A 72,089-nucleotide genomic window follows, 5' to 3' on the forward strand; every position below is an offset into this window, starting at 1 on the left:
GATTAACACTTCACTTAACTTGGAGTAAAGTGCAAATTGACTTGGTCATTGGATTTAAAAGATCAGCTTCAAGTTACGTATTTTGCTTATTTCTATAACTTTGTAGTAACTATTACTTCAAGTAAAGTCTCTTGTTTTTACTTAATGTGACTGTAGTGTTTATAACTTTAACCTTTAGTCTTTGTTACAAAATGCTCCCTCGTTGGCAGAAATTTCAGTCACGACCATATGGGCACATTTTTGATCCCGATTTTTTTTAAAAATACATTGTACCCACAATGCTGAGTTTATTTCGGTGGATTAAAGGATTTCCTTTTGGTTGCTGAGATTATGGTTATTTGTAGGCATGCTGGTATTTATCTTTGTGTTTGTATGCAATTACAGGCCATGGAGGGGCTCAGTGCAGTGGCTGTGTTGAGTACTGCTGCGATGGAGTGCCTCCCTTCTGCTGCTCATACTATGCCTACATGGGGGATGTACTCTCGTAAGTACCCAGTGAAATGCGCATAACCACAGACACCCATCTCCCCTGACATTTTACTCTGTCCTGCTGTTACCATTAGGTTGAACTTCGACCTTTACTAGCAGCTGTTTTTTTAATTGTCATGTTTATGGATCTGAAACCTCATTGATGTCCAGTGTGCTGAGACAATAAACATTCCTGACTAGCTCTTTACTACAACAAACTGCCTATAGGGATTTTTGTTCTGTTCTGTTGCCAAGTCTGTACATGGTGCTTCAAAAGATTTTCTGAATATCTTTAACTTACTTTTATAGCAGGGAGAACCATTAAAGGTTCTGTTTAATGTTTTCATATTAGAAAGGGTAACAAGTAGAACACTCTTAGGAAGCCAAGAACCTTTAACTATTCTTGAAGGGTTTGTGGTTTCTGTAATAATTACGGTAAGGTGTAACTTACAGTATTTATGTAAGTGTGTATGTATCGTTAATGAAATGATTAGAGTCAGAAAGGCAAATCATACACTGAAGGTTCTTTCACAAAGGTCCATACACTTTATTCCAGGCCAGTGAGTGTACAATATACGGGCAGAAATTCTCTGTGCAACACTTTAGACATGTTTGGTCAGGTTTGTTAATCATGTTTATTCCAACATCCCGCCCGTGTCTCTACCTTTTTTGAAAGTGCTCTTTCCTGTGACACAACAGTGTTGACCTCTTGCACACAATAACAAAGGATTAATTACTTACAAGAAGCAAGTACATTTCAGCAACTTGGGTGACGTGTTTGACGTTACAAAAGCGCTGATTGACTTGGGGGATAGAAAGACCCAGATAAGTCACTGATGTTTCATTATGTTTATTACCAATACATTCAGTCAGCTCCAAAATTATTGGCACCCTTGGTAAAGCTACTTTCACACTGGACATTTTTGCTCAACCAATGGGACATGCACCATAATCCTAAGGAAATCGACTGCAAGGCAGGTGGAACGCTCACACTTTTTACCTCCTGATCGTCTGTGTGTGGCGGGGGGGTGGGGGGGGGGGGTATAACAAGGAGAACAGTGCTGGTTGGAAAAAAAAGTGTTGTTACTGTGTAAATAAGGTGCTTATAGAGATGTCCTGTCAGGTATTTCAAGGTCAGTATTTTAATGTTGCAGTGTAACTGGAGATAACAATGTATGTTAAAAATGTGTTCATTTCGGGACACTCGTTATTCTCCGATGTCACAGACCAGTCCCACTTTAATTTTGGCAGTGTACATCTTATCTAAGTCTGGTCTAAATCTTAATTTCCTGTCTCCCAAGCCGGCGCTCAGGCAAGCTGCCACCTTTAGACTAAGGGTGCTTTTACACATGGCCATTTTTTTTACAGAAAATCTCTGGAAAAACTCTGGACTTACAAGTCCAGTTAGTATTGGCTAACAAACTAACCTAGCTTGCTATCTAGATTAGATTTTAGAGTTTTATTTATTTATTTATTTTTTTTTTTTAAATAATAAAATTTCCTTTATAGTACAGATTAGTTTAACTCTGACCATGAGGAAATTGTTGCCTTTAACATCACTTTGTGCTTTTCAAAAAAGTTTGGAAGTGCTTCCCTGTGGCACTAAAAAAAGATACCAATGCTTTTTAGAGGTGTGCAGAATGTATCTGCTTCCCATAGAATTAAATGTAAAACATGCGCTTACGGTTGAGAAAAAAAAGAAATGCAAAGGCAGCATAAATGGTTTTTTTTTAATTAAATTTTGTAATTACCAGCAAGTATAATGCCTTTTTTGCCTATAATCAGTTGTAACGTTGTGTTAATTACTGCATGATCATGGCGTGAGCCATTTCCTTAAAAATATTAGCACAAAGTCATTGCGGTTAATTAGCTTAATCTCACACTGAATATATGAAAGAAATGTAACCATTAATTGAAGCAAAAACATTTCAAATCACATTAAAAATGCATTTTTTAACAAAACCACATGTCACACTTATTGAGAAAGAACGCTGAGATCAGTCTTCAATACAGAGTCTCTCCAGATTTGGATGTATGTTTTGGATCATTATTCTGCAGGAAGATCAAACCATGAGTCAGTTGTAGCTTCTTGGCAGAGGCAGAGAAATTTTCCTTAGAAATTTTCCTGGTATTTTATGGAGACCACGATGCCATGTGTCCTAACAATGTTCCTAGGTATTTTGGAGGAAAAACAGCTCCACAACATCACAGATACTTAACAGTGGGAATTGTGTTCTTTCCTGTATAAATATCCTTCTCTTTACCCTAAACCCACCTTGATTATTTGTTGCAACAAAGCTCCATTTGTGTCTTATCTGACCATAGAACCCGGTTCCAGTGAAGGGTTCATTACTGCCTTACAAACTCCAGACACCTATATTTCTGGTTAGATGAAAGAAAATGTTTCCTCTGATGTGCCTCTGATGTTCGAATATTTTGTTCTGCAAATCCCCAGCCATGATCTAACAGTGAATATGTGTATTTTCAGATGTGTAGCTATTTTCCATGTTGATGAATGACTGAGAGAATTTGCTGCTGAGACCAGTTAGCACAGTTGTGGATAGAGTTATTTGACACTGATGTGAATTTGATTAAATATTGTTTTTTTAAATAAATAAGCAAAATCACAATTGATTGGTGTAGTAACTGGGCAAGAAAAATATCTTGTGCCATATAGGATAATTAACAAGTACTTTGAAGCTCAAAATGGAAAGGTAAGAAGTCAGTACGTTTTTTTTTCTCTTGTAAATTTACTTGTGCAATAGTACTCTTTTTCTATAATATTTCAGAAAATAAAAAAACTTTGAAAATAGTATTTAAGTACAGAAATGAAGTACAGTTCTTTAAGTGTTCTCCACCCATAGCCATGATTACTGCATATGCATAGCCATGACTTTTTTCCTTCACTTTGTTTACTATTTTTACTAAATTTACGTAAATACATTTAGGATATTTAATAAAGCATTTACTATACAGTCATGGAAAAAAGAAGGTACACCCTCCTTTGATTCTATGTTTTAATTTATCAGGGTCTACATAACAGTTGTGTGGTCCTCACCAACTTCTATAAACAATGAGTGTTTTTAAAGTAACTAAAGTGAGAACAAAAATAACAGAACAGGTTTCAAATATGTCGTCATTTTTTCCAAAAAGTAAACCAACATTCAGAAGCCAGGTGGGAAAAAATAAGCACGCTCTATAATTGAGTAACATGTAGCACCACCTTTAGCAACAGTAATTTGAAGTAAATGTTTCCTATGGGAGTTTATCAGTTTCTTCCATTGTTTTGGAGGAATTTTGGCCCACTCATCTTTACAACATTGCTTCAGTTTATTGATGTTTGAGGACATTCATTTATGCACAGCTCTCTTAAGATCCCTCCACAGTATCCCAATGGGGTTGAGGTCTGGATTTTGACTTGGCCATTCCAACACCTTGATTTTTTATTTACTCTTAACAATTCGTATGTTGATTTTCTGGTGTGCTTGGGATCGTTGTCCTGTTGCATGACCCAGTTTTGGCCCAGATTAAGCAGCTGGACAGATGGCCTCACATTTGTCTCAAGAATATTCTGGTATAAAGTGGAGTTCAACATTGTCTCACTAACGGCAAGTTTCCCAGGTCCTGTGGCTTCAAAACAAGATCACATCACCACCATGCATCACAGCTGGTATGAGATGTTTGTGTTGATACACTGTGTTAGGTTTCGCTGTGCATGATGACCAAATATCTCCACCTTGGACTCATCAGTCTGAAGGATATTGTTCCAGAATTCTTGTTGTTTGTTCAGATGAAATTTTGCAAACCTGTGTTGTGCTGGTATATTCTTTTTGGAGAGAATGGGCTTTTTCCTAATCACCCTTCCATGAAAGCCATACTTGTTCTTTTTTTTATTGTGGTATCATGAACATTTAATGTGCTTACAAAGGCCTGAAGGTCACATGATGTAGCTCTTGGGGTTTTATTTATATCTCTGAGAATTAAACAGTCTGACCTTGCGCTGAATTCACTGGGATGGCCACTCCTGGGAAGATTGGCAACTGTCTTGAAAGCCCTCCATTTGTAATCAGTCCTTCTCACTGTAGAATGGTTAGTTTCATATTGTTTTGGGATGGCCTTATAACCCTTCCCAGCCTGATGAGCAGCAACAATTGCTTCTCTGAGTACCTGAGTACTCCAAAACACCAAATTGCCCAAAGTTCTGCTTTTATAGAGGTAGTCACACTTCTTGATTTGTGGCTAATCTTGTGCATTTCATTAGTTTCTAACAACTGGCTGCTAATTACTCTGACTGTGAAAGTAGGAAGGGTATATTTAGCTCAACCCCCCCCCACACACACCACCACCACCACCATTTCTGAATGTTAGTTTACTTTTTTGGGGGGAGGGGGGAAATGACTACATATTGAAATCTGGTGTGTGTGTGTGTGTGTGTGTGTGTGTGTGTGTGTGTGTGTGTGTGTGTGTGTGTGTGTGTGTGTGTGTGTGTGTGTGTGTTTCTGTTGTTTGTTTAGAGAAGTTGCTGAGGACCACACAGTTCTTATTTAGGCCCTGGTAAATAAAAACATAAAATTGGATTGTGTACTTTCTTTTTCCCATGACTATAAGCCTGTATATCTCATTTCCATGAGGTTATCTAATCTAATAAAGATATTCTGAATTCTGTGTACTGTATGTCTACATGTTGTTTATAATGCAGTGCTGATACGCCTCTTCTCCTTTGTTAACTATTCTAGGGGAACGGCTATTTCAGGGATCGTGTTTGGAGTAGTCTTTCTGATGGGAGCTGTGGCAGCCATATTTTTGTGCATTTGCATGTGCTTGAAGAATGGCCGTGGAGCCAGAGTGGGCGTCTTCAACACATCATACATCAACACAGTGACTCAGGGCTATCCAGGTAACAACATCACACTTCATTACACTCTTTACAGAACTGAATGACTTATTCCATAAGGGAACAGTGCTGTTAAGGATGAACCGATAGTGCTTAAATGGATGTTTTTTTCTATATTGCTCTGTAGCTGGCATTTATGTTGTTATATTAATGTTTTGCTGTCTTTCACACACAGGACCACCACCTCCCTACAGCTTTGACTATGAAATGTATCCCCCAGATCTTCAACCTCCTCCATATACCCCAAGGCCTCCAAGAACAGCAAACTACTCCCCACCCCCACCTTACCCCGGCTACAATCAAAAATAAACGTTCGTTATGCCCACACTTGAGAAGTGGGTTGGAAAACGCTACTTATGATATACAGAGCTGCATTGGACAGAATGACAATGTTACAAAATATTAAAAGTTGCCTCTGGTACATTGTGAGTAAGAAAAATAACTGAACTCTGGGATATTGTGTCTGCATCCTGTACATTCTTATGGCCCAAGGCCTTTTTTAATACGATTTATATTAATGGGGATGTGGATCATTCCCAGTGTTTGTATACGTTGACTTTTTTAAATGGTTTGTGTGTACATTTGAAGGAATATGCAGGTGGTCTATGGACACTTGGATTACTCTCTGACACAAAATGTAGAAGCAATGTCATGGATAAAGCCATGCTCTGTTTTGGGATTATGACTCGAAGAACAGTTGTATCTATTTCATGATGAGCCATATTGTTCACATGCAGGACTTTGTACTTTAATATGTGAATAGAAACCAGATGATATTGATGTCAAAAGAGTATAAGCCTGTGAAATTCAATGAATACAATGACTGTGAGGAAGTAGCGGCTCAGTGGTTAAGGATTTGTTCTACTGATCAGAAAAATGAGCAAGGCCCTTAACCCTCAACTTTTCAGTTGTATCTTGTCTCAAATGTAAGTCGCTTTGGATGAAAGCGTCAGCCAATTAGCAAAATGTGACAAATGTAATTGATTGAGTGGTGTGCTCATAAAGAGAATAGAAAACAAATGAACTTTTTGTTAAACTCATTGGGCTACATAAATATACAATGATGTCAGGAGTATTGGCACCCATAGTAATAAAAATGGTTTTGTTGTTTATCTTAAACTGAACATATGAGAGAAATATAATCTTTCATGTCAGGTAAGATAATTTAAAGAAAAAGAATAAACACCCTTTAAATCTGCGTGAACAGAATGTATTTTCCATGTATTCTCATTCGTGTTTAAATGCTAAGCATTTCATCCGATACGCCTTTGTGGATGGACGGTTGTGTTTGTGGGGGTTACCAATGTGACTATGTATTTCCAGATTCGATGCCGAGATGCCTCAGCACTCATGGATGAATCATGTCCTTCTGACACAAACGGTTGTTTTTTTTGTTTTTGGTTGCATTTCAGCACCAATGTGGCCTGCACTGTATCCTGCTTAACTCCATCCATCAACTATTGTGATTTCTGCAACCCAACTTAATATGTTTAGTTTGCAAATGAATTGGCTACTAATTTTCCCCGAGCTCTTCACTTCATTGCTCTGTTGCATTGTTGCTAGCAGCTATGCCCATTGCCTTCTCTACTTCTGATTCAGTAAAAGCACTCACTCCACTTCTATGAGACTAATCATCAGAGTCATCTCTTCCTACAGCTCAGCTGCAATGCAGAGAAGAAGCTTTATTTCTTCCCAGTGGGCTCTGCTGCTATACCTGCTGCTCATTTCACTCCTCACTGCAGCCGCACAGGAAGATGATGCTTAGCCAGCTGTATTTCCATAGCCTGCAAGGTGTGCTTCATGTGTCTCTAATGGCATTATACTTCCGTTGCGGCTCGGCTCTGTAAGTTCATGTTACAAATTTGGGTATTGACCATGACCATCATCCAGATACATTAGGGAAGTACAAACAGCTCTCTACCCAACCTGAGAATACACAAAAGTCTGGGAAATGAACAAAGATTCAACAGTTCACAGATATAACAAGATATAACAATAGTTACCTTACGTTCACACTAGTGATCATTTGCCGGTGTCATGACTAGTTTTCTCTTGTGGGAATCTTAGTTTCAATATGCAGTCCCCTCTGGAACTATTGGAATGGCAAGGCTGATTCATTTGTTTGTGCTATACAATAAAGATATTTGGGTTTGAGATCAAAAGATGGAGATGAGACGAGATTTTAAGATTTCAGGTTTTATTTCCTGGTATTTACATCTAGTGTTAAACAACATAAAACATAGAACCTTTTGTATCAAACCACCCAATCTTTAGTTGAGCAAAAGTATAGGAACAGATAAGTCTTGAAGTAAATTAAAGTAAATAACACTTAATATTTGGTTTCATATCTCTTGCTTGCAATAACTGCATTAAGCCCTTGATTCAGTGACATCAGCAAATTGTTAGGTTTTTATTTTGTGATCCCTTTCCAGGCTTTTACCTCAGCCTCTTTCAATTGTTTGTTTTGAGGTGTTTCTCCCTTCAGTCTCCTCTTCAGGAGGTGAAATGCTGGTCAACTGGATTAAGGTCTGATGATTGACTTGTCCAGTCTAAAACCTTCCACTTTTTTCCCCTGATACAGTCCTTTGTTGAGTTGACAATGTGTTTTGGATCATTGTTTTGCTGCAGAAGTTCCTCTCGATTAATTTGGATGCATTTCTCGGTAAATTGTCAGACAAAATATTCCTGTAAACTTCTGAATTCATTCTGCTGCAACCATCATGAGCTACATCATCAATAAAGATTAGTGATCCTGTTCCAGAAGCAGCTATGCAAGCCCAAACCATGACACTATCAGATAAGAGTGTTTGTTTTGGATTATGAGCGGATCTGTTCTTTCTCCACACTCTCTCCACATTGCAAATTCCAATCTGGCTATCCGATTCTTACTCCTGATGACTGGTTTTCATCTTGTGTTATGTCCTCTATATTTCTGCTCTCAAAGTCTTCTTCGAACAGTGGATTATGATACCTTAACCTTTACCCTGTGGAGCTCATTGGTGATGTCACTGACTGTTGTTTTTGGGTTTTCTTTCATAGCTCTCACCATGTATCTGTCACCAGCTGTTGTTGTTTTCCTTGGTCGACCCATTCAGTGTCTGTTGCTCAGTGCACCAGTGGTTTCTTTCTTTTTCAGGACACTCCATATTGTTGTATTTGCTATGCCCTAAATTTTGTTTGACACACCTGGGTAATAAAAACCCTGTCAATTACGTGTTCCAATATTTGTGCTGGCCTACAAATTAGGTGGTCTGACACAAAATGTACTATGTTCTATGTTGTTTAACACGTCTACGGATAAATACCAGGAAATAAAAGCTAAAATTCTAAACTCTCTTCTCATATTCATCCTTTGATCTCAAACCCAAATGTTTTCAGTCTACAGCACAACAAATTAATTGGCCTTGACATTCCAATAGTTTTGGAGGGGACTGCATGTGCATATATACACACTCACCATCCACTTTATTAGGAATGCCTGCACGTTCATGCAATTATCTAATCAGCCAATCATTTGGCAGCAGCACAATGCAAAAAATCATGCAGTCAAGAGTTTCAGGTTAATGTTCACATCAAACATCAAACACACAACAGTTTCTAGACTTACACAGAATGGTGCGAAACACAAAAATAAACGCCTTGTTGATAAGAGAGGTCAGAGGAAAATTTCCAGATTGGTGACTGGAAAAACAGACCATGATAGCCTCAGATTCCTGTTCATGGCTGACCCAGTGTGGGCTCATGCTGTTGTTTTCCCTCTGACCTCTGTTATCAACAAGGCATTTCCACCCATAGAACTGTCACTCACTGTTTTCTGTGTAAACTCCTTGTAAACTGTTCTGTGTGGAAATCCCAGGAGATCAGCAGTTTATGAAATACTCAAACCAGAACATTTCAATCCATTAGGAAATACTCAAAGCAACATCCATGCCACAATCGAAATCACAGAGATCACACTTTTTCATTCTGATGATTGATGTGAAAATTACCCGAAGCTCCTGACCTGTATGCTCATGATTTTTCATTGCCCTGCTGACAAAGGATTGGCTTGTTAGACAATTGCATGAATGTGCAGGTGTTTTTAATGAACTGGATGCTGAGTGTAAGTGTGTGAGAGGTGTATGTGTGTGAGCAATGGCTTCTATGGGGCATCATTTGGAAATTAGGAAATGCCAAATATACAGTGCCCTCCACTTATATTGGCACCCTTGGTAAATTTGAACAAAGAACACTGTGAAAGATTTAACCATTTGATCTTTAGTTTAAAAAAAAAAAAAAAAATCACAAAAATACTCTACTCTCATGGATATCAAAGAATTGCAAAGAAAACACAGGTTTCTGAAAAAAATCTTTGTTAAATATATGTGTGGCACAATTATTGGCACTGCTATGAATTCATATGAGAAAAATATATTTAAAGTATATTCCCACTGATAGTTTACAATTATTTAGTACACTTGGGTGACTAGGAACAGTGGTCACAGGGGTATAAATATGAGGTAACAAATAGGTCAAATTCCCTTAGTCATTCATAACAATAGGTTAGACCAAGGAATATAGCTGTGATGTGTGGCAAAAGGTTGTTCAGCTTCTCAAAGTACGAAGTGGCTAAAAGAAAATAGCACAAGCATTGAAAACGCCCATTTCCACCATAAGGGCAATAATTAAGACGTTCCAGTCAACTGGAAATGTTATGAATCAACCTGGAAGATGAAGTCTCCCGAACTACAATCCGAAGTTACCTACATCACCACAAGCTGTTTGGAAGGGTTTCAAGAAAAAAGCCTCTACTCTCATCCAGAAACAAACTCGAGCGTCTTCAGTGTGCAGACACTACTGGAACTTCAAATGGGATCGGGTTCTACGGTCAGATGAAACCAAAATAGAGCTTTTTGGTAATAAACACCAGAGGTGGTTTTGTCACACACAGAGAGGTAGCCATATGGAAAAGTACCTCATACCCACAGTTAAATATGGTGGAGGCTCTTTAATGTTTAGGGGCTGTTTTTCTGCCAGAGGACCTGGACATTTTGTTAGGATACATGGCATCATGGCCTAATATCAACAGATATTAAATGAAAACCTGACTGTTTTTGACAATTACCCAAACCTACATCAAAATCAACACAAAAATGGTTTACTGACCACAAAATTAAGCTCCTGTCATGGCCATCCCAGTCCCCTGACCTGAACCCCATAGAAACCCTGTGGGGTGAACTGAAGAGGAGAGTTCACCAGCGTGGACCTCGAAATGTGAAGGATCTGGAGAGATTCTGTATGGAGGAACGCTCTCAGATCCCTTGTCATGTATTCTCCAACCTCATCAGGCGTTATAGGAGAAGACTCAGAGCTGTTATCTTGGCAAAGGGAGGTAGCACAAAGTAATGACTAAAATGTGCCAATAATTGTGCCACTCATATATTTAACACATTTTTTATAAACCTGTATTGTGTTTACAATTGTTTGATATCCATGAGAGTACAGTATTTTTAACAAAATGTAAAATAAAAGAAAAATTCACAGACTTCTTTGCTCATATTTACCAAGGGTGCCAATATTAGTGGAGGGCACTGTACCCTTATGACATGAGTTTTGATATTAGTAGTGTTTTTGAAGTGATGATGTGTTGCCTTTGGCAGACTTGGCAAAACTTAATCATGTGATCCAAATACTAGAGTCGTTAATAGGAGGTATAAACATGTGATTTATAAACATTTGTTGCCACTTAGACAAAATTGTATTTATACGCATCAACCCTGAAAGCTAAGTCTGAGTCATGGCTATATTTTTGTATGACAATTAAAAGAAAATATAGGCAAATGTTCAGACCTTTTTTGCAGTGGCGATCCTTAGAAAATAATTGAGGTGATGGAGTATTCTTGGCAATTTGGGGGCACAAAAAATACCAACAGAGGTGCAAATAATTAACACAAATGATATGTATTTTATAATAATTACTTCTTTCATGATTTACCTAATTGGAATACTGACTTACTTGCATATTTTCATTCAAAGATCGGTTTAATTACACAAATAATAAACCTTTCATTCATAGCCTTTTTCCTTCCATCCATTTTCTGTACCTCTTATCCTACACAGGGTCACGGGGAGCCTGGAGCCTATCCGAGGGGACTTGGGGGCACAAGGCAGGGGACACACTGGATTGGGTCATAACCTTTTTCTCAGGATAAATTTAACAGTCTAACAATCAGTATAAGGAAGACTTTCTGAACTATGGCTAATTAAACATCCATTCACACTACATTTAAATGCAAGATTCTGGCAATAAAGTGTCTCCTTCAGTCTCTGCTTCTCTCTCTCTAGCAAATAAGCTTATAAGATTGAGTTTGAAGTCACTTGAACTTTTTGTAAAATGCCCACCAAGCTTTTTTTTTTTTTTTAAATTAAGATTAAAAAGTGAACCTACACAATTTAGGCAAGGCTATCTATTCGATCTGGGTCTATGAAAAGCAATTTAAGTGGACTTAGTTCCAGAAAGAGCTGGATTTACCAGCCAGGAGAATTTAACCTTGTCATATCAATTGTTCTCTTGCCACGAAAGCAAATGTCCCCAGAGAAAACACGGTTATTGGACTAGATATTTGCTGCAGTCTCTGCTCTCTGATGGATCACCACACAGTGGCAGCAAATATCAGCAAAGACTTTTCGCACATTGCAGGGACATGTCTCTGCACCAGTAAAATGCATTTTATGGCATATAATCGTTAAATCAAATACATTTAGTGGCTAGAAAACTGGGTGCTATCAGTTCAAGGAAGCTTGTGTCTAAAAAATGAGAGAGATCTGAGTGAGTTATAGAGAATGGATTATCCCCATGTAGGATATTGATTTTGAAAGAGACTGAAATGAGTGAAGTCAATCTAACCTATGAGAACTGAGGACCCATAAAAAAGGACACCCCCCACCCCACACACACACACACACACACACACACACACACACCCAACATCCCCCGACACACAGAGGCTTTCGCTTAGTAGGCTATTCAATTCCATAAACTTTGGAGTCGACTCTGATTCAGATTCCAATGGATGCAGAATCAATTGACTCACTGGAACCGATTCAAAGAGTCGATTCTGCATAATATATTTAGGCTGGGTGTCTTTGACGATGAACTCAAACTTTTAGGTCCATGTCTGAATAAACTAGTACCAATGTTACAGTCTAATTCTGCTAAATTTAGTACCAATTCGATTGTGAGAGCTAGATAAATCAACTTATTTTGCTAATAGAAACTAATCATTTTTCTTATTTTTACGTCAACATCTTAAGATGGATAGTTGTCAACAGTCTCAAAATAGGCCTATTTTAAGTAAGATTTGTTTCGTCGCCTAAATTTTTACTTTAATTTCTGTGGATGGTGTGAAGTGAGGTAGTCAAGCAGTAACGACGGGATCTCGACGTCACCTCGTCTGGGTGCGAAATCAAGCCGAATCGAGTTCACTCGCGTAGAATCGACTCACAGTGCCCAATGCCAATTCGGATCGGAGATTCGACTCTTTATAGAATCGTCTCCCAGTCTTACCAAATTGGTCGGTCAAGTGACGCTGTGTGCAGTCTCGCCCTTATACACGCGTCCACTAAAAGCACGGATAAACCGCTGGCGCTCTGCAACTGAGAGTTAGAGATTTAAAAAAAAAAAAAAAAAGAAGAAGAAGAAGAAGAAGAAGAAGAAAAAAAAACATTCACTGAATATCAGAAACCTCGGGAAGCTCTTTAGGAGAATGTGGGATCGTCGGCTTTTCCTGTTATTGATGGTCGCGAGCTCGGCTCTCGCGGTGGAGGTAAGAATAAGGTTGTGTTGTTGTAAATGGGTGCGCCGTGTGTCCCAACCTGTACAGCCATACTGGTGTTCAATCTACAATTACAAGGTTTAACATAACTACAAGGGTCTTTAAACTATTTCCTCGATGTTCTCAGTAAACCACTCGGATAACTGAAATACAAACATCACTGCAAACTGTGTTCCAGTAACAGTATGTTTAAATGGCTGTGCTGTAACCTGTGTCTGAGAGATTTCAGCGGTCTCAGTGCTGGAAAAAAGATTTGTTATAGGCTAACCAGCTGACATGGCGTTCTTGTGAATAAAACATGAATTTGAACCTTTTTTGGGCATTTCTCCAAGACTGGGCTTTATTGCTTACATCGAAGCATGAGAAATATCTCCTAAAAGGAAGCTGACATTGAACACCACACTTCACTTATTGTCCAATTGTTGTGGGTTTTTTTTTTACAGAAACATAGCGAGCCGAGCTGCTCTGAGACGCATTTGTAGAAACAGCCTAAAACATGGCGTGTGTGTGTTTTCCTTTAGAAACTGGGTTTATTTCAGGGTTTGCTGGTCGTTCATGCTGCTGTCTTCACAACTGCGCAGCAGGCGTCCTGTTTTCATTTATAAATAGCAGTGCTGTTAATGTGTGAGGTGGGAAAAAATGGCAGTTTATTTGTTCTGTGAGGGAATTGAACGGCAATACTAGCTCTTCTTTGCCATCTATTTGTATATTGTAAATCTACAAAGGACTGTTTCCTGAAATAAACGCGTCACCCACACAGCCTACCGTGGACTGGGATTTGTTGGATGTAGCATACCGAATCAAAGATGGCGGCGCTTAGCAAACTGCAGTAAGCTGTGCCTTTTCACTTCAGTGAGACTCTGAGAAAGAGAACAATAGTATTTACGCCCAAGGTGTAAAGGTCTTCTACAAGGCCAAGTTCTCGACTGTAACAAGCCACAGACTGTTACATGGTATGGTTATTACTGTTAATACACCAGGACTCAAGAAGCTTGTCATGTATTTGGCCTGATTCTTCACTCATATCTTTATATGCATACTTTACATTCTCCTGGCTGTATTGTATTGTACACTCACTACACCAGCAACAAATCCAAACACCATGGGGACGAGTGAAACAACAGGCTTTTCAATGTTGTACCTCAGACAGAATGGACCCGAGCAAACAATCGGCGCACACAATCGATGAATTTTCACCTTTTCTGAAAATGTACCTTTCTATGACCTTGACAGTAAATGTATGTATGTTTTGTTCATGGCAGTGGGCATCTTAGCATTTCTCTGATTTAATTGTGCTTGTAATCAACTAACAAGCTTAGGTGTCTGAACCTGGGTAATAGGGAGAGTGTGTAAGTATATAGGCCCGAGGCTGTGTTAATTCATCCCTAATGCTGACAGTTGGGTAATACCTCTATATCATCAGGCTGTTAAAGGCACGAAGCCTTAAGCCGGGTTCATGCTGTACCTCGATTTGATCGTGTGAGACAAATTTTGAGAAACCTAAAAAATTCCTGTAATCCTAGGTCAAAATCTGTAATCTTTGATCGCTAGTTTGACGTGTTCTCCGACAGCTGATTAATAGCCGTTTAATAAATTAATACATTTTTCCTTTGATTAAATTCTGTAAGTGTCAGAAGATTTGAGGCACGGTCCTGTAGTCTGGTTTCTCCTAATCCGTACGAGTCGTTTTCCGCGTCTTGACTTTCGTACAGTCTGACATTAACGACAACTGAGATCCTACAGTGTGACAAAGCTTACAGCGAGGATCGTGTTCATACAGTCCAATGAGCAAGAGTCTCAAAAGACTATTAAAACGCACACAGCGTGCACCTGGTTTTAGTCAATATAAATGATAAATAAAGTGAGAGTTCTGTTGAAGGTCAGTTAGCTAGATTGAGGGCCTCGATTCATCACCCCATGTAAAACCTCATTTTTGTTATTTAAAAAAAATCATTCACAGAACTACTACTAGGAATATGTTTCTTGTCAGATAGCTCGTCGTATTTAATATGTTTGTTTAAATATTTAATTATGAAATGTAATGAGATGTATTTCTATAATCGGACAGTATGCATTTTTTGCTAAGGTACAGTATCTTGTTTAGTATGGTTATGAAAAAAATCATAGTCTTTAAACTATTGAATTACTTGCTTTAATTCACTACGTTTCATTTTCGTCTTGCTTTCAGTTCCTCGTCATAGAAAATTTTGTGTACCATCAATTGCATACTTTGTTGCCAACTATTAGAATGCATCATAAAAATGGTCCTTCCTACGTTTGCTTTTGATAACAAGTCGTGGCTTTGTTCTGTGTGATCTGCCTCCGCTTTGTGTTTTCTTTTCAATTACCCTTGTGGTGTATTGCTGTTCATCCACTTGATTCAGTGCTGTGGCTCTGAAAAGGTCACATTGCCTACAGTGGAATGGAAAGCATTCAGAGCCGGTCACTGAAAAAGCTTGGTGTTGAATAGGCAGCTTTGTTTGGCTACAACATGACTTGTCAGCAGGTGAGGGATGTTGTGTCTGGAGTGAAGAGCAGAGCCATGGCTATGCCATTATAGCCATGGCCAGTTGGCCAGGATTCATCCCATCTGCACTAATGCACCAATAATCGTTTTAGATATTGTGTTATTCAAGACACGCATTTCATCCTGTACACGTTTTCTTACCTCTGTCCCACATTTGGGAGGAAACTGTCCAGGTAGATTTTGTGCCTTCCCAAGATATTGGCTATGTTGTTGGGTGCCTCAACTTGGTGAAATTTGTTATCAATTCTGTTCACTACATTAAAGTAAAAGTTTTTTTTTTTTTTTGGTTGAACATGGCTGGCTAAATAATCAGTCAACTAGCTAGTTGTTAGTCAAGCCATTGTTTGTTAATAAGACCGTCTATACATGATTTCAGTGTTTTTGCAATCGTTGCAGCCAAAAATGCTTAATCTTGCTGCTGCTTTTTTGTTTTTTCCCTTCAAAATTTGCAATGCGCTTTGCAGTTTTCTTTTTGGTGATTTTTGCGGAAAACAACTCTAATTGGTGAAAAAGTTTTGCACGGCCTTTAGTCTGTTGCTAAACGAGACCTTTTAGCTGTAGTCCTCTTTGATGCACGTGAATCGTAGAGGGCTTTAGCTGAATGTGAATCCTGATGACGTGTCTCGGTCCAAATCTGCAAGAAAATCAAGGAATCTCCTCCACAATATTTAAGGACTGATGAGAGCTAATGCCATGTAAATGTTCAAGTTGTGTTTTAATTGATGTGCTTGTAAGTTATGAAACACGTACACAAAAATCTTCTTTGTGTGATAAAATGTTAGGCTAAACCTATTGGTCCATGCCTAGTCTGTATCAGTGCTAGATCTGTAGCTGGATGCAGGTGTGGCTCTGTTTAGTGCCCTGGAGAAAAAACCAGGAGGCCTAGCTGGCTGTTTTCATTGGGTAGATGATGAGATCCAGGACTAATGCAGATCCTCCAGTGGTCCTGCTGCCTTGGCAACGGAGCTGCAACCAAGTGCAATCAACCGTGCAGACATATTGAGACAGATGTCTGTTTCTTCTGGGGTTTGACCTTCACAGTCAGCTGTGAACAGGAAGTGTGATTAGTGCAAAGCTCAAAAGCCCCAAAGGGGCCTTATTCCACGTGGAAGCCACAGACCGGGTAACCTTGGCACTATGACCTGACTACAGGTAGCAGCAATACAGGTTGAGTGTTACGGCTCATAGGATATCAGAGCTCGAGTTAAGATTCCTTTTGAGGAATCTATCTATCTATCTATTTATTTATTTATTTATTTATTTATTTATTTATTTATTTTTACAGTGTATGTATTTCATGTGAATTGAAGCATTTTACAGTATAATGGAGCCTGTAATGGATGCTATGAAAAGAGCATTTTCTTGTGCTCTGATCACAGGTTTATGGTAACAGCATATCTGTAAGTGTAGGCCAGCTTTCCAAATATATGGGGCGAGATAAATATAGATGTACAAAAACATACAACCTACATCTTTACTCTGTTTTATTCTGTGTCGTAAATAGTCTTGGTGTGTGTGTGTGTGTGTGTGTGTGTGTGTGTGTGAGTGTGTGTGTGGGCTCCTCCCTTTTCCTCTGCATTGCCTGGTTGTTGTAGCACCCAGGCCATCCCTCGGTAACCACCTCTATAATTACCGCTCCCTCGGGTAGGAGTGATGGCGATGAAGTGCTGCCTGATGATCTTTATCTGCCTTTTCATGTTCCTGCTGCTGTGTTTTGGGGGTTTTTTTCCATCGCTCTTCATCTGATACATTAACCACAAGTGGAGAATTTCCATCGCTCGCTCAATCCTATTTAGATTGTTTAGTAAGGATTATTGCAAGTGCATCCATCACCTTGGAAATATGATGATGCACAGTAAAGTCTCATTGTAGATTGATATAAGGTTCACACACGCGCACATACTTTCTATCAATCTAGAATTATACACGTACATTTCTGTGCTGATGTTTTACCCCATTCTGCAGGATTTATATAACTTTGTCACTTTTATGCTTTGGTGTTTTTGCATGATTTAAGCTTTGTTTTTCTGTATGGCTTGTAAGTGTGCCTAATTTCAGACCACTTGTGAAAGGGTGGAGTGACGGCCACTTGCTACCCGTGCAAAGCTATTCCTGCTTCTCTTTCCTGTTCCTGTCTAGGGAAGTTCCTATATTTGTTTGACCCCAGCTGGTGCTAAGACAAAAAGTGTTAGTCATTCTTTGCTTTGTGTGTGTGTGTGTGTGTGTGTGTGTGTGTGTGTGTGTGTGTGTGTGTGTTACTTATGTGCTGGGATTAGCTGAGCACCAACCTAATTCTGCTTTCGACTTAACTCACAAGTGGGAAGTCTGAGCTCAGAATGGTGTCATTTTCAAGCTGAACACTTTCACGCTATGAAGTGGGTCTGCGTTGTAGATTTAACCAAGGTCTGCGTTGTAGATTTAACCAAGTAATGTGTGTGTTGATTGATCAACACACACAGTAAAGTAAAATGATATTTTATTTACTGTCTGTGTGTGTGTGTGTGTGTGCAGCCGTGCTGACCTCTCCTCGGGCTTGAGGAGACCTTCCCGACTTTCCCAGTAGGAATTCCGAGTCAAGTGTTTTCTTTGGGGGGTTTTTCTAAGCTGGAAGTCTGAGAATTCCGAGTTAGAAGCTTTAATCCAGTGAGGGTTGGTTTGACTGCAGCTTTTCATTTGAACCAAACAGCAGGCACACCTGATGGTCAACAGCAGGCCAACAGATCAAATGATTTAAAACAGTGGAATCAGGCACCTGCTTGGTTAGAAAGAAAAAAGCAGGAAGAGTATTTGCCTTGGCGACAGAAAGAAGCTGAGCTCGTTTAAGTACTCGCTGTCAGTGTTTTTCACTACACTACAAGAAGTTGAAAATCCTTTAGCTATTTCAGAACAGTTTTGGCAGAATTAACCAATGTAATGTCTGCTGTGTTCCCATAGCTAAAAAAAAATTAAAATAAAAAGCTAGTATGTTATGCCAGCGTTCCAGGTTAAAAGCATTCAATTCAAAATCAAGTCAAAGGCCTTTTCAGTTCAGTGACAAAGTAAACGAGTCCGCCTCCGTCCACCTCTCTGTACTACAACACTAAATAGCTTGACTTGTGTTTCGCTACAGTGACTGGAGGTCAGACAACGAAGTCAGACCCGGTAGCATTTCTGGGAAATAGTCCCTGTTGTTGTCCCACGTCTCTCCTTACAGATTTTGGATCGTTCTTCTCTTATCTGTCCCAGGCTTGCTAGAAATGAACATTGATTTCTTCACACAGTTTGTTTGGACTTTTGTGTAATCTTTAGCCCAGCACATCTGTTCTTTTTGTTCGTAGTGTAGTAAGCGAGAATAAATTATCTGGGATAAAATGTACTAGGCACCGTACAGCACAGTGATAAAATAAAATAAAATCCTGGGAGCGACTTTGTTATGGTGGCTGGAGCGGGTACAATCTGAGCAGTTACTGTAGTAATCTTTCATAAACAGAAGGCCAGATTCAAGCGTTATCCCAGACCAAATATGTGACCGGCTTGATTCGGCAACCGAGTGCAACTTTAGACCCTGTTTACACGACGGCGTTTTCGTTTTAAAATGAAACCGATCCTCGGCCACACTGGGCATTCGCATACAAGTGTAAACAGGAAGTCGGTTGTTGGTCCAAACCGGCGTTCCTTGTAGGGCTTACGCCGCTCGAAATGAGATTTGTTGGCGATTTCTCTAATCGTAGCTCGCCTCTTGCGCATGTAGGCAGCTGCAGTTTTATACAATACAGAATCTAACTCCCCAGTGGTTGCTAAGTGACAACAAAGCCAGCAAAGCTTGCGGTTCAGTCTCCGTGCTGTGTATACGATCAAGGCAGCGTAACGGTCATATGGTAAGGGCTTGACGAATCAGGGAAGGATACGAAATGATCCAGAAGAACGCCGCGCCTTCGTTTTCAAAAGTCTTCGTTTTGGTCTGTTCACACTGAAACACGAGCCTGGAGTTTTCAGACTAAAACGCGGTCTTCGGCGTTTCCAAAAGTCTCGGAGTAGTGCAGACGACAGGTGTAACCGTAGCAACAACGCACACTAGTGTAAACAGGACCATTAAACTGGTCTTTTCTTCCCAGTATAGCAGTGTAGCTAACACAATACAGGATGCAGTCCTGCTTTTGTATGTGTCTTTGTTTTGTTGCTTTTTTTTTTTCTTTGTATTGTTAGTCGTTTTCGCCTGAACTGCTATTTTAAGCCTACTGCATAATTGTGTTTAGAAAAAACAGAAGTTTTCAGTTGTTATTCTCCAGCATTACAGAGTAAGTAAAGTGGTAAGTATTCAGTCATGTTTTTGATTTATAAAACATATCAAGGATGTCTGGGATTTTATCTACAGTACAAAGAAACAAGAACTGCAAGTTCTCCAAGAAGCCTGGAACGTCCTGCCAGCTACCTTTTTCTTGTAACTGTGCACAACAGTGTACCTAAGAATTTATATTATTTCAAAGGCAAAATGTGAGTTGATTTTATTTTATTTTATTTTTTTTATTTTTTTTTTTTTACTTTACTGTTTAATGCAGTAATATTTTCATTGAATTGTTTTTGAAGGTATCTTTGCTTAACTGAATTTTCTGATATTTTTGTACAGTACTGCACTTGGTACAGATTTAAAGCTAGCTGGAATACCCCAGATCTTTAGAGCTAGAGAGAAAATGCTAAACTGCCTGACTTTAGATCTGTGCAAATGGGCAACCACTAGAAGATAAATGGCCACCAAAACCCCCTCTTCCAAATGGGACTGTGAGGGGTGGGACAATGGATTGATTGTGCAGCACTGACGTTATGTTTAATTGGGGGTTGGTGAGGCAGCAGTCAATGTCTGTGGCAGCTCACAGCTTTACTGTCTCGGTCACGTTGGTTCACATGGTGTGTGTCGGTGGGATGGTGAAGTGCGGAGTGGAATGTTGGCAGGTGGAGCGAAAACGAAACGCGAGTCTGATCGCCCTGTAATCACCGCACTGCACACCCACCATGGGGATCCGGTCGCAGCAACCAGCAGTGGTTATTATTTTGCATGCACACACTCACACAATGAAGGCTTATCAGAACTGCAAGTGTGTTTATTATCTACCGCAAACAGACCGAACCTTCTGTCTGTGTTCTCCATTTTTTTTCTCTCTCTCTCTGTTTCTGGCTTTGTGGATTATTACTTGCTCTTTCTTTATCTTTTTCCATCAGTTTACTTTCCTACACTCGTATAAAACCCAAGGTATTTACCCTTTCATCACATCGAAGGTAGAAAGTCAGTGTTGGAGATTTTCTGCGCCTCGTCAGCTTTTAACCTGCTCAGACAATTCGTTTCCGTAATACCACCATCACACTGGCTACTACTCGTATTCCTTTACTCTCAGTGTCCAGTCTTCCATTCTCTCCGATTCATTCTGAAAATCCACCAGCTTTCAAGTTCACAGAAACATGACCCTAGTCTTTGAAGCCGGGGATTACACACTAAGCCTTTAGCATGCAAATCAGCAGATGGTAGGGAAATTCATCATGGTTGTGGATGAGGACGTGTTCTTCTCAACAATGACCAATGTGTGAGACACTGGTTCATAAAATTCTCTGTGGATCAGTAGTGTTCAAGGCCATGGTTACAAGCTGGGTAATCCATTTAAAAAAAATTTAAAACCCCTCTGCTTTGTTTACTGTTGATGCTGAGAGCAGCCATGTTGATATGACCTCATGTGCTGAACTCGGAGCTGAGGAGACCCTCCTTACTCCTGAGTAGGAATTCCAGGTTTTGGGGGTTGTTACATTGTAGGGTGCTGATAAAGTAACCTATAGCTTTGTCACGGTATGCTGTCGCTTGGTAGAATACACAGAATGCTTGGAAGGTAAAATATGTGTTGTGGTTAAAACTAGAAAAGAATTAACTAAAAGCAAAGAGCATTAGGTCTTCATATGGTCTTGTTTTTGTACTCTGTACAAGGAAGTTTAAAGTTTATTAATTATTACCTTAAACCTGATGACTCATGATTTCAAGCTTCTTTTTTTTTTTTTTTCTTTCTTTCTTTTTTCATCAGTCTTTTTCATTTATTCAGATACGAGATTAAGACCTTTTATGGAATCACAATTACACTTCATCCCTATATTATACTGAAATTTTTTTCCCAAGCCTTGCACTTCAGTGCGGTTTATTGGCACACTCCCATCACTTACTGGTCAAACGCCACCCACTGTTTAACCTCCAGAAGGGATAAATGAACAAACCTTTGTACTTTTCATCCATTTTTCCTGATAGATGTATCAACGCCAGCATCAGAGTACCGTGCTATCCGAGTCCTCTATCGGTAGGGAGGCAGGCACGGGCCTGTTGCCTTTATCTGATTGGCTCAAGAGCTTTGCCCACCAAGAGCAGCCTGATTGGCTCCACAGTGACCAGAGGGGGGGGTGGGGGGATTAGCAGGAAAGTAAGCAGATGGTTGAAACTGAATCTTCGAGACAGGAAACAGTAGCTACCCATGTCTACTCTCATTCTGTTCAGTTCAGCATGGGTTCTCCTCTTGTTTATTAGTGGACTAGAATGGTGTGGATTGTGAGTCAGTGTTACTTTCACTGTTGCAAACTAAAAGTTATACAAAAACATTTCCATGAACTGGAGTAAGAATAAATAAAATTTTTAATGAAATCTAACTTGTACAGTTTTCTGTAGTTTCTGCTTAAAATGCAGTGGGTTTAACTTGGTAATAATTCTGGACTAAATTTAGCCATAAATTGTGGGGTTTTGTACACCTCCATTACACAGAAATGTACAGAACTACAGTAAGAAACAGGCTTGGCTGCGTGACAGTGTTTTATAACGTGTTATTATTACATCAATAGAAATAATGGCTGGCAGAAAGTAAGTATATGCTGTGTGTATGATGTGTGGGAATATTTTTTTTATGTAGGGCTGTTTTTATAAAAAGCTATACACACATCACATTATTTCAATAATGACGCAGCTTCAAGTTCTATCATTTAAGATTAAACCCATTACCGTCAAGGTTTACGCTTTATCGCTGCACTGCTGTTCAGGAGTTTGTCTGCAAAGACTACGAAAGGCTTCGTGTTGGCAGCAACGGCAAAGCTTCAAATGCTGTATATTTCACACATACGCAAGCAAGAGAAACCTGATAAACAAGTCAAATGAATATTGAATATGAACATTTTTAATTTAGAGATTTAGACATATGTACTAAAGCAGGTTCTAAGCAGACTTTCCAAAGGTTACACTCTTTTTAATAAAAACAAACAAAACTCTGGGTTAAAAACAACCCAAATTTGGTTATTTTTAGTCCAATGGCTGGGTAAATATGACATTTAGGGTTGAACTAACTCATCAAGTTGGGTTGTTTCTTTTAACCAAGCAAATGGGTTGGTTTTCAACCGAAAGGATAGTTTCATTTTTACAAAAACCTATTTTTATTTCTTAAATGGGTAAATATTTTCAGGGTTATTTTTACCCTTTGGAAATGTCAAATATACCACATTATAAACAAATTTCAACATGGTATCTCCTTTATTTATACACAAGAAGGTGCTCTGAAATGTATTGCTAGAGCTGCTAAAATTGTGTGTGTGTGTGTGTGTGTATATATATATATATATATATATATATATATATATATATATATATATATATATATATATATATATATATATATATATAGCGAGAGAGATATATAAATAATATAGATAGATAGATATATACACATGTATACACATATATATATATATATATATATATATATATATATATATATATATATATATATATATATATATATATATATATATATATATATATATGCAAATATGCAAAACGTATGTATGTAAAATGAGACTTTGAAGTAAATGTTTCAAATAAGTCATATTTAAGATGAAATGCCAGATTTTGATCAAAGGAGACCAAAAGACTAACCCACGATCCAGTGGGAATTAAACAAGTAAACCAACTTAGATGGCTAACGAATATAGTGGTGCATTTAGCGTTATGTAAACTGCACTGTTCTGGAACATATTTCTGCTTATTTTCTAATGGTTTTATGGATAAATATATTGATGCGAGCCTTGTATCTCCAGATAAATCTGACGGTCTGTCCGTGTGAAAACCGCAGCGGGGGGGTGTGATTCAGCTGTTGGTGAAAATGACCCAGCCACTAGCCTAGTGTTTGGGTTACACAAAACTACCCAAGACTGAGAAAATGACCCGAAAGGCTCAAAAGTCATTTGGGTAGGAAAAAAAACCCCAGCATTTTTTTAAGGGTGTACTAGCGACTCCCGAGCTCAAATTCCAGGCCCTGTGTACTGCTAGAATAAAAGGTTAAAATGTTAATGTGCATAATACGAAATCATTCCAAGACAAGTCAGGTCTTGCAAACAGCAAAGCCCACGAAAATAATTTGCACTCAACGTTCCACTCCACAGTCCGCATCAGCCACATTCAGAAATCAGACACAAAATAATGACACGTTCAGCTTGTTCACAGAACGAAAAAGATTACAACAGAAACAAATATGAAAGCTAAAAATAAATGTGTTTTTTTCTTAAAAAAAAAAAAAAAAAAGAGTAATGTAAATGTGGAATAATTATAAATGGACACTCATGTCATTTAAATTATAGCATGAGTTGGAAATGTGATTAAAAGTTAATGAGGCTGGTTTTAGAGCTGCCAAGCACATTTTCATGTGAGCAGTGCCTCAAGCAGTCATGAAACCAAAGCATGAAATGCTATCTCTTCACAGTTTTGGAGAACTTTTTTGCTTCTTTTAAATCCTACAGGTTAAACACAACCCATGACAATGACAGCTGAATGAAATCAGGAACAAAAATGTGCTTCAGCCTATTCCCAGCAGTTTAGAGGCAGGCCGTTTCAGCAGAATGCAGTTTGATTCGAATCGTTTCCACGTCGCTGTACGATCCTTTACTCGCTTCACTGGAGATTAAAGCATAGAGTTACTTTCCTCAAGTACAGCTTCTCTGTGCAAAGTGCAAGGTATCGACTTGCGCTGCTCCTGAACTTTTACCAAGTGTAATTAGTTATAGGTCAGCACATAAAGGTGCTTGTAAGATTACTTTGGGTTGAAGCTATTGATTGGTGCAGGTCTATAGTGTTGAATCTCATTACATTGGTTTGAAGTGCTGGAAATGGGAGCAGTATGTTTAGAGATGTGCGCTGGCTCGTAGGTGTTCTTTAAAAATTCCAATCCTACCAACTCCCGCTCATTTCCATTCGCTCCCCCGGTTATTTTGTTTGTACCCGTCTATCATATCTTATTTCCCTAAATATAAGCAAATAAGTTATTTAAGTCGCAGTGACCCTGAGTAGGATAAAGCAGCTTCCACAATCTTTTTCTTTGGTTGGTTTTTTTGGGTCCTGCAGGATCCCTGACGCTGCCCGTGTCTGTCAATGTTCTGTCTGTCTCTGTGTGTGTGTGTGTGTGTGTGTGTGTGTGTGTGTGTGTGTGTGTGTGTGTGTGTGAGAACTCAAGGCTTTTCAGCTCTGTAGTCTTGGATGACCTTGTAGGACTTTAGCTTCCAAATCCTAATAAGTAATTGTCTGAGAGTGTGTGTGTGTGTGTGTGTGTGGGGGGGGGGGGGGGGGGGGGGGTGTTTAATAAGTGTATCACATGATCCTCAAAGTCCACTCTTTTCCTAACCTCGACTTTTAACAAAGGAGCCGTTGTTCTCTTGCCAGTACATTCAGTCTTCTAAAATGATTAAGTAGCACAAAGCATCACCTTACTCCCCTCTTCCCATCTTCACCTTCCCTCGCGTCGTTGTTTTTCTACAACACAATGCCGTCTTTGAGCAGCATTCTTCCTTTTCACCCGGGCCACGTTGGCGTTCACAAAGACATTCTCTCACAGGAGTTACACACTTAAGCTCAATGGAAATACTAGATCCAGTGAGGGACATGAGAGTTTAGGTTTGTAACCTGTTTAACTCCCTTTTTTAATAGTGAACATGGTTTTGGGCCATTTTACAGAAAGCTGTGTGTCTCAGTCTGGGAACAGCTTGCACAAAGCTGGTTCAGGAATGAATCCCACTGAAGGCAGGCTTTTCCTTCCTTTCCTAATCACGTGAGGGTTTTTTTTTTCTAATCCATCCTACAGAGACCCGCACCGCCCCTGTAGTGCTGGTTGGCTCTGCATTGGATCGTGTTCTAATGAAATTCGAGTGATGCGTGCACATCTGTAAGTAGGTACTCGTATCGTATACGTCGATATCATAGGTCTCGTCTCAGAGCTGTGCATTCGCGAGGGGCTTGGTCTTCCTTCCAGCCTTCCCTTTACTAGAGAGACCGTCTGAATGTTGGAAATGGCTGTACATTTACATAAATTGCACCGAATTCAACAAACCTAAGAGACAAACGTCTTTTGATTTTCTAGAGAATTGTGTGTGGCCTTGGTGCCGGTTAGAAAGTGACCTTGTAATAGTTTTTATCCTTAAGTAATCCAATGGAAAATGTTAGCAAACCTTCTCCAAGTGCACATCGTAATCACCGGAATCATCCAAGCAAGAAGAAGGCAAAGCTGGTGCAGTGGAAATGCACCTCTGTTTTGTCCTGTGAACATATCGGATATCTATTGCGTATTTTAATCCCTACAATGATTATTGATCCCTGCACCCAAATGGACGTCTTGCCTTTTCTCACTTGCTTTATATGGACTATGACATAACATAAACACTGACATCACTATGCAGGTTAAATTGGTTGAAAACTCGCTATTTAATACATGTGCACATGCCTAGTTTAAAACATGAGTGATTGGTGCGCTGTATGTAGCTATATCAGTTATTTTCTTTCAGTTTTGTGATTCTTTGGATGACCCGTCCCGAGTGCTTCGTATTCCTGCAGCACTCCAGCGCTGTCGTCCGTTTGCCAGAGTTAAATACCATGACTTATGTCATGGTTCGCTTCCTACACTAGAGCTGAATTACATTTCATTCAAACGACACTATGTTTCCCATAGAAATGAACCTTGAGAACAGTCTCCAGGAGCTGGTCTCTGTCGGTACGTTTCAACCCTGTTTCCACAGAGCCAGGGTCGACGGCAGTGCCACAGGGCAGACCTGGAATGCTGCAAACAAAACCCAGTGTGTTCTGGATCCGGGCCTGTGAACGCTAACACAGTGAACACAGTGTTCCGAGTGTATTGTGTTCATTCCTGACGAATGATTAAGGAAGGAAGGGAAAACATCCTGTGCGATTACGTGTGATAAGATGGGTGGGTAGAGCGCAGGAGCATGAGTAAACAGTGATGTTCATCCGGCTTGTCCCAGTTTTCCTCACTGTTACACAATTTAGCATAATCAGATGGATGTGTGCTCTGAGTAATGCAAAACAATCCTACAGTTTTCCTTTGCACGCAGCTATGACTCAAACCTTTGGCATGTGTGGACACGTATGGTGTTACGCACGTGCGGATCACTTTGATGCCAGTTTAAATAAAGTATATATGTGACATGATTGATGGCAACATTACTGTACAAGTAAAAGTGGAAACCTATTTCAAAATGGGTGGATAGCCCAGTCTAAAGTGTCTGTAAAACATGCAACTCCTACACTTCCTAGTTGTTTGTATGGTCCTAATGGTTTTTTTGTTTGTTTGTTTGTTTGTTTTTAAAATAAATGTGTTTCCAGATGCCATCAGAAGAAGGACCAGGCTTACTGGCCGAGCCACAAGTAGCCATGTTTTGCGAGAAGCTCAATATGCACATGAACATCCAGAGTGGCAAGTGGGAGCCGGATCCTTCAGGCACAAAGAGCTGCGTGAACACCAAAGAAGGCATCCTTCAATATTGCCAAGAGGTAAGAGCCAAAGCATACCGACAGATATTTAAGAGAGAAAGAAAATCTAGATAAAGGAAGCTACAAAGGAATAAAAAAGGCAATATGGAAATGGGTGGTGTGGCAAAAGCCTAAGGCTAAGATATAAAAATGGGTGGGGATGTGGTTTTCAGTGCAAAGACTGGGTGACGCACCTGAGTCAGCTCATAAAGGCTTGGTATATAGCTGATGAGTCAGGTATGCTGGATTAAACGAAACAAAATATAAAGGAGTAGGATGCTTTGTGAGGGGAGGGGGGAGTTATTGTCCATGACAATAGACCAAGTAGAGTGATGGAATAATTGGGATGGTGTAATTATTCAGAGTTTTTTTTTGTGTTTGTTCTGGCCAAAAATGCTTGATTGTTGCCGTGTTTTTGTTTTTCTTTATGGGGGGGGTTTGCGGAAAACTACTTTGAGACCTTTTAGCTGTACTCCTGTTTTTTTTTTGTTTGTTTGTTTGTTTTTTGAGAGCACAAATTCACAAGATCCTATAGGGACTGAGTATTGTTATAATATGAAAACAATATGCAACCATATGAAAAGCTGTGTGAGTTTCCTGTCTATTTTTTTTCTGGCCTCCCAAGATTCTGAAGGTTTGTTTTTCCCTCAGGTCTACCCAGATCTGCAGATCACGAACGTGGTGGAAGCCAATCAGCCGGTCAGCATCCAGAACTGGTGCAAGAAGGGTCGGAAGCAGTGTCGCAGTCATGTGCACGTCGTAGTGCCTTACCGCTGCCTCGGTGTGTACTCGTGTCTCTGTGCGCGTTTCAGTGTCCATGCGCATGTGTATATCTCCGTGTGTGGGCGTGTTTGCATTTGTTCTGCTGTTTCATGACCAAACCTACAATTCTATTTAAAAAATTACTTTTTAAGTACGTGTTTTTGTATTAAAGAGATAATAAAATAAGTGCTTAAAATGACTGGTTCTAAAAACAAATCGAAAAGGTGAGTTGTATAGCTGTTCAAAAAATTTGTGCTTTGTATTGTAAACCCATGCACACACTGCCCTTGGGAGTTTCCAAATCATGGAGTTTTGTTTCTGTTCCCTTTAATTTAATTTAATTTTATTGTTTTTGTTTTGTTTTTAACTGGTAAGTGGTAGATAATAAGCCTTTGGTTATCATACAGCATGTGTTTCAGTTGTGCTGAAGTTAAATCAAGTCATTTCTTTATTCTGTGAGACTTCCGCTGGTACGGAGTGGACAGAATTTGTGTGTGTGTGTGTATTTGGGTTTATTGTTTGTGTTTGTGTTTCGATGCGCAGTGGGTGAATTTGTGAGTGACGCCTTGTTGGTTCCTGATAAGTGCAAGTTCCTGCACCAGGAGCGGATGGACATGTGTGAGAGTCACCTGCACTGGCACACTGTGGCCAAAGAGGTGAGTGAGAAAACACATACCGACTGTCCAGGTTATTTTAGCTATATAGAACAGACACGTTGAGCTTAGTACATAGAGTATACGGAAGGGTCTGGAAGTCTCTTACTTCAAAAAGACCTTGTAAAAAAAGTAGACGGGGGAGGCAGCAATTTGCGTAGCAAGTACATTTGAAAGAAATAGCAGTTTCTCTCATTAACTCAGAGATTCATTCACGATTCATTGAACGTTTTCCATTTATTTAAGTTTCTAGAGGTTTATTTCGAGCGTTCATCCATGTCATGTTTGTAATATTTTGTAATGTGTACCGAATTCAACACTTTCTAAAATATTCCTAGAATATTGATCGTGTCAGTTTGGCTACTTGTACGCCTTGATCAGATTAACTCGAACATGATTCTAGCTGTTAGCAGCAGCATTTAGCTCAGGAAGAATATTCCCAACCCAGAACTCTTTGTATAGTACGTGAACTATAACCGGTCACAAACCGAACTGGAACTAAAGAACTTGTTTCAGGGTTAAAACGTAGCTGGTTTTTATCAAAGCTAGTTTAGAATTTTACAAATTGTAACGCCAAAAACGTTATGCCATCTTCTCTGCTTGGTTGCAATCCTGCTCCGCAGTGAAATGAGCATAAGTATGATCAGTTCAGTTTGCGATCAGAAACCAGCTATCGAAATGTCACTTTTTGGGGGTTAACCAGACTTTAAAATGCTGTAAGCTTTACTCAAAAGAGACTGAATTCCTGCCAAGCACACTTAGCCTTCCTCTGCATCCAAAAGAGAAACTGTATTTCAGTTTTGGAAAACTGAATTTGGGTGTCTTCATTCATTCGTCTTCAGTAAGAGCTTTATCCTGATCTGGAGCCTGTAACACTGGGCACAATGTTACAGAATTCCCCCTGATCAGATGCCAGTCCATCGCAATTCCGAACTACACATGATAGAAATGATCGAAATTTGTGAAAGCTTTCCTCCAAGCTACCTCACTTACTCTGCTATCACCAGCGATCGTAATTCAGTTTGCTGTACGCACGTTCACACAGATTAGAGCTCGCTGACACGCACATCTCTTGTTCTAAATGGTTTTCCAGTGAATTATCCCAATAACCATTATGGAGCATCTCTAATAAACAAAATCAGCCAATTATACTTATTAGATCAGTGCCATGATCACATAATCACTGATCATTCTCATAACCGAGGTAAACAAAATCCAGGCTCATTGCTGCTGCTGGCCTGGATTTGCACTCCCCATAGTAAACATTTGAATAAATTAGAGTGGTCTTGATGCGAATTAAATGGTATTGAGTCAGTCACACCCCACTATCCTTTTGTCATTTTTCGTTCTCTCTCTAGTCCTGCAGCGATCATACCATGAACCTGCACGATTATGGGATGTTGTTGCCATGTGCCATCGACCGTTTCCGTGGCGTGGAGTTTGTGTGCTGCCCAGTGGAGACTGAGCTGGAGAAGGATGACGCAGAGGCAGAGGAGGACGATTCAGACGTCTGGTGGGGAGGAGCTGAGACAGACTATTCTGATAACAGGTGCTCCCACACACAGACGTGCGCGAACACACACGCACACACGCACTGTGTTACTGCAGCTCAGTGAAATGCTCTTTTTCAATGTGGAGTAGCAAAATGACCCTGCAGTCGCATTAGTTGTTGTTTCTTGTCATTATGGATACATTTAGTTTGTATAATGTTTTGTCAATGGACTTTTTTGCTCCGACTTCAATTGATTTAAAAATGCATCCTCTCACACACACTGTAGACAGTTAGCTGAATCTTACTACTTTTTCGTTGATCATGCATCTGTTGCAAATATAAATCCCACAGGACCAACCAGGCCTCAAATTTACTCAAGTATGATTATACAGAATCAGTGATACAGAAATGGAGCATCAGTACATTGAGACGCTTCCTTTCCCAATTCAAATATTTCGCTTTTCAATATATTCAAATGAATGCAATTTTTAATACAATTAAAACAACTTGTAGCATGACTCGGGAGGCGGAGCCAGCAGAGCAGATCGAGGCGGAGCCTGTAGAGGGTGAGGATGATGACCTCATTGAAGAAGAAGAGGAGGCTCTAGATAATGACCAGGATGGTGATGGAGAAGAGGAAGAGGAGGAGGACGACGACGATGACGAGATGATTGACGAACGCAATGACAACGAGCAAACCACTAACGTCGCCATGACTACCACTACAACCACCACGACCGAGTCCGTCGAAGAAGTGGTCCGAGGTAAGAAACGCAATGCGTATCAGAATGTGTGTGTTGTGTATACGTCTGCATATACTTATCAAAGTGGATGAGAATGGAACGAAAGTGTTAAAATCCTGCGAAACGTTGATGGCCACTGGTTGTGTGTGTGCTCTCTCAGAAGTGTGTTGGGCGAACGCAGAGACTGGTCCGTGCAGGGCCATGTTGCCCCGCTGGTATTTTGTGAAGGAAGAAGGTCGATGCGCTCCCTTCATCTATGGGGGCTGCGGAGGCAACCGTAATAACTTTGAGTCGGAGGAATACTGCCTATCTGTCTGCGGTGGTGTGTGTAAGTCACGAGTGTGTATGGACACGCAAGCTCTCTCTATAGCCACACTGTCCTGTAACCTTGCTAATCCTCCTCACACTGCTCGCTCACACGCTTCTCTTAACTTTGTCTTCATACTGTTTCTGTGGTGTGGAGCTTGAATTGCTCCTTCAACACACACACACGCACACACCCTCATGCTGAGTCGATTTCCACGCACCATATGTCACCCAACTTGTCGTCCTTGCTTTCTCACACGCACGCAATGCTGGCCTCCCACTGCGTGTGCGCCCGAGGGATCTGAGCTGACACACTAGCACTTCGATCAGTGTATATTTCACACTCATTCAGTCACAGCTTGCGTAATCGATGACAAAGATGCTTGGCTCAATCTCTGTCTAACACAGGCTGAAGCTCACCGGTGAGTGTGTTTGCATGTTTGCCTTCTGTGATTGCAACTATGATCAGTTCCTCATCGCCTATCTGAACTTTAAACTCATAGAAGCTGTTATTTAGAATTGATCAGGAGCCAGGTGAGCCTTAAACTATATGGTTTACATCTCCAGATCCTGTTTGGAAAATTCTCCTGGGATCAATGTATAGACTTAGTTCATAATTTCCAACTTTTTTTTTTATTCCTTATACAGTATTTTAATGCAAAAACAAAAAATCTTGTACCTGTATGTGTTCAGGCTGAAAGTACAAATTTCAATTTGGATACTGTTTATATTTTTTAAAATATTTGTAGTTCTAAGAGAAAAATTATATATCCGTGTGACTTGATGTCAAGAAAGGGATCGGAATATTAATTTTATTAATGATAGTAATTGTATTGATCGTGTAGGTACTTCAGTGCCATTATATTATACCCTATAGGCTGGTGACAAGATGAAGGAAAATTCACGGAGTAGTAAGGCTTTGGGCCACCAGAGCAGCTTCAGTGCTTCTTGGCATCGATTCTACACCTCTCTGGGATTGTACTATGGGGATGAAGACCAATTTGGGTTCTTCCAAAAGATATTTCCTCAGTTGGTACTGTGATGGTGATGATGGTGGCAGAGAGCACTATCTAACACGTTAATCCAAAATGTCCCACAAGTGCCCACATGGTTTGTGAAGGCCATAGCATTTGATTTGCATCATTTCCATCCTCATCAAATCATCAGTGAGCTCTCGTGGCCTCGTGGATGCGGGCGGGGTCATTCTGGAAGAGATCACTCCCATCATGATAGAAATGTTTCATCATTAGAATAAAGGTGGTCGGTTAGAAGAACTTTGTATTGTTTCGCAGTGACTTGTGCCTCTAAGAGGACAAGTGAACCCAAATCAGTAGTACTTATTAAACTTTGTATTATGCAGTTAAACAGTAATAAGTAAACATGAAGTGGAATTTATCAGTGGGAGATTAGCAAAACATTATTTTAGCATAATACACTCACTGAGCACTTTATCAGGAACACTATACTATTACTGGGTACCCTTTGCTCTCAAAACGGACTCAATTCTTCGTGGCATAGGTTCCACAAGATGTTGGAAGCATTCCTTTGAGGTTCTGCTCCATGTTGACATGATCGCATCATGCAATTCCTGCAGATTTTTCAGATGCACTTTCATTCTACGAATCTCCTGTTCGACCACATCCCAAAGGTGTTCTATTGGATTCACCTGGTGACTGGAAAGGCCACTGAAGAACACTGGGCATTTTGGTGAGCCTGTGCCCACCGCAGCCTCAGCTTTCTGTTCCTGGCTGACAGGAGTGGAACCCGACGTGGTCTTCTGCTGTTGCAGTCCACACGCCTCAAGGTTCGAGGTGTTGCGAGTTCTGAAATGCTTTTTCTGCTCACCACAATTGTAGTGAGTGGTTATGAGTTACTGTAGCCTTTCTGTCAGCACAAACCAGTCTTGCCATTCTCCATTAACGTCTCTCATCAACAAGGCCTTTCTGTCTGCAGAGCTGGCACTCACTGGATGTTTATTTTTTTCTTTATTGTACTATTCTGAGTAAACTCTAGAGTCTGCTGGGCATGAAAATCCCAGGAGATCAGCAGCTATACTACACTGGCCCATCTGGCACCAACAATCACGCCACGGTCAAAATCACAGAGATCACATTTTTACCTCATTCTGATGGTTAAAAATTACCCGAAGCTGCTGGCCCATATCTGCATGATTTTATGCCATTGCATTCCTGCCACACGATTGGCTGATTTAGATAATTGCATGAATGTGTGGGTGTAGAGGTGTTCCTAATAAAGTGCTCAGGGAGTACATATACACATCTGCAGTGCCCTCGACTAATATCCTTGGTAAATATGAGCAAAGAAGGCTGTGAAAATTGGCTTTATTGTTTAACCTTTTGAACTTTTGTTTAAAAAAAAAAATCACAAAAATACTCTGCTCTCATGGATCTCAAACAATTGCAAACGCAACTAAGGTTTTTCAAAAAATATATGAATTCATAGGGGTACCAGTAATAAAGTACAGCATACCTGTACTTAAAGACATATGAGAAATATATTTGAAGTACATTCCCATTGATATTTAACTTTTTATTTATTATTGTTTTTTTAAACAGGAAATTGTTCGACCATGACTTCCTGTTTCACAGGGGTAAATATGAGGTTACACATAGGGAATTTGGCCTTAGTAATTCGTAACAATGGGTAAGAGCAAGGAATATAGGTTGTTGAGCTTCACAAAATGGGGCGTGTCTATAAGAAAATAGCACAAGCATTGAAAACGCCCATTTCACCATCAGGGCAATAATTAAGACGTTCCAGTCAACTGGAGATGTTATGAATCAACCTGGAATTGGACGTGTGTCTATATCGTCTCAACACACTGTGAAGAGGACGGTTCGAGTGGATAAAAAAATCTCCAAGGATCACAGCTGGAGATCTGCAGAAGTTAGTTGTGTCTTGGGGTCAGAAAGTCTCCAAAACTACAATCTGAAGTCTCCTACATCACCACAAGCTGTTTGGAAGAGTTTAAAGAAAAAAGCCTCCACTCTCATCCAAAAACAAACTCGAGCGTCTTCAGTGTGCAGACACTACTGGAACTTCAAATGGGATCGGGTTCTACGGTCAGATGAAACCAAAATAGAGCTTTTTGGTAATAAACACCAGAGGTGGTTTTGTCACACACAGAGAGGGAGCCATATGGAAAAGTACCTCATGCCCACGGTTAAATATGGAGACTGCTCTTTAATGTTTTGGGCTGTTCTTCTGCCAGAGGACCTGGACATTTTGTTAGGATACATGGCATCATGGACTCAAATATCAACAGATATTAAATGAAAACCTGACTGTCTCTGCCAGAAAGCTTAAAATGGGCCGTGATTGGATCTTCCAGCAGGACAATGATCCAAATTACACATCAAAATCAACACAAAAATGATTTACTGACCACAAAATCAAGGTCCTGCCATGACCATCCCAGTCCCCTGACCTGAACCCCATAGAAAACCTGTGGGGTGAACTGAAGAGGAGAGTCCACCAGTGTGGACCTCAAGATTTGGAGAGATTCTGTATGGAGGAACGCTCTCAGATCCCTCGCCATGTATTCTCCAACCTCATCAGATTCTCATCGGAGAAGACTCTCAGCTGTTATCTTGGTAAAGGGAGGTAGCACCAAGTATTGAATAAAAGGGTGCCAATAATTGTTGCACACCTATATTTAACAACAAAAAAAATAGGGATAAACCTGATGTGTTTGCAATTGTTTGATATCCATGACAGCAGAGTATTTTTCTGAATTTTTATTAAACAAAAGATTAAACAATAAAGGCAATTTCTCACCGCCGCCTTTGCTCATAATTACCAAGGGTGCCAATATTAGTGTAGGACACGGTATGTTTTAAAGCTCGAAGGTCATGTATGTTTATGTGAAAACCATAATCCATTACCAGATCAGAGGCTATTTTCTCCACATATTAACTGTCAGGCTGAAAAATCCACAAATGGTTCCTCAGCCATGTGTCCAAGACAAAGATATTTAAAGAGAGAAAGTATAATCTCCTCATACGGTTGAGTGCAAACCCTTTGCACACCCTGGTATTTTAAGTTAAGGTTAATGCAGGTTTGTGGATCGTTATTTATCTTTCTGTTGTGTGAAAGGTTACTATTGTCTGTTGTAAGTGATACGTGACTGCTCTCAGCAAACTGCTTGGTACTTTTTAAATGGTTTTGGGCCATAATAAGACGTACAGTAATAGCTTCAGTGTTCTTGCGTTTTGCATTGCTGCTTCACTTTTCAAAGCGGTCTCTGTCTTCTTACTTTGGGTCTGTTTTTCAAGCTAATTTTCCCATTTCCTCTTTGTAACCTGCCTCTTTCAGTGACTAATATGATAACGTGTGATTATCTTGTTGCTGCCGGCAACAAGCTCTCTGCTAACGTATTCTTAGCTCATCGCCTTATTGTTCATTCCTTTTATCCCACTCTATCTGCCATCTCTGTTTCTTCCACTTCATCCCTCTCTGTCCATCTGTAGTGCCCACCACGTCTCCAAGCTCGCCAGACGCAGTGGACCGCTACCTGGAGACACCAGCCGACGAGAATGAGCACGCACACTTTCAGAAGGCCAAGGAGAGCCTGGAAGCCAAACATCGTGAGAGAATGTCTCAGGTAAGAGAGAAGGATAAATAGTGGTTGCTCCAGACTTTAATACCATTTTATTTCGTTCAAGATAATTAAATTTGCTCATGTATAAAATATTTATTGCTGAGAAGACGTGTGCTAGCCTGCAGCAAAGATGCCTAGAATCAAGATGAAGTCATGATTAATGCATTGGGAATGGATTTATAAGTACTGATATGTGCCAGTGAGTTTTGCGTGTTTTGTTTTGCATAAAGTAAAGATAAAAATTGCTTGTGTGCATATAGTAAAGATGAAATCTGGTTTTACATGCACTTTGTGTTTACACCTGGGCATATTTCATCGTACACGTGTAATGCCAGCTCTTACAAGAAGACTGTTGTGTTTTTCATTTATCAAAAATCTTAATAAATTCATACTTCAGGATTAAGAAGGTGGGGACAGCAATAGCAGATAACAGGAAAGTGGAGGCATTTTCATTTGGCAGTTGTTGAAGCAGGTTACTAAAGGGAAAATATAAATGTGTGAAGATTGGGTGGAACAGCATGGCTTCGCTGCCTCACAGCTTGTGTGAAGTTTCACGTGTTCTCCGCATGTCTGTGTGGGTCTCCCACCTCCTAAAAACATGCCTGTGGGTGGATTGCACTCTAAATTGCCCCTGGGTGTGAGCGAGTATGCAGAGGTGGTCAGAAAACTGGATGAGCAGGGTGAGATACAGTGTCGGATGCCCCTTTTAAGTCCTCTCTTCCACGTAGCTGTGTGGATATGCTGTGGTGGAAAGCATTGAAAAACAGACACTAAGATTTATCATTGTGTAGGTGATGAGAGAGTGGGAGGAGGCTGAGCGTCAGTCTAAGAGTCTGCCACGTGCTGATAAGAAGGCAGTCGTCCAGGTGAGTTCCAACCTTCTGAGCTTTCATCATATGGAAATTTCCACTAAAGTCAACCTGGACCATGTGTGATGGAAATGTTGCCTCTGGTGTATTGTTAAAATTGGGATCAGATTTCAGTTTGTCCCCCCCCCCCCCCTTTTTTTTTTTTCTTCCAAACCTTTTTTTCTCCTCTCCATTCTCATCTCTTTTTTTTTTCTTGATGCCTATTTTTTTTTTTATCTCTCCTTATATCTAACCATCTCCTCCCCCTTTTTTCCTCCCACTCTTCTCCTCTCTTTCTCCTGTATTCTCCCATACTCTTCTTTCTAAGCAGCACTTCCAGGAGAAGGTGGAGGCTTTGGAGATGGAAGCAGCTAGTGAGAGGCAACAGCTAGTGGAAACTCATATGGCTCGTGTGGAGGCCCTTCTCAATGACCGTCGACGCCTTGCACTTGAGAGTTTTCTGAGTGCCCTGCAGGCAGACCAGCCACGGGTACACACACGCGTGCACACGCACTGACACACCTAGTGTTTTAATATGTCTCACTTTTCACTTTGCCAGCTAGCGTGTGCCTATGGACTAAACGAAATGCAAACTGAAATGCACAAGCAAGCAGATTACATGCACAAAACTTAAATGCACACATTTTCACATACAGTGATGTGATTTCTTCTGTTTTTGTGTATATCTCGTACTAAATAGTTTTAGATCTTCAAACGAAATTCAACATGAAACAAAGGAAACCTGAATAAACACACAATACCTTGTTTTGTTTTTTATTATTCATTTATTTATTTATTGAAGCAAAGTTACCCAACATCTGTCACCCATATGAAAAACTAACTGCCCCTTAACCTTAAACTCTGTTTGTGCAACCTTTTAGCAGCAAACACTTCTGATTACTGGAGATCAGTCTTTTCCTTAATTCTAGGAGTAGGACTTATTCCTATGCTTTGGATTGTTGTCTTGCTGCATAATCCAGTTGAAGACCAGATGTTCTCCTTTAGTATTTTATGGTAGAGAGTAGAGTTCATGTTCTCCTCAATTACTGCAAGTTGCCCAGGCCCTGAAGCAGCAAAGCATCCCCATGCCGTCACACTGGCTCTTTTGTGACTTGCTGGATGAGTCGTTGCTGTGCTCTTGGAGGAATTTTGGAAGGTCGGCCACTTCTGGGAAGGTTCACTACTGTGCCGAGTTTTTCCATTTGGAGATAACGGCTCTCACTGTGGTTCTTCAGAGTCTCTGAGCCTTTGAAATAGCTTTGAAATACATCAGTCTGGGAAGGGTTACAATCACCACCTTCATCATCATTTCTGGAACTTCTTTCAGCTTTGGCAGAGTGTGTTACTGGGTACGACTTTTTAACCAACTTCATGCTGTAGCAAAAGTTGAATGTAAGTGATGTGATTGAACAGGGTTTGCAGTAATCAGGTCTGGTTGTGTCTAGTCCAGCTGAACCCCATTATGAATGCAGTTTCATAGATCTTGGGAAGTAGTAACTATGGGGGCAAATACATTTTCACACAGGCCCAGTTGGTATTGGATAACCTTTTTGCTTCAATATCATTATCATTTAATAACTGTATTTTGTGTTTACTCAGGTTGCCTTTGTTTTATATTAGGCTTTGTTTTAATTGAGAGAGACACAAAAACAGAAGAAATCAGGAAGGGGGGCAAATACTTTTTTCACAGCACTGTACTTCTAGCTCCCAGTAATAACCCTCTTACCATCTGTGCCCTCCATATGACACTGTTCTTTTTCTCCCTCCATCCATTTACTGTCTTTCTGCTCCAGCGCGTTTGACACCTCTCTTCCTTTATACTCGTTCGTTCTCTCTTCTTCTCCCTCAAGCCTTCCTCTGAAACCAATCTTCATTTTTCACTTTCTAGCCTGTTGTAGTTCAAATTTGACACAGAAGCATCGAGCAGAGCAGAAATTGAATTAGATTAGCCTCCACCTCTTGGACCCAGTATCCTGATAGTGATAACTCACACAAAGCGTGTTGAAATGGGACAGTATTACTACTACAGAAGTGGTAGAAGCAAACATTCATAAAGAAGTGTTTGAATCTGAATGTTTAATACTGCATGTGTTGAGTAAAACCCAGTTAGAACAAAACAGTACATTCTAGAGAAGCCTCTGCATGTAGGGCAATAAATATTTCTGTGCCCAAGTCCATGCTAGCTCATTTAAGGTACCCTGGATATTAAAAATACAAGCTTCTCTTAGGCTAGTTTAGATTGTTGTTGTATATTTCGACAGCGTTGGCTGCTGTTAATCTGCTAATAAATCAATAAGAATATTGAAATCCCACTCATGTTATCCTGTGACAAATGTTTGCTAGACTGCCAGTCATCAAGGACATTTTGATATAGACACCAACTCGTTTATAGATAATGAAGGTAAAGGTGAAGAGACCGCCGTAGACCTTTTATTAGTTTCTTGCGCGTTAAAAAGCAGCTGAGGTGTTTTATTGTTCTACACGGATTATTTAAAGGTTTTTAAATGACGTTCAATGGCACGCTAAACAATCCTAAATAGTTATGTATCCAGCCCATTCCTTTCAGATCAAAGAAATCAACACATCAACATGCAGCAAGTTCACATTAGCATATTAATCCATATTAATGGCAATAACACTTGCCATATGGCTCCTCTTATCCCTTTCAGCTCTCTGTGCTAATCCCTAAGGCAGTGACAGGTTGACGACTAATGGCTGGCCATTTGGTTGCCATTTTCCACCAAGAAGAATGACTTCTTGTTCTCTCTCGCTCTCATTCTCATTCTGTCTTTAGCCACGTCATGTGTTCAGTCTATTGAAGAAGTACGTGCGTGCCGAGCAGAAGGACAGGCAGCACACCCTGAAACACTTTGAGCATGTGCGCGTTGTGGACCCCAAGAAGGCCGCTCAGATTCGCCCTCAGGTACACAATCAGATCTCATTCTCAATGTGATGAGCTACAAATATCTGCTTCCTAAAATGTATTCTGGGCTATTGGTAGAAATGCACCCAGATATACACGTTATGTATGTACCTCATTTATATGGTTCACTGCAGTTCTAACGCACATAATATTAGCACTAAAAGTCTTAAACTTGTGTTGTCAAGGTTTGAATTTTAATAATACGATAATAAAGTGGACATGGTCAGATTTAACCAAAAAAAAAAAATGTAATTATTACAATTGCACAACTAGTTACACGAGTGTCCTCTAAGGCCTATAGTGTCAATGGAAATTCCTTAATAAAGCTGCTGTAAAATGTACTTTATATCAAATGTGAGACCGGTTTTTAACTTTTGGTATGAAGTATATTGGCTGAGTTCTATGACCATCAAATAATGACCTGCTTGCTTAACATTACACCACTGTGGCTGACAAAACTGAGACTCCAGGCCATGGAAAATGCAGACACGTATCCAGACATCCATCAGAATGTGGGTTGGGGGGAAAATAGTCTTTGATGCTTTTTAATTTGCTTTTTAAATCCTATTATTTCATGAGATTATTCCAATTCTTTATTTTATTTCCTTTCGTAACACATCGTCACTGATTACAGATGGTATTTATCGGTGTTTAGATTGTATTATGATTGTATTATCAGCTTTACCGTGGTTGCTGCAGTGATAGGAACATCATCTCAAATCTCAGTTGGTGGATTACAGTTTGGGAATATCTAGGTTTGCTTAACCTTGTTAGTACTTTTAAAAAAAATTCTTATTGTCATGCAGTGAACCATTCTAAATGTTTATCAGCTTTTTTTTAAACCGTGATGTGAACTGGAAAAAAAAAAGAGAGAGAGAACATTTTTGTCTTCATTTTTCAGTCAGCACATTCGTGACTATGAAGCATGTGAGAAATTCACGTAATAGATAATAATAGACTGAGTCTGGCTTAATTTTCAAAGCTGAAATCCAATACTGAGGGGAAAATATCCAACAAGGTTCATGTGAATGGATTTGTTCCTGCAAGAGAATGTGTCTTTTTATAAGACTCAAATCCGCTTTAGGGGATAAAGGGATCAAAGTTCCAGACGTCAGGACCTCTGGCTTTTTGTTCTCAGGTGTTGACCCACTTGCGTGTGATTGAGGAGAGGATGAACCAGTCTCTGGCACTTCTGTACAAAGTTCCAGGCGTGTTGGAGGACATCCAGGACCAAGTTGGTGAGTGTTTAGTGTATTGTGAATACATGTAGAATACATGTAGCATTCCTTACTATGTAACGGATAAATCATCGTGGAGCGTGCCATTATAGGAAAATAATCTAGGGTAGGGTGGTGTGATGAGAACTCGACTTCCTGTGTGAGTCATGTTACTGCCCCAAGGTGGATTATTTTCCATTAACAGCACACTCCAAACTGTTTGTCCTCTTTTTCCTTTATTAGACAATGATTTGCCAATGCACTTTTTTTTTCTTCTTCTTCTTCCTTCCTCTTTCTTTGCTGAATGAAATTCGTGTATAGTTGTATTTAATCTTGGGGCACCTCCACAGGCCAAAATAGTTCCTAAATTATCACTTGCGTTAAAGCAACTATAATCAGTCGTTCCATCACCAGCCTCTCATTTTTCTCTCTCTCTTGAAGTTAATAAGACAAGGAAAGAATGCAATCTGTCATGTTACTGAGAAACTAGAAATCTCAAAGTTCTCTGTCATGGAAAACACTGACAGTTATAAAGTGCTGACACAGGAAATTCCTTCCATACATGATACGTAAACATTTCCTTACAGACCGCTTCACCAGATCAGTGATTATCCAGTATTACAATCTATTCTTTTCTTGTTGTTGTTGGCCTTAAATAATGTAGAACGTTTGTAATACATCTTTGTGTGTATGAGCTGTAACTAACGGAATGACGCGCTCATTAATAAACCTAAGATTTGTATTCCAGCAGGCACAATTGACAGAGCTGTGCTTTTATAGATTACTCAACACCTTCCAACTAATCAGATTTGAGAATTCGGCAGTGCTGTAGTAGTAATATTTCATCACTGAGTGTGTGTTCATGTCCTCCACACGTCTTTTTTGCCCTCCTGTGTGTGTGTGTGTGTGTGTGTGTGTGTGTGTGTGTGTGTGTGTGTGTGTGTGTGTGTGTGTGTGTGTGTGTGTGTGTGTGTGTATGGTGTTTATTTGTGCCCTGTGCGTCATTTGACCATCTGTGAGTCCCTGATTCAGTCACAGTCTATTTCTCTCTCTTTTACTCGTTCTCATTGCCCATCGCCACGTCTGACTACCTCCACTCGAGGATTGTCACAAGCATCAGCAAGTCTGTGATTTTAATTACCTTTTAATTAGAGCAGTAGCCCCTGATCTTCATGGTACTTCACCTCTAATCTTGTCCTCAATTTCGTTTTTGCTTTTCTTTCCCTTTGAGTGTCTTCACTATGCTCTCCCACATTTCATCCTTTGCTCATTTTTAAACCCACTTCTTTTCTAAAATCTCGTTTTCTCATGCCATAAATCGATTCTGTTCCTTTTGATTTGTTCATACGGCTTTTCCTCCACTCGAGACGTTGAAATCTTGTTAACAGTCCATCGTTTGGCTCAGTAGAAAGAAAAAATAGGTTCATAATTAGTTATTTGAATTGTGATCCAACTGAAATTTCTGGGTGATCTAATAATTCATTAAATAGAAGAATAATCACCACTGTAAACCACTGAATGTGATTGCTCGTACAATTAAAATGCATTTGGAGTAGATGCGTTCATGTGACTTCATGGGAAATGCGTCTCCCTTTCCAATTAGCAATTTTTGGATTAGTTTCAAGTTGGGTTTTTTTTTTTTCTTATGGATTCTGAGATGTTGGGCTGGGAATGTTGCTGAAACCTGGCAGCCCTGGGTAGCGCTGTCGTTTGTGTCTCGCACACAGGAAACACACCTGATGCATCATAACACAGTTGAACAAATTTGTGTCTAAAATTCACATGGTTGCTCTAAAAAAGCATTAGATAATAGCTCAAGTCAAGTGTGACAGGCTCTCGACTGCATTTTTTTTTAGGCTGTCATTATTAATGTCGTTCTGCCTCACTAAATTCTATGGTCACGCAAGAAAGAAAGAATTCGAAGATTTTTTTTTTTTTTTTTTTTTTTTTTTTTTTCTTCTCCATGTAAACAATGTCTCAAGCTGTTAATCTTGAAAATAATTATTTACATTTTTTTTTGCTTCATCTCAGAACTTTTACAGCATGAGCAGCAGGAGATGTCAGCACAGTTAGCATCGCTGCAGAGCGACGTGAGAGTGAGCTACGGCAATGATGCACTGATGCCAGACAGCACCGCCCCGCTCGACCTACTGCCGTCTGAAGACTCGGAGCACCTGGGCTTCATCCACCCTGAACGCTTTAACCAGCCCAACACTCAAAACCATGGTACACACAAACGCACTCATACACTCTGTGTTCAGAGATGATGTTGCCATTGTTATCGTTCGAGAGCTGTAACATGAAGGGCATAACCTGAAGAGATTCTGTTTAAGAAGCCTAACTGAGTTCTCATTGAGTGAATACAAGTGAACAGTCACATGCACAGCACGCACACACCAAAAAAAATATATGTATGTGTGTGTGTGTGTATGTGTGTGTATTATTTTATTAGGAACACCCATACATGTGGTGGCATGCAATACAAAAAAAATTGATACAGGTCAAGAGCTTCTGTTAATGTTCGTATCAAACATCAGATTGCTGAAATGTGATCCACAGCCACATGACTGGCTGATTAGAAAATACCACTGATAAAGTGGACGGTGAGTGTATATATGAGATTTAATCTGCTCCAGTATAGCATCGGAACAGCAATCACGTTTATTTTAAAAAAAAAAAAAAAAAAGAAAAGAAACACACAGGTATTATTTTGACACTCTATAGTCATAAGAAATTACAAGCCACCATAAGTAATGTACCATCTACCCTCACAATGAACTCCTTTATCTCACCACAGTGGAGCCTGTAGATGTTCGTCCCTTCCCTGACAGGGGGCTTCCTACTTACCCAGGTACGTTTATTAAATGTGATGTCACCCATGACCTTCACCTGAGCAATGACATACTGCACATGTAAATGATGTGAAGGCGGACACTTGTATTAGTAGTATTGTTGTGAGTATTACTGTAGTATTATGGTACACTCTTGGGTTTCTTAAAGTTTTGTAGTTCATTAAAAAGGAAATCCTCTATTGAACGGTTCTACAAAAAAAAACACATTTAATGGTGTGTGTGTGTGTGTGTGTGTGTGTGTGTGTGTGTGTGTGTGTGTGTGTGTGTGTGTGTGTGTGTATATATAATATATTTAATTATACCTATAATCATCACACACCCTTCATTCTCCTTTTCTCTGTTTGGTTTCAGTATCTGGTCTGAAGCCTGAGGATGTTCCTGAGCTGAGGATGGAGGCAGAGGAGAGGCACAATGCTGCTTATGAAGTGCACCACCAGAAACTGGTACGTGTGCACAATTAAAAACGTCCCATATCCCTTAACGGTGGTATCACACAATAACATTGTTGTGTTTGAGATTGCCAAATTCAGCCACTAGCCATGTGGATACCATTATGTGCATTATCTATGAATGGTCCTGTTTATATAGAATAGGGAGAAGACAACTGTGTTTTGTTTGTTTGTTTTTTTTAGTCATTGGTCAAATTTATAGGCAACATTGTCACTTTGTGAGCAAAAGCACCTTCATAATTCTGATAACTAAGAGGTTAATGTAAATTGGAAGTGTTTCATAGACCCATAATAATCATATAAGGTGAATAATAGAAAAATTCTGATTCACAATATTGCCATGCAGTGGATTTTGGGGTTGAATTTTTGTGTTTTTTGCTTTAGTCATCCATTTTTCTGACCAGACCGCCTCGAACAGAACAGAGATGCTTCGCATCACCTTAACTTTAAAAGGCCATTTCTTTACATAGAAGGTGGGGTCGTACAATTGCAATTCAAAGACAGTAAAGGGCTCCTGAAGTTACAAACTTCAGACTACACACTTGTACAGTGTTTCACCCTCTTTCTGCGTACCCTCAACGGTAACACACACAGACTCGACATCACCGTTTCCGGACACCAGCCCCCTGCTCTACTGTGATCGGATATAAACTAGTGCCAGGAGAGGGGCAGCTTCATCCTTGTTACCATGCTACCAGGTCAAGTTGGCATGGCAACACAGACCCACTGAGATGGCAGCTGCTGCATCTTCTCTAGTGACAGAATTCTCTCTACTAGTCGATGGTGGAATGTCTCTTCCTTTTTTTTTTTTTCTTTTTTTTTTTTATAAACATTTTCCTTTCTCCACTCTCTCCTACTTGTTAGGTTTTCTTCGCCGAGGACGTCAGCTCTAACAAGGGTGCTATTATTGGCCTGATGGTAGGAGGTGTTGTCATAGCAACCGTCATTGTCATCACCCTGGTAATGCTGCGAAAGAAGCAATACACTTCCATCCACCACGGTGTGATCGAGGTCAGTGCGTGTGCCCTCACGTCTGGGTGGTGTTTTTCCTTTCATTTGAGATTTTAATTTGCTGTGTGAAACTGTACGAATGGAATTTGGCAAGTCTCCGTATAAAAAAGCAGATCCGGTAAATATGCCTCCCAAATATAAGATGAAAGGTGGACACCAATATTTTTTTTTTTTTTTTTTTTTTGGTAGACTATTTCTCAGTACTTCATGAATGTAAAGATAAAAGAATAACATCCAGGATAAGTTTTAAAAAGGTTAAAGCAACAACAGTCTTATACAGTCAACCAATAATGGAAATTAAGAGTTCTTCTCTCTTTCATGTAAAGTCAAATCAATCTGCTTCCTAAAAATTTGGGACCTCTCATGGGTTTTCACATAAACATTGCGTAAATATTGCATATTGTTTGTTTTAATAGTAACGACTCACACAGGGACACTCCAAATAAACACTGAATACCTTTAATCATTAATATGATTGTTTTCGGTGAGGAGACGGACGTTTATTTAGTATTATGAAAGGAGCCTCCAGCTGTCAAACACTCGAAGTTGTGTTTGTCTTATTAACTTCAAGAGAGAGGTTTTAAAAAAAAAAAAAAAAAAAAAAGAGCAGCTGCTATAGTATATGTAAACAGCAACAGGGAGTAACTTTTAATGAGAACTTCAATGAATTAAAACATTCCATAAATGAAACATTGTCTTAGCGTTGGAAAATCGATGTGATACAAGATGAAATAAAACTCTTATTTTACCGTTATGCTATTATAGACGATCAATCCTTTATATCCAAACAAAAAAGCTTTTATTCCTTACATATGATGGATGTTATTAAACACACCTCATTACAGCCAGCTTAATTCTTAAGGAAATAAGTGACCTCGCAGGCCTTTCTCACGTTTCCGGAGTTGGTTTGGACGCTGATGTGTAAACATCCAGTTGGATATTTGTATATGACGCATCTATCATGCATTTCTTCACACAACAATAGATGCACATAGCTATACCTTTTTGAATTGTTATTTACCATGCTTTTTTTTTTTTCCTTTTCTTTCTCATAGGTGGATGCCGCCATCACTCCAGAAGAGCGCCATCTTTCTAAGATGCAGCAGAATGGCTACGAGAATCCAACCTATAAGTTCTTTGAGCAGATAAACTAATGATCCATGTGCTAGGCTGTAGTCCCCTAACCCCTTCCTCTTTACCCCACTCTGGACAGTGTAGGGAAGGACTCACTCCCTGTAGTACATATGTTGTGGTGCCATAAGCACGGTCACTTGTGATTGGTTAATTGTCAAATGGCTGCATTTAAACCAGTCAAACCTCTTTATTTATAAATGTTTTTGAAGATTCCCTTAAGAACTGATTCAGAGTCAGGTGTCTGGGTTTGTTTGGGTTTTTTTTTTTTCTTGATTAGAACAAAACTCTGCTGAACTCAGATACGTGTTTACGGATTTCACGCGAGTGTCCCCCACACTGTCCATTCCCACACTATTTTAACTGCTGAACACTGGGATATAACTGATTTAGTGTTAAAGACACTTCCTCATTTTCTTTCTTCTTCACTTCCTGTCCTTATCCCATTGTGTGCGTTGATGACAGCTGTGCTGTGTTGGATTAAAATGGATTCAAATCATGACGATAAGATTATAGTGATAACTCTAATGTACTCCTGAATGAACTCTTAATTTTAAGATTTTTTTTCCAAGAAAAAAAAGAAAAATGGATAAAGAGAATTTTTTTTTTCCTTTACTTGCGTCTAATGTATTGCCGTAATGCAGGAAAAAAAACATAGCTGTACCTATTTAGTGCATGATAAAAAATGAAGAAAATCTGTTGTCTGAATGGGTCCTTTCTCATGTAGAGATCATTTTAGCAGGGTTTCCACATTTACTATCTTCTCATGAACATCACTTCAGTTTCACTAATGAGCAACAACAGTAGTCATATCGGCTTTCTGCTTTCATTTTATGCAGACATGATTTACAAGAACCGTGATTTTGTTTTTCGTTTACCGTAATTTTTTACTTCGAGTTCCTCCGGCTACTGGGGGCTGGAAAAATCGGTGTGTATATTTCCATCTTGATGTGTTTTCGTCCTATGCATTTCGGAGATATATTTTCTCTCGCTCTCTTTATCTCTCTCTGTTTCCGCACTATTTAATTTCAGTTTCCGTTTGGATTCACATGGTTGGATGTGTTTTGTAAAGGGGTTTGAGAATCTAGGGTGTTTAGGGTCGGGGCGGTAGGGATTCACTGTACGTGTTTGTATGTTCCCTTCAGTGACGTTTGTGTTTTTGTACAATCCCATGTGAAGTAAAACAAAAAAAAAAAACCTTGCTTACTTTTAGCCTCTAGTTTCCTTGAACACAGTCGCACCAAAGAGGCTTCATTTCTCTCATGTCTCATCTCTTACTTAGCCGCTGCAGTGCAGAACTGGGTGTGATTTACACTGAAACAAGTGAAAGACATGCAGGATGGACGGAAATGAGAAAACTATAAGAAAAAATTCTTTTATGTCTCCTGGATAGACAGTCCAGTCTCTTTCCTGGCTGTGTGATATGCTTATTAGAGGTCGCCAGATCGGATCAATGCTAGCCAGTTATTTTCACTAGGGTATGAATTGCTGAACAGAACACAGAGGGATACTGGGTAGACCTGGCAACCAGGGTAAAACAACACTGGTATAAATGGGGGAAACTGCGTTTATATCTGCATCATTTATTTCCATGATTTAAGGGGGCAAAGTAGGTTAATTAATATAAAAAGTGATCTTGTAGCAGTGGGTACTTGCTAAGATTTTCAGGTTATGGATTAAAGTAAGCAGATTTTTGTTTTCAGTGATGGGTCTTTGCACTGTAAGTAATCCTCTCAGTCTGAAACCTGTCACTCGGCTCTTCTGATGAATGTGACAGACTACACTGCCCAGCTACCATGTGTTAAAACATCTGCACTGCTGTGATGAGTGTCTTTAAACAAACAGAATGTGTTCAACTGAAACTCGATGTTCTCGTAAACATCGTGATTTCTGGAGATTTTTTATTTCCCGTATCAGTTTGAGCTGGCTGCGTAATCCTAAAAAAAAAAAAAAAAAGATGTAAATAACTGATATCATTGGTTAAATAGATAAAGCAAGTGTGGCTTCAGTTTTCTGACTGAGGCTTAGGAAGGCATTAGGGATGCAGTTGTGGATACAGAAAGCAGGATTCATTTTCTTTCTGTGACTTTTCTTTCCTCTGTGTAAGTGTATGAAACATTTGCTTTGACTGGAAACACTATGCTTTATACACTGTATTCCATAAATAAAGTTTTGAATGTACATACCAAGATTTTCTCTTTGGTGTAACATCATTGTGTGTGGTTCTTCTAGACAACGTTCCTACGTCTGGCCACCTCAGTGAGAATCCTCTTTGGTGTAAGGACCAGACGTAATGTTTTACCTTTTTTTTAATAAGTATGACGACACTTTTCCAAGGCAGGGGGGGTAAACCCCACAAAAGTGCAGGACTAAATTTGGTTGAAATTATACTGACCTTTACATAATTAACACCGTCAGGAAATAAGGGACTGAAAAAAATACCAGCAGCTCTTCCTGGTGGCATGCAAATTATGCTTATTCAAATAAATACCATAATCACCCTTTTTTTTTTTTTTTTTTTAAACCAAAATAATATGTTCCAAAATAAATAGCTGTGTGTAGAGTAAGTGTATGCAGTACGGTAACATACAGTTGGTTTGTAGAAAGAAAGAAAAAATTGCATACTTTAGTGTGTTTAGATTTCATTTCAATTGGATTAAACTGATTTTTTTTTTTTTTTTAGCCATTAATCTGTTCGCAATAATTCATAACGACAGCCAAATCTTTGACTTCTGTTTTCTGCACATCACTGCAGAAATCAGACCGAGCGACGTTTCCAATTTTCAACTGTCCAAATAAGGTGAGCCTGTATAGAAGCAAAACACCGACCTAAAGATTTAAAAAGTCAAAATGTCATTATAAAAGCCTTTTGAATTCTTAATAATCAAAAAAGTAAACATAATTGAATTCATGATAATGGAAATAATATTGGGTTGGAAACCAAACATCTGTATTTATTTATTTATTTTGAATTAACTTCCATGAAACGTAGATTCTTTTTTGGTTGGTTGGTTTGTTTTCGGTGTTCAGAAATTCAAATTTTAAAATTCATGGACAATCATGGATTTGAATGAGATTTAAAAAGGAAAACTATTTTAACTGTTGTGGTATGTTAGGATTTTAGCAGAAGTCTACAGCAGGAGTGTGGTGGAAAGAGCAAGTTCTAGCATGGCATATTTGTGGTTATTATTGTCTCACGCTCGCTGCCCTGTGTGCATTCTCATCTGCAAAAGGAGAATGATGAGTTTATTAATATGCTGCAATGCCAATACCTTTGATGGGACAGATGGGATCTATGTTTCTGTAAAGCTGCTTTGAGACAATGTCCATTGTTAAAAGCGCTATACAAATAAAATTTAACTGAATGTGCACAGCATGACCTTTTTGAACTGCTGTAGGGGTTTCAACTTCGTTTTTATGGAATGTTGGAGCATAGGCCTGCTGCCAGATATTGCATCTACTCTCTGACTACATCAGCCTGATAGGCAGACCACTCTTGGAGACAGAATTTGTACATCTGCTCATGTCCAGAATTAGAGGAGCTAAAGCAAAGGCTAGCCCGTCTGGTCCGATCCCACAGAAGGGCTGCAAAAGTTAATGCTGGCTATGATAGAAAGATGTCAGGAAACACAGTTCATTGCAGCTTGCTGCGTAACCACAGATTGGTCGGAGTGCCCAGGCTGAGCCCTGTCAACTGTCGAAAGCACTGACAATGGGCACGCGAGCATCAGAACTGAACCATGGAGCAATGGAAGAATGTAGACGCCCGGGTGCATTGCTCCATTACACCAGGGTGCACTATGGGAAGAAGGCAAGCCAGCAGAGGAAGTGTGATGCTCTGGGTAATGTTCTGCTTGGAAACTTTGGGTCCTGACATTCATGTGGATGTTACTTTGACACGTACCACCTACCTACACATTGCTGCAGACCAAGTACACCTCTTCATGGCATTGATATTCCCTAATGTCAGTGGCCTCGTTCAGCAGGATAATGCTCCTTGACACACTGCAAAAACTGTTCAGGAATGGGTTTGAGGAACATGACAAAGAGTTCAAGCTGTTGACTTGGGGTCCAAATTCCCCAGACCTCAATCCGATCGATACCATCACAGAGCAATAGATGGTGATGATGGTAACAGCACCACCTCCTCTCAGACCAAGGTAGGTTCCACAGGAGAAGGTCTCACAGATGTGGTCTACACTTAGACCCTTGGCATCCATGTGCTTCCAGAAGGGGAGGCATTTTGGCAGGAGATACAAAATGGCACAGCATGCTCCAGGCTTGATTGCCTTTGTCTACCCCTGAGTAACTAAGTAGCTACTGTGTGTTATTAATAGCAATGGTAAACTTGATTTATTCATTGATTTTATTTGTATTGAATTTTGACTGATAGAACTCGGGGATGAAATTAGCTATCTGAATATAGTTTTTTAAATATTTGAAAACTGAATTGTTGAACCTGAATGTGAACACTGAAAAAATATATATATATTTGAATATATAGATACTTGATTTATTTTTATTTTTTTTAGAAATTGGAAATGAATAAAAAAAAATCGCTGAATGCCCAAAAAAATAATGATAATCTGAATTAATGAAAAGTGTTTGGTTTTCATCATAATATATTACAATATTGTGAATTCAAATGTGTTTAACTTTCATTATTAAGAATTCAAATGCTTTTATATATACTCGGCAAAAAAAAAAAGTCCCTTTTTCAGGAGACTATATTGTAAAGATAATTTTGTAAAATCAAAATAAGCTTTACAAATCTTTATTGAAAAGGGTTTAATCGATGTTTTTCATGCTTGTTCAATGAACCATAAATAATTATTACACATGCACCTGTGGAACAGTCCTTAAGACACGAACAGTTTACAGGTGGAAGGTGATTAAGGTCACAGTTACAATAAGTTAGGACACTAAAGAGACCTTTCTACTGACTCTGAAAAACACCAGAAGAAAGATGTCTAGGGTTCCTGCACACCCATGTGAACATGCTGTAGGCCTGCTGCAGGGAGGCATGAGGACTGCAGATGTGTCCAGAGCAATAAACTGCAATGTCTGTAATGTAAGACGGTGCTACAGGGAGACAGGAAGGACAGCTGATCGTCCTCGCAGTGGAAAATTACATAGTACTTAAAGCAGCTGGAGGACACCAGATACTGACTGTTACTTTCAATATTGACACCCCCCCCCCCCCCCCCCCCCTTTGTTCAGGGACTCATTATTCCATTTCTGTGTTCAGTTTATGTCTCAGTTGTTAAGCCACACGTTAAGACATTTGCTGGAAATAAAAACAGCAATTATATACTTTTCTTTGCTAAGTATATCATTCAAATCTCATTTTATTTCATTCTTTGTCAATTCTTTTTATATCAGATTCCATAAGTCTGTGCACAATGTAGCCTCAGATTCCTGGTCTGGGTTGACAGGATTGAACTCACTGTGGCCTTCTGCTGTTGTAGCCCATCCACCTCATGTGTTCTGAAATGCTTTTCTGTGCACCACGGGTTATAAATAGTGGTTATTTGAGTTACCATAACCTTCCTGTCAGCTCAAATCAGTCTGGCCATTTTCCTCTGACCTGGACAAGGGGTTTTCATCTGCAGCACTGCAGCTCATTGGATGTTTTTTGTTTTTCACCATTCTGTATAATCTCTAGAGACTGTTGGCTGTGATGCCATGATCAAAGTCACTGAGAACATTTTTTTCCATCTCTGGGCTTTGGCTAGGCCACTCAAGTTTATTCAGAGACTTGTCCTGAAGCCACTCCAGCTGTATGCTTTGGGTTCTTGTTATGCTGAAAGATGAACCTTGGCCACAGGTTGTGTGCACTCTGGAGCAGGTTTTCTTCAAGTACCTCTCTGTATTTGGCATCTGAATCCAACAGAATACCTTTGGGGTGTGTTAGAACAGGAAATTTGCTGCATAAATATGTAATTATGTAATCATATCATCATGGACTACAATCTCAAACAAATGTTTTCAGTGCCTTGTGTACTGCATGCCATTAAGAATGAGGCTGTTCTGAGAGCAAATGTGGGTCCTACACTTTATTAGCATGGCGTTCCTTGTTCCTGGAGGAAAAGTAAATATTACATAAGAAAATTGGACATTCTAATTTAATTTCATAGATATTGATACCATGAATTGGAGGAAGACCAGAAGCGATTGGGGCCATCAGTGCTTGCTCCAATGGAAATATACAAAATATGAAGGCAAAAGGTCAAGCTGTTGCTGAGACATCACTTCACTTCCTGTTTTCGGTAGCCTTTCCAAGTTGCAAAGGATTTAAAATCTTGTTTCTTCACTTCAGCTCGGGTTGTTAAATATATTGGACAAGTCAATGTCAATATATAAAAGCGTTGCTGAGATATGCCTTCACTTCTTGTTTGGCGACTGAACTGTCAAATTTGTTTGCAGATTATGGATGAAAACATCACATGAATTTCAACATGGCCACCTTCCGGTTTGTCAGATCACAAGTTGTCGAACATGTCGAACTCCCTGGCCTTCCACAGAATCAAGAGAAAGAAGAATCATAATTGCAGGTTAAATGGTTCAAAAGTTATGAGAACTTTTTACAAATTTATAAATTATAGCGCCCCCAAGAGGGGGTTTAGATCAAATTTCGTGGATTCCCTTAGGATAAGGTAATTTCCTCATCTTCAAAGTCTGGTCGAAATCTGTCACACCGTTGCCCTCACTTACTGTTTGCCAACTTCACTGTCAAATTCATTCGAGCATTATATACAAACCATCCATCATATCAAAAATCTGATAAAGAACTTTTGTTTGGATTGGTCTCCTGAGCCTCTCTTCCAAATTTCATGGGTGTTTGACAAATTTTGTGGTAGAAGTGAAAAAACAGTTTTTTGTTAAAATTCTAAATGGCCAACTTCATGTTTGAGAAAACACAAATGACTTATTTCAACAACATTCAGAATCTTCAAGGGAGTCAACAGAAACAAGAATCTTCATTTGCATGTTATAAATGAACCATCCCATACATCAAAAATCCGAGAAAGAACTTTTTCATCAGACAGGCCTCAAATTTAAATTTGGTTTTGGAAAACATTCAAGATGGCAGAAAATCCCATATGACAGAATTTAACTTAATTATGGTTTCCACTGAAGTTGGCTTGACCCAAAGAATTAGAAGAAAGTGGAGTCTCATTTCTCCGTCATTCCGTTGCAGAGTTATTATTGTAAATGTATGTCCAAATTTGCCCTATTGGTGGCGCTAGGCGGCTTGAGTGCCGTACAGCTAAATTGCTGCAAAGGCAGCTGAGACTGTCCTCTATTACTGTGCCAAATTTCATAAAAAGTGTAACGAAGCGTTCGATGGGCTTCCCATAGGAAGTATAAGAAAAAGAAAAAGAGGAAAACATACTGTACAGTCTCTATATGGTGCCTATGCACCTCCTGTCCTTGACCCTGTAAATAACAGGTGTATCATTAAAAAGAAAATTTAAATAAATGTGTTTTTTTTTTACAACATTGATGGGATAAGTGGCCTTAGTTGATATTTTATATATTAAACGGAAATTTCATAGAGCATATAGAGCTTTTTAAGAAGTATAACCTCAACTGTTCAATAAAAGAATATAACATAATAAATAAAGCTATTCCAATAATTAAAGGTTCCTTCAGATACATCAATTCAGTTCCTATACTGAGCTCATTGACTTTTGGTCATTAAACTTCAAGAAAAATAAACACAATACCAGAATTATTAGAATAAATCTGCATGATCAAATACATTGTTGTAGATTAAGAGATTATCCTTAAGAGATCTTTAAAGACTATTCAAAATGATTATGGGCAAATTTATAATGGGACAACTCTCTTTGAAATACACTTCAAAATCATGAATGATATTTCTGCTTCTAATAATTTCCTAAGCGTGAACGTTAACTCAGATTGTAATAGTTGTTCTTTCTGCAGTGAAATATATGAAATTGAAAAATATGAAAAGTGTATTCTTCAGTTGTAACAATATTGAACTGCTTTAAGCAATTGGTTAAAATAGTGTTAGACCAGTTTTGTCACTGATAACATTACATTTGGAATAATGATTCAGAGCAAGCAGGAAGAATTTCTAATTAATAACATTAATTCTAGCCAACACAAACATGCACTGTTTTCCTCAAAGAACTGTCTTTGTTTTTATCATCTATTAGAGCTCATGGAAAGTAAACACGCACTGATATTATTTTAACTTGCATACTTCATATAATGTGATATGATCATGTTTTTATATATTATTTGGGTGGGTGTTGTATTTTTTTTTTATCTCAGTTTGATTTTGTTTATCTCAAAATAAATTGATGTACAATATCTCATCTGTGGTACATAAGTGAAATTGTTGCAATTTAAAACATGAAAGAAAGAAGACTGAACTGTGCACACTGGTAATTACACTATTTGACTAGTCTAACACTTGCACTCAGCAGATGGCGGCAATGGGCCTCCCCCTTTCCGTCCTTTACATTTTCTACCCATTTTGTAACAAACCCCGCCTCTTCCGCTCGCAGAGGCCTGCCTCCTGCATTGTGATTGGATACACGTTCTTCCTTACAGGAAGTATACGAATCAGAGGGTAGCCTTTATACCGGAAGTGTGATTTATTAAAATACGGGTAGGGAAAAATATATCGCTCAGAAGGAGAAGGAGAAAAATACCCACAATACTCTGCGTGGATGAGGCAGCCATTACTTGCGGACGGAAGCTAGTTGCAAGGTGACTGTGATGTTCTTCATTGTAAAGCGGTTTATTTGATCTAAATTCTAGTCAGTTTGTGTCTGCGTTTATTCTTGAAGGCAGATAACTGTTTTAACAAGTGTATATATATATGCACATTTTATTTAGATTTGGCGTGTAGTTTGAATGTGTTATGGCAAGATAGTAGCTAGTTAGCTAACTAACGTTAGCATTGATATGTATCACAGTGAGTGTCAGCTAAAGTCATTTCAGTAGCGTGTTAATGCTGCGTTCACGGGCGATTGGGTTTAAGGTCAATCAGATCAGTGTTTACGGTAATAAATTGTAGAAGCAATGAAGTAATTAAGAATAATTTAGATACCCGAGCGAGTTTGTGTTTTGTTAATAACCTTTCCTTTTTCATCATGGCGCACGAAAAGACAATTATATTGGATGATTGTGGGTAAAATATAAATATATATGTGTATATATGTGTATGTATGTATGTATGTATGTATGTATATATGAAGCAAACTTTTAGTAACCAGTAGGTCATAGATACTGCTTTAGGAGCTGATGGCATTGTTTTTTTTTTTGTTTTTTTTTTACACAACATTGGATAAGGAAAATACCAGAGTAGATCAGGCTATTTAAGGTTAGTGGTGTTGTAAAGTGTGAAAATTGGATAATCAGTAGCACGTGAAGGAAGCATTACTCCATGGGAGTGTTAAAATATGGATTAAGGGGTGGAGTTAAACTTTGTTTGAGCTTTAAAGCGAGCTGGTCATATGCAGTTATAGTTAACTAGTTCATGTCAGGTGGAAGAACCGGCTGCTTGAGAATAAACGCCTCCTCAGGTATTTACCCAATAACTGAAGTCTTTGATTTTGTTGTTAAGACACAGCATGGCGCTCCGTCGGCTCTTTCAGCTCTCCTCAGCCTTCCGCTCGTCTGTGAGTGTGACTCTGCGCAGGAACATCGGCATCTCTGCTGTCCTTTTTAACCGGGCTAAAGATCTGGACCCTGTACAGAAACTCTTTCTGGACAAAATCCGTGACTACAGCGTCAAGAGCAAGTGAGGATACGTGACCAGACAGATGAGCTTTTGTCGTTTCCAAATCGTGACCTTGAACTAAATCTGTCTTTTTTTTGTGTGTGTGTTCTTCTGTAGGAGCTCAGGCGGAGTGGTCGATGCCGGTCCCAGCTACCAGAAGAACATGACGGAAGAGATAAGCAAATTGCAGAGGTTATATGGAGGAGGTGACCTGACTAAATTTCCCGACTTCACGTTCACAGGTTGGTGTCGGATCTGCAGCAGGGTCGTACTGTAGTACTTTTATAGCACTTCTTCACTAAACAACAAATCCAGACCCGGGGCTATATGTATCCTGGCCGAGTGCGTGTGTCGGGAAACGAGCCAGTATTACATATGTGAGTGATTAAAGTATGTGAACCTCTAGGATTAGCAGTTTAATTTGGAGGTGAAATTAGAGTCGCATGTTTTAATCAGTGGGATGACAATCGGGTGTGAGTGAGTGCCCTGTTTTATTTAAAGAACAGGGATCTATCGGAGTCGGATCTTCACAGCACGTGTTTGTGGAAGTGTATGATGGCACGAGGAAAAGATTTCTGAGGAGCTCATAAAAAGAGTTTTTGATGCGCATCAGGCTGGAGAAGGTTACAAAACCATCTCTAAAGAGTCCGCAAACTTTCAAGCACCACTGTAGGCTGTTCAGCTCGATTGTGTTGTATTCATATAGAAGACATAAACAAAATGAAGACATTTGTTATTGGCCCTGGAAGACAGCAGATTTTCCTTGGGGGGAGGAATGTAATTAGGGTTGCAACTAATGATTTTCATAATCGATTAGTTGGTTGATATAAAGCTTATAAAAATCTATAGTATTTATGCATTATTTTTTATGGATGCACAAAACAGCACTGATAATTAAACCTTGTAGTTTCTGTTCTTACTCGTGCTCCCACTGTGTATCAGCGCGTCTATACTGCGAGTGAGGAGCAACGCGGCCTTGTTACCAATAGATCACTTCCGTTATAATAAACGACAGAAGTTACACACCAAGTGTGCAAATACAGCATATAATGACAATAAACCAGAATTAAAATAAACTTTTTAAGCAGCCTGCACCAGTTTCCCCAACATAAGTTTGTTCTCGTGCATGACTGTCGTGCGTCCATGCTACACAAGCTCAGCTTTGTAAAGTTCACAGGTTACAGTCTTCTCCACGGTGTTTAATATAAAATGCCCCCCTGCCTTAGAGGACTTTGAGGTTGCACGCTTTTTCCCGCGCTCACTTGACGATTTTGTCTCCGTCTGATGTTGACTGAGGTCATGTTGGGTATGAAAGTTAACGTTGACATAAACAGTAAACAAGACATTTATTTTCGTTGACTCTGGGTATGCGGTAAAATTAGCCACAGCGCATTACGCTTGTTTGACGTCATGTACCATCGACTGGGAAACAGCTTATACGTCCAGTTGGTAAAAAAAAAAACGCTCGTGTTCCATGTGAGACGATATTACCCTTCAACAGTAGGGTGCATAGTGTAAGTGTATAGTACATCATTTGGGACACAAGTTTAGTATTTACTCTCCAAGCTAAATAGCACCAGGAAAACGTTACTGTGGGTAAATAAGTAAAAATGAATGAGAAACGTTTAAGTAGTGTTTACAATTTGCTATATTGTTTAAATCCTCCATAAAAAGGACTTTTGAGAAGAAACTTTGCCCGGAAATGCACTGGCCTGCTGAGGAAGATTTTTCTTGAGAGGAAATTCCAGGTAGAGACATTAAGCAGCACATCTGTGTGACTATACGATCATTTGATGGTCTACACTATTGTAGCCCCACGTGTATGTCCCACCTGGTATTTAAGTACAGCATGAAAATAGTGATAACACGGAGTTGTGCAGCAGTGTCTGGTGGAAAATTGTTAGCTTTAATATATTTCCTTCAGATAGTACTTTTAATCTTTAAGATCTTTAATTTTCTGGTGGCCTTAGAAGACAATTAATTGTTTACACTCTCTCACACACATATTCTGTGAAGTGTTGCCATCCCGTCCTGGGTGTGTGCCCCCCCCCGCCTTGTACCCCGAATCCCCTGGGGTAGGCTCCCTGCGACCCTGTGAAGGATAAGCACTACTGAAAATTGACGGAAATAAACTTTTTCATCTTCACTATGTTTCCCACGAGTAAAGCACAGGATGTTATTAACCTCATGAGTAGTAAACAGTATCTCAGGTTATTTTGAGATGTTCTAATCCTCTCTTAATGCATCAAAAAGCCTGATGTGTGTACACGCACGCTTAGCCAGAAGGATTTCTATCCGACTCTGAAAACAAGGGTCATAGGTTATTGATTTCATTTTACCTTCTATAATTTAACACTGTGTTGTTTAATAATGTCAGCAGGAATAATTATATTTGGAGTCTGCTTGCTTTCATGTCAGTCCACTAAATCCTTGTTTGTTTTTTAATTCAACAGAGCCCAAGCTGGAGGAGGTGGCCAAGTGAGCAGCCCTCAAACTGCGTCTGTCATTCAGAGTGATGAAAATAATTATTTAATAAAGCCCTTGGTTGAAAAATGGGTAGAATTTTCTCGTTTTTTTTTTTTATCCATCCATCATAATAAAATCCTTCTCCTGCTGGATAAAAAATGTCAGACACCCTCATCAAGAATAACATTTATGTGATATGTAAAATAACAGCTACAATACTGTAGCATTCAGCCTTTCAAGATGTGGTACGGTTTTAAACTGTACTCCGAAGGACTCATTTTTAAACGATTTTGTCTGACTGGTAAATCCTCACGCGTCACTGCAGAAGACGTTCATCGTATCTCCTGCAACAAGTGCAATCAGCTGTGTTGGGATAAGTGGAGAGAGAAAAAACACTCGTTTCACCAAGTAGATTTTTACCATCGGAATAAAAAAAATTGGTGGTGTTTTTTAAAAAAAAAAAAATTGAGCTAATTTCTTTCTACATCTGTAGCATATGTGTAATGACCACAGACATGAATTTCAACATTTCCCTGTAAGAAAAGAACAGTAGCCTGGTTAGTAATATTTCATAATGGAAATAAAGTGTGCTTGTTTGGTGTATATGAAGCATACTTTGAAATCTTCACTCAAATGTTTTTGTAAATTTAGATTGGATTTTTTTTTTTCATATGCTTAAAATAAATAAATAAATAAATTGGATTTTTTTTTTCATATGCTTAAAATAAATAAATAAATAAAATTTTGCACTTGCCAGCCTTGCTTTAGTAGGTTATCTAAATTGGATACTACAGACTTGTGCTGTAGAACTGCTGCTGTTATCATAAAGATTCTTGTGCTCATCTCAGGACTTGTATTCACGATATGCTCACACCGAACATCCTTTCACCACACTGTTAGACTTTATACTGTACAGTCGTAGAAGAGTAATGATTCCTAATCCCACGGTCCGGAGTCACCCAGAAGTAGATGGGTTCCCTTCCGAGTCTGGTTCCTCTGAAGGTTTTGTCCTCATGTCTCAGGGAGTTTTTGTCAGTGTTGCCTCTGCCTTACTCCTTGAGGATCTTGTTCTATATCTGGATTTCTGCATGCTTTTTGTGATGTGAATTTTCAGGGGTTCCCCGACTCTCCCCCTCCCCCTCCCCTCTCTACAGGAAAACATTAAATTACTGTCTGCAGCAATCAGATATAGGACCTACAGGTGCGGTGAATACAGATTAGGTGGGAAACAACCCAAATTCAGGAATTTCCAGGACAGACATTTCTGGATGACACAAAATGACATCTGTTCACATTCCTGGTTGAGAACTACAGGAGAGTAATGAAGAAGTGTTAAAAAAAAAAAAAGTGAAAAAAACCTCTCATTGATCCTCTCTGACCTTTAGAGCCCCAGGAAAAAGTTGTTTTAGCATTTGCTCTTTTAAATATTGATTAGGTTGTCTTCCTGAAGCTTCAGAAATACTTTATAGACACAGCTGATGACATTCTGTATTATAAAAAAGGACCATCATTAACACTCACATAAAAAAACAAAAACAATCATTTTTAATGCTGATAAAATATATAGCAAATCATTCATGCATTTCAACCTAAACAGTTACTGTACAATTAAAACGAAAAGATACAAATACACTCTTAATTACATACAGTAAAAGATCATCTCACTCGTGGGAGGCATTCTAGAAAGCTCAATTCTTGGTTCGTGACCAAGTTGTTTCTTCATGCAACCAGTGAATCGAACATCCTAGTAACGCTCCCTTAGCAAGGCACAGGGAGGTGCAGGGAACATCAAGTACATCAAATTCTGTAATAATTTTCTTTATAGTAATATATTTTAGGGAGGCTCACCCTTTAAATAAAATATAAAAATAAAAAAACTTCCAAAGTGTTGCACATTTCAGCTATGATTATGTTTGTGTACGTATTACATCCACCAGAGGGCAGAAGTGAGCAAAGAATGCAGAAGGGCAGTGGTCTAACACATTTTCAGTGGTTGGGTTCAATCCAGCACTACCACACCAAGTCTTTTTAGAGGATAGATATCCCCAGAACAGTCGTACATGAAGGGGACAAATTCAGATCTTCTTGTCCCATTCATATCCACAGTAACACTGAGAGTTGCACAAAGGGACGGTCTCCGGTTCCAAGGGCTGTAAATGCTGCATGGGTGTTTCTGATTTGAGGAAAGGTTAAAGCTTCTTACAGCATAAATGACTGTGTGTGTTTGAAGTCCTGAATCTGTGAAAGTTCAAAATTACAATTCAGATACTGACAACTAACAAATAATGCAAGTAATATCATTTGTAAATATGTGTATCTACACCAATACTATTCTAAATGTAACATTTCTATGTAGAATCACAAAGCGTGAGTTACAAAGGAAACCAGATAGAAACCAAACTGGCCGTGTTTAATGAAAAAAAAAATGACCCCATGTTATAATAATTTTACAAATTCCCCAAAAAAAAAATCAAGGCAGGCTGGATTTAGTTTTATTTTAAACAAATAAAGGTGTAAGAAAAGGCAGGAAGTCTAACCCCAACCCAAACCTAACCAACAAGTGTAACTTTCCACACAAAGTTCCATGCTAATAATTATGAATTTGCAAGTGAGACCATGTTGGAGTGGGGAAAAAAAGTTCTGGCATCTAATTTCTCTTCAAATAATTTGCATTTCGCAATACGCATACATTTATGTTCGAACAGTTTTGAACATTTCCCCTACCCTTTTTTTCTCTCCACCTTTTACACCCCTACTATATACTCTTTCTAGGTCTAAACACGTGTCTTCATAGTTTAATGTAAAAATATAGCTCGGAGCACTTAATACTCACATTTTGTGAAGGAGGTCCATAACCAGCATGGGGGCTATGGGGAAACAAATACACCACTTCAATGAAAAACAATAAATCTGTGAACAGTATTTTAGAGAATATAAATTGGCAGGATGCTGAAATAATGGCAAATTCCTCCAGAACAAACCCTTTGTGCTTAAAATAAAACACTATTGTCTTAAAAATAAAAGACTGTAGACCTAGACATTAACTTGTGTGTTTTAATCGGCTTATCGGTTTCCATTGGTCTCGTTTTCTTAGTTGTCCGTCCTTGGCCGGTGTTTCTATGAAAGTCTAACTCCATGGCTTGTTCTTGGCTTATTGACAAAATGGAGCACTTTTTTATTCAGGTTTATTATGCTGTGTTTGTTCATGATTATCTTTTATCTTTGGTGCAAATCTTAATTTTACTGCTAAGTCCTTATTCAGGCATTTCAGCTGTTACAGTACTCCTATCTCTCAATTATTTTCTTTCCATCAGTCACTCTGTCTAACTCACATGTCCTCTGATCTGTTGAGGTTCTGGCTGCTGATGTGAGCCACTCCATGACACTGTTGGATCCAGAATGACCTGCAATAAGGGGCCATGGGGGTAACAGGTCAGAGGTAACAGCTGGGGGCAACAGCACACTGTGCATCATGCTAATGTTTTACAGCCAATGAGTGTGTGTAATTGACTTTGGGAGGAAAAATGAACAAAGGGGATTAAGCAATCGCATGCAGACACTATACTATACTATACTATACTATACTATACTATACTATACTATACTATACTATACTATACTATACTATACTATACTATACTATACTACAGTCCTTGCAGATGGAAAGCCAAACACACTTCATGCTGCTAATAACAAGCCATTATTCACATGGACAGTGAAGCCAGTCGCATGTCTGTGATATATTTTCCACACTCTAGCAAATAAATACATCTCCAATAAGGAACCAAAGAACAGCACATGTGAATGAACTCCTTAAAAACGTTTTTAGATGTTAGATAAAGTCTGAAGTCTTTAGTTTGGTACATGGTAAAATACACACACACACACAACACAAAGTCAGATTGTATTCTTACCTTCCTCTGTGCCCTGTCATGAAGTGAGTAAGCCGCAACAAGGAAAGAAAAACAGAAAACAGGTTACAATCATGTTTCCTACAATTATTCAGCCAATTTAATAACAGAACTGTTTAGCGGCTTTTGCGTTATTTTAAATAAACTGGAAAAGGGGGTTTAATAGTTAATTATCAAGAAATTTCCATGCTAATAATTAGGAATTTAATAACCTCTATAAAAGCAGAAATTTTGACAGTTTGGTGTTTTGGAGCTCACAGGTGTTTGTCTACTTTGTGGCAAAAAGAAAGACATGAGCTATGACCTCAGAAAAGCTATTGTAGCTGCTCATCAATCTGGGAAGCGTTACAAGGCCATCTCCAAACAATTTGCCATTCTACAGTGAGAACGGTTGTTTACAAGTGGAGAGGTTTCAAGCCAGTTGCCAATCTTCCTAGGAATGGGCATCAGTCCACTGTCAGACCGTTTAATGCTCAGAGATATAAAGGAAAATCCAAGAGCTACATCATGTGACTTTCAGGCCTCTGTAAGCACATTAAATGTTTATGTTCATGACAGCACAATCAGAAAAACACTGAGCAAGTATGGGTTTTATCGAAGGATGGTTAGGAAAAAGGCTCTTCTCTCCAAAAGAATATGGCAGCATTGCTTTAGGTCTGTAAATCTGCATCTGAACAAACCACACATGTTCTGGAATAATATCCTTTGGACTGATGCGACCAAGGTGGAGAAGTTTGGTCATCATGCACAGTGCCATGTTTACAAGAACCCAGATAAATAAAAACATAGAATTCAAGCAGGGTGTACTTACTTTTTCCCATGACCGTACATTAATTAAGAGTATATTTTAAATGCTAAATCTAATATGACAATATGATGTGAGTATCACAGTACACAGTGCCCTCCAGTAATACTGGCACCCTTGATAAATATGAGCAAAGAAGGCCATGAAAAATTGTCTTTATTGTTTAACCTTTTGATCTTTTGTTCAAAGAATTCACAAAAATACTCTGCTTTCATGGATTTCAAACAATTGCAAACAAAACACAGATTTATGAAAAAAAAATCTTTGTTAAATATAGCTGTGTGACAATTATTGGCACCCCTATGAATTCAAATAACAAACATATATTTGAAGTACATTCCCAATGATATTAAAAATAAAAAATTGTACATCTTGTTGACTAGAAACAGAAAATTGTTCAACCATGACTTTCTGTTTCACAGGGGTATAAATATGAGGTAACACATAGGCCAAATTCCCTTAGTTCATAAAAATGGGTGAGACCAAGGAATATAGCTGTGATGTGCAGCAAAAGGTTGTTGAGCTTCACAAAATGGGGCGTGTCTATAAGAAAACAGCACAAGCATTGAAAACGCCCATTTCACCATCAGGGCAATAATTAAGACGTTCCAGTCAACTGGAGATGTTATGAATCAACCTGGAATTGGACGTGTGTCTATATCGTCTCAACACACTGTGAAGAGGACGGTTCGAGTGGATAAAAAATCTCCAAGTATCACAGCTGGAGAATTGCAGAAGTTAGTTGTGTCTTGGGGTCAGAAAGTCTCCAAAACTACAATCTGAAGTCACCGACATCACCACAAGTGGTTTGGAAGAGTTTAAAGAAAAAAGCCTCCACTCTCATCCAGAAACAAACTCGAGCGTCTTCAGTTTGCAGACACTACTGGAACTTCAAATGGGATCGGGTTCTACGGTCAGATGAAACCAAAATAGAGCTTTTTGGTAATAAACACCAGAGGTGTTTTCTCCATATTTTGAGATACTGGATATTTGACTTCCGTGAGCTGTAAGCTGTAATCATCAAGTTTAAAACAAAAAAGGCTTGCAATATTTCACTTTAGGTTTAATGAATCTAGACTATATGAAAGTTATAGAAATATATTAATTAAATTATGGAAAAATTTAACTTTTCCATGATAACATTTTTTGAGATGCACCCATATATATATATATATATATATATATATATATATATATATATATATATATATATATATATATATATATATATATATATATATATATACATGGTCTAAATAAATTTCAGTGTGCAGCCACATAGACATTTGAAACACATTCAGTCAATTAGCTAATATTGTGAAGAATGCAAAAACTGTAATCACTTCCTTAGGTCAAATAATTATGCAACCATGTGAGCTATATAATGTATGTGTGCAGTAAAAAATCAGATTTTGTAAACTTACGGTTAAAGTAGCCTTGTCGGTGGGCATAACAGACCCCAAGAGTGCATAAAGTTATGATCAGGCAAAAAATGACAATCCCGGCTACAATCCCTGGAACATTTAGATCATCTAGGACAGTGGGATGAGAAAAGAGAGCACTGCAAAATAACTCATGGAAATATAAGCTGAAAACTATGTGTAAAGTAAACATAAGGGATATGTATTTGGTCATGTTTAATGGTCTTACACACACAGAAGCATGCACTTACCAACCGTCATGTGATTTCCGACACAGCTCTTTGGCTTTCCAACCCGATTGTTGGCCTCACAGTGGTACAGTCCTGAGTCAGCTATGGTAACTGCATGAAATGTCTATTCAAAAGAAAGAACATTAATATGTTAATAACAAATATTGAATAGTCCAACCTAATTTGTACTGAGGGCTGTTTGGGTGCTTGTCTGTGTGCATGTGTTGGAAATGTCAGGGTCAAGTCGGTGTTTATTTAGCAAGATTAGTCCTGTCTGTCAAAATCAATTTGTCACTCTGGCTCTCTAAGTCTGTTTAAGCTTACTTTGTAACAGAGATTTAACTGGACTCGGAATTCTTAACAGGTTAATTAGATGTAGGTGACAAGAGTAGGGGACACAATCTAATTATGTGTAGGACTTGCATTTACAGTATAACTGATTTGTCCCTTTGTGCATAATGAATGACCACAGAGGAACATTACTGTGTCAGCTTTATAGTTGCGATATAGTTCCTAATGGAATTGATCAAAATACTATAATGGTACAATGATGATTGATGCCATTTCCCTAATCTGTGGCATAAATACAGTGATATCATTAATAAGAAAGAAATAATTTTATCAAGAAAGCCAATTTGGCTGTTTTCTCTCACCATCAATCTGATATCCAATCTGTGAGCTTACAGTGGATATAAAAAGTCTAAACACGCCTGTTAAAATGACAGGTTTTTGTGATGTAAAAAAAAAATGAAACCAAGTTAAATCATGTCAGAACCTTTTTCACCTTTATTGTGAAATTGCAACACATAAATATGAAGTGAGAAACATCCAGAAATGTTTTTTGGGGGAATAAAAAGAAAAAGAAAAAAAATGTCTAATACACAGCTTGCATAAGTGTGCACACACTTTTTAAATTGGGAATGTGTCAGTGTTCAGAAACAACCAATCACATTCAAACTCATGTTAAATACTAATTAGTGTACACCTGCCATCAATTAAAGTGACTGATTACCCCCACGAGTACTGGATCTCATTGTTGAAAAATATCAATCAGGAGAGGGTTACAAAAAAATTTCTAAGGCATTGGGTATAGTATGGAACACTATAAAGACAATAATCAACAAGTGGAGAAAATATGGTGGACAGTGATGCTACTAAGAACAGGACATCTCTCTAAAATTGATGAGAAGATCAGGAGAAAACTACAGATTAGATAGATTAAAAATAAATCCAATCTCCCAAAACTATGTGGAATAATGTGTTATGGTCTGATGAGACCAAAGTTGAACATTTTGGCCATAATACCAAAAGATATCATCACATCACCAAAAGAACACCATAACCACGGTGAAGCATGGGGGTGGCAGCATCATACTTTGGGGCTGTTTTTCTTCAGCTGGAACTGGGGCTTTAATCAGGGTGGAGGGAACAATGAACAGCTCCAAATACCAGTTAATCTTGACACAAAACCATAAGACTTCTGCCCAATCATTTAAGATGAAGAGGAATTTCAGCTTTCAGCATGACAACGAGCCAAAGCAAACCTCCAGATCGACAAAGGAACGACTTCACCAAAACAAGATGAAGGATTTGGAACATCCTGTGCACAGGAGACACCCTTACAATTTGAGTTAGAATACTTTTGCAAGGAAGAAAGTCAAGACGTGCCAAACTGATTGACTCTTACCCAAAAAAATGTTGTGAATGTTGTGATAAAATCTAAAAGTGCATCAACTAAGTATTAGTTTAGGGGTGTGCAACCAGGTTAGTGTACATTTTTTATTTTTTATTTTTTATTTTTCCCCCCTAAAATGATTCTTACTGTTTTTCACTTTAATTAATAGGTTCAAATTTCACAGTAAAGTTAGAAAATGTTCTGACATTTTGGGTTCATTTTTTACACCACAAAAACCTGCCATTTTAACAGGTGTGTGTAGACTTTTTATATCCACTATTCAGAACATCCATATATTCAGAACAGGGTAAATAGTGCTTTCCTCCAAGTGTGTTATGCTGCCCTGTGACAGAGCACGTGCGGTAGTTAGAAAAGATGTGAAGATTGGCTTCACATGTCTCAGAGGAAGCATGTGGTTGCCCCATCCTTCTAACTGGACACATGTAATGTATATAAATATTGTATACATAATGGTTGGACTCACAAGAATGCCTGTCTCCTTGTTGACAGAGTAAGTGGCATTGGTATGGCGCGGTGGAAAGACAGGCGTCTTGTCTTTGTACCAGGTGTAGTTTGCAGGAGGAATACTGTACTTGTCCCTACAGCGCAACGCCACTCTAGATCCGGTCAGCGCAGAGCTCGGGATCTCACAGGACGGGATGTGTGGAGGTACTGAGGCAGAGGAAGCAAAGCATATTGAGCAAAACGAATAATCCACCGGACCACATGCAAACTTTATATGAATTCTAACACAAATCTGTAAGAGTTTGCAATCCGGAGATGCTAGCGAATGATGGTGAAGAAAATATAAGTGAGAATAAAGAGTAAACCAATCACACAAATGGAGTCTCCTACCCAACACATTTAGAGTGAGAATGGTCTCTCCCAGCTGGACATCGTCAGCAGCAGCGCTGACCTCACAGCGATATTCTCCATCATCCTTCAGTGTCACCTTCTGTAATGTTATTGTTGCCCCTTCCATCTTTGCACGTCCCATATAAAATTCTGTGAAACAAAAGCTATGATGATTACACGTTCATACCCTTCATAGCCAAAAGACACCTGACCATCATAACCATACAGTATGTGGGCCTTCCAAAAACAGTTGCTACACATTTATCTAAAATGCTTTATCCTAAACTGTTCCAGCATGGCAATTCTCCTGCACATAAATGGACATCCATAAACACATGGTTGCCAACGTTGGTGTGGAATAGCTCGAGTGGTCTGCATACTGTCCTGACCTCAACCCCACTGAATATGCACCAGGCCGCCTCACCCAACATCAGTGCCTGAAATTACTAATGCTCTTGTGGCAGAATTTCCCCTGAGGGTTGAATAAAGTACATCCATCCATCCTTCTATCCCAACAACCACAATCCAAAATCTAGTGGAAAGCTTTCACAGAAGACTGGAGGCTGTTATAGCAGCAGAAAAGGACCAACTCCATAATAATCTGAAAACTAAAAGAATTTTTCATATTGTTTTCTCTAACTCAAACTATTTGGCCATAATGGTACATTCTGATACATTTAAGCAGTAATCACACAGTTGTCTAGATATAACATAGATTCACCTGCGAAGCTGCCATTAAAGTAGACAAAGGAGGTGCCTTTTTCTTCCATTTTCTTCCACTCGATGCGAGGATTCTGATCTTTCTCTGTCTTAAACTCACAGGAAAGCTTGGCCTCTACAATGGACACCAAATATGAGAAGAAATATCGAATAATATCAATAATATCAATAATAATAACTGATTGGGTAGAGATGTGTGTTACATTGTGTCTCATTTCTTACCAAACTTCACTCACCTGAGTGTTCCTCCACTTTGACTATGCGGCTGGAGGTGGAGACCGTGACGGGGGTAACAGGAACACCTAACATAGAGACAATCAACAAAGTTTTCCTTTCAGGAAAAGGAAACAGGTGTAGCCCTTCCTCCCTGCTGACTGGATTATGCATCACACAACCATTGTTCATCATCCTGTTTCTGCTCGTAGGTTATTTGTCATATCATCAAGCCACCATTCGCCATTCGGTTGTCATGCTTCACATTGCAGTATATTGCCATACAGTATTGTCTTGAAATTAATGTTTCATGTTCCAAATACAGCACCTTGACGTCTTTGTTAGTTATAAATACAGATAAAGCGTGAAATCTATATTCAGTAGGAGACTGCAGCTATACAATCTTCAAAGCAGCTTGGGTTTAGCCTATTCTTCATAATTTATTAGAGCAGGTCTGTATTGTTAATTCCCATTCCCAAAGCAATTCTGATTAACCCTGCCCACTCCAGCAGTTATTTTTGGTTGACTTACATATCCCAAATTCCCAAGTCAATACTTTGACTTCTATATCCCAAAATATATTTTAAAAAAGTATACACAAAAGATGTAGTAAACATATTCCGAAGCACCCCATGAGCACTGCACTGTGTCCAATACGCTGTTAATGAACGAGGTCTTTCTTTGTCACACAAGCTTCGTATCTGACCGCCCACTCTTGCCTGTACGATAGTAAAAATGAATTGTGAATAGAAATGGAGTTTCTTAAATAGTACCAAAAATATGTTGCTGACTCCTTGTGTAAATAAGACTATAAGAAAGACTAGTGCAGGTGAGTCTGGGTAATGTGTTGTTTTATTGTTTGTTTGTTTTAAAAAAAAAAAAAAAAAAAAAAGATGCAGATATGCAGCTGAGCTTAATCTCATACATACTATGCAACACTGCATAAGCGTCACATTGAGCTACTGTCACTCTAATTAACCCTAGAGGACATGATTCCTTGTTTACAGAGATCGGAAATCTAATCAAATGGGGGAAATTAAAAGATCACTGATTGGTGGTTGTCTGATTCATAGCTCAGTCTATTTTCAGGAGAGCAGCTTCCTGTTAGGAAACTGTAAATGCTCCCTATTTGTTTCTGGCTGTCACTAATTAGGCTTCTGTGGTGGTGTTACACTTCAAATTCATGTATAATGTGGTGTTTCCTGCCTCTGGTATCAGTTTCACTTCCTTTTTAGTGATGATGACAAATAGGCACAAATGTCAGTGTCACTGTTGGAAGGAATTTTTTCAGTAGGCAAGAATAGTAAGGCAACAAATTCATCTCTCAGAACAAAAGGGCTGTACCATCAAGGACATTTTTAGTATCTATACACAGTATGTGTCATTCACATAGGAAAGTGAATATAGTAAAGTATCCTCTCAAATCTCTAAATGTTCAACTGTGATCTGTAAGGTCTAGTCTTATTCTAAATGGAATAGCACTATTTCTTGTGGATGAACAGATTTAGTGCTCTGTTTAAAATGATTATACAAAATGTATGTTTGTAATAAAATTACACCAATAAGGATTAAATTAAGCACAGTTTAGAGCTAATCTAGGATTTGTTGATCTGGGCTTTATTTTAAATCGAGTTGTGTTGCACCACTTCATTTTAAGCACAGATTAACAAATCGGGGATTAGAATTCTAACCTGCGATTAAAACCTACGTTCATGATTCATTTCCTCCATCATGATTGATTCGCCGTGGACGACACCGCAGCAGTGCGTGTGGATTTCATAAACGTGGAAAAACTGAATTCTCCAGTGTAACTGAACGGCACCAATGTAAGGGATCGTGAACTTTAAACTTTGAATTAAATAAAAATTAAGCTGTCGTTATGAACCGCTCATTCACATGGACAAACTTAAAGAAAAATAATTACAAATCTGAGTTTAAAGTGATGGAGCAGCAAGATTAGAGTTAATCCAGGTTTATTGTGAAATTAAATCCAGGATTAACGTGATGGTTTAAATGCAAGCCTGCTTATTTTTAAACAAGGTTTAAAGTTTGGTGCAACAGAATTATTAGATAAACCTTGATTTAATCTAGATTTAAGCTTAATCCTTATTGGTGCAACATCAAATATTTTAAAGTGACCTACATGATGTGAAAGTGATACTTGTTAGTTCTAGGCATCATACCTCATCTTTTCATTGTGGGCTTTCAGAAAGCTTGGCCACCATCAAGGAATAGTAAAAATATCACTTCAAAAACAGATGCTATGTTTGAGACAGATGTTATACCTGCAGGGCAAACTACCAGTTTGTTCTTGTTCATGTGCTTGTTCTGACATGTTATTGTTTTTCGATGGAAACAATCTACACAGGGATTTTATGAGGTGAAGTTTATTTATCATGTTTGTAAGGAGTTTCCAGTGTCTGCACTTTGTTACAGGCAGAGGTAAAGCTGTTCCTTTAAGTTCTCAGACATGGGAAAGTCTTCAGAACAGATGAAAAGACAGCTGTTATAATGTAAGTGATAGCAGGAACTAACTTGTTTTGCTGATGTTAATAAGTAAACAGTTGTTAACGTTGGCAAATTGCTGTGATATAAAAGGAATAAAACACTTCATGGTGTGCTGTTACTGGAAAATAATCAAATACAGGGTGTTGTGATGCAGCCTGACATGAAGCCACATTGCTGGTAGGAGGATTGCCTACATTCATTTCCCCTTGGATTCAATAAAGTGTTATAACAGTCTTTGAGTCTTCAAATATAGCGGCATGAGATAACTGCACCAACTTATCTCTGTATCTGTGTAGTTTCTCCTCTGAGATATAGAATGGTTACATTTAAAAATACAATTTTATTAACCTTATATCCTGTACAATTCTCCTTTATTTCAGACTGATATAGAACCAGTTTACTCCACACAGGGTGGGTTGCACCAATAAGGATTAAGCTTAAATCTAGATTAAATCAAGGTTTATCTAATAATTCCGTTGCACCAAACTTTAAACCTTGTTTAAAAATAAGCAGGCTTGCATTTAAACCATCACGTTAATCCTGGATTTAATTTCACAATAAACCTGGATTAACTCTAATCTTGCTGCTCCATCACTTTAAACTCAGATTGGTAATTATTTTTATTTAAATTTGTCCATGTGAATGAGCGGTTCATAACGGCAGCTTAATTTTTATTTAATTCAAAGTTTAAAGTTCACGATCCCTTACATTGGTGCTGTTCAGTTACACTGGAGAAGTCATATATTTCCACATTTGATTGATTCACATGGCGAATCAATCATGATGGAGGAAATGAATCGTGAACGTAGGTTTTAATCGCAGGTTAGAATTCTAATCCCCGATCTGTTAATCTGTGCTGAAAATGAAGTGATGCAACACAACTCGATAAATTAAAATAAAGCCCAGATCAACAAATCCTAGATTAGCTCTAAACTGTGCTTAATTTAATCCTTATTGGTGCAACCCACCCACAAAGCCTAAACGTCATTCCCGAAGAGAAGCTCCCAAAACAGCTTGGAA

General features: G+C 38.9%; 4 protein-coding genes across 6 annotated transcripts in view; 3 read left to right on the forward strand and 1 right to left on the reverse strand.

Moving 5' to 3' along the window:
• Positions 1-6,972, forward strand: part of cyyr1 (cysteine/tyrosine-rich 1) — a 9,264-nt gene extending 2,292 nt beyond the window's left edge. The window contains exons 2-4 of the mRNA XM_017456885.3: positions 385-484; positions 5,205-5,365; positions 5,538-6,972. Of these exons, the coding sequence (XP_017312374.2) occupies positions 385-484; positions 5,205-5,365; positions 5,538-5,671 (395 nt within the window). The 3' untranslated portion in view covers positions 5,672-6,972. The remainder of the gene's footprint in view (positions 1-384; positions 485-5,204; positions 5,366-5,537) is intronic.
• Positions 6,973-12,898: 5,926 nt separating this feature from the next.
• appa (amyloid beta (A4) precursor protein a) lies at positions 12,899-48,694 on the forward strand. 2 transcript variants are annotated; one of them, XM_017457797.3, is made up of 17 exons: positions 12,900-13,167; positions 27,351-27,518; positions 28,149-28,278; positions 28,803-28,915; positions 30,271-30,461; positions 30,918-31,168; positions 31,308-31,475; positions 35,944-36,077; positions 36,866-36,940; positions 37,254-37,412; positions 39,717-39,845; positions 40,984-41,083; positions 43,094-43,288; positions 43,860-43,913; positions 44,266-44,357; positions 45,228-45,374; positions 46,430-48,694. In XM_017457797.3, exons 1-17 carry the CDS (start codon positions 13,108-13,110, stop codon positions 46,526-46,528), a joined length of 2,265 nt encoding a protein of 754 aa, XP_017313286.1. In that variant the 5' UTR covers positions 12,900-13,107; the 3' UTR covers positions 46,529-48,694. The 2 variants fall into 2 exon arrangements, with proteins under 2 accessions (XP_017313288.1, XP_017313286.1); XM_017457799.3 differs by lacking the exon at positions 31,308-31,475 and having other exon boundaries at positions 12,899-13,167.
• A 6,543-nt stretch (positions 48,695-55,237) lies between these two features.
• Positions 55,238-58,818, forward strand: atp5pf (ATP synthase peripheral stalk subunit F6; the record flags this gene model as incomplete). Its single annotated transcript, NM_001200615.1, is given in 4 exon segments — positions 55,238-55,250; positions 56,110-56,286; positions 56,383-56,507; positions 58,719-58,818. Coding segments are annotated over 3 exon segments (324 nt in total). The 3' UTR covers positions 58,748-58,818.
• A 1,435-nt stretch (positions 58,819-60,253) lies between these two features.
• Positions 60,254-72,089, reverse strand: part of jam2a (junctional adhesion molecule 2a) — a 15,650-nt gene continuing 3,814 nt past the window's right edge. The window contains exons 2-11 of one of the 2 annotated variants that reach the window (XM_017458108.3): positions 68,585-68,650; positions 68,350-68,463; positions 67,629-67,778; positions 67,258-67,445; positions 65,120-65,222; positions 64,872-64,979; positions 62,646-62,658; positions 62,064-62,135; positions 61,565-61,598; positions 60,254-60,969 (exon numbers count right to left, since the gene is read on the reverse strand). In XM_017458108.3, the coding sequence (XP_017313597.1) occupies positions 60,931-60,969; positions 61,565-61,598; positions 62,064-62,135; positions 62,646-62,658; positions 64,872-64,979; positions 65,120-65,222; positions 67,258-67,445; positions 67,629-67,778; positions 68,350-68,463; positions 68,585-68,650 (887 nt within the window). In that variant the 3' untranslated portion in view covers positions 60,254-60,930. The remainder of the gene's footprint in view (positions 60,970-61,564; positions 61,599-62,063; positions 62,136-62,645; positions 62,659-64,871; positions 64,980-65,119; positions 65,223-67,257; positions 67,446-67,628; positions 67,779-68,349; positions 68,464-68,584; positions 68,651-72,089) is intronic. The other variant, XM_017458109.3, reaches the window with a different exon arrangement.

The sequence above is a fragment of the Ictalurus punctatus genome, chromosome 26 (genome assembly GCF_001660625.3).
Source record: "Ictalurus punctatus breed USDA103 chromosome 26, Coco_2.0, whole genome shotgun sequence".
NCBI classification, from domain to species: domain Eukaryota; kingdom Metazoa; phylum Chordata; class Actinopteri; order Siluriformes; family Ictaluridae; genus Ictalurus; species Ictalurus punctatus.

What these genes read in the sequence shown, in the direction of transcription:
- appa (XM_017457797.3), top strand. Translation starts at nt 13,108, where the DNA reads ATGTGGGATCGTCGGCTTTTCCTGTTATTGATGGTCGCGAGCTCGGCT. An exon ending in ACAGACTATTCTGATAACAG is followed by an intron (nt 30,462 to 30,917) that starts GTGCTCCCACAC and finishes AACAACTTGTAG; the next exon opens with CATGACTCGGGAGGCGGAGC. An exon ending in TGCAGGCAGACCAGCCACGG is followed by an intron (nt 37,413 to 39,716) that starts GTACACACACGC and finishes TTCTGTCTTTAG; the next exon opens with CCACGTCATGTGTTCAGTCT.